The sequence below is a fragment of the Suricata suricatta genome, chromosome 12 (assembly GCF_006229205.1).
Source record: "Suricata suricatta isolate VVHF042 chromosome 12, meerkat_22Aug2017_6uvM2_HiC, whole genome shotgun sequence".
NCBI lineage: Eukaryota > Metazoa > Chordata > Mammalia > Carnivora > Herpestidae > Suricata > Suricata suricatta.
This window is the reverse complement of record NC_043711.1, coordinates 46,692,192-46,764,280: the sequence shown is the minus strand read 5'-3', so window position 1 is coordinate 46,764,280 and position 72,089 is coordinate 46,692,192. Positions and strand designations below refer to the sequence as shown.

The window sequence follows — 72,089 nt, the reverse complement described above, 5'->3', positions numbered from 1 at the left end:
AAGGGAAGGAAGAGAGAATCAAATAATTACTGAGAAACATCACACCAACAGGAAACATTTCATCTATGCCATAACAAATACATAAGATACTCCTCGGAACTGATATTCCTCTCAGGAAGTAGCCTCTAGAGCTGAGCATTTTTTGGTCATTGATGTGGAAAGGTTCTAGACTGTCCTGCTCAGCTCACAGCCCACCTCCTATCTGCCCACTTCCGGTCCCCCCCAGAGTGACAGCCAGCGGCCACAGAGGTTCTACCACAGAACTTCTCAGAGCTCCTTGGGAGCTTGCAAACATGGAGATTCATGTTCACTAGGTTTGAGGAGGACTGACGGCCCACATTTCGAACAATTTCCGAGGGGATACGAATGTGGCTGATCCAGGGGCCACATAAATGCACCCCGGCCCTAGGTGATTGGACCTCGTATAGAATGAGCCAGTCAGCCTCCCCCCCTAGACATTTAGACTTGCGACAAAGAGATTTTCTTTTTGGGAATGGCGTCTCAGCAGCTGTGGGCTGGCCATTTTCTGCTATGTGGACCAAGAAAAAGGGAAAAACCAGGGGACACAGAAGAATTGAGTAAGTGTGCAACATGAGAGATCCCTAGAGGACTGCCTGAGTCCTGTGGTGTGGAGTCCCTGGGTCCGGGTCCTATTCTTACCTGCAACATTCCCCTCACTTAAGTTCCACGAGACACACCATCGTGATCACAATGATCTCTTTTCTTCACCTAATGTTGTTGTAAGTTGCATTCAGTTACTTGCAACCCAAGAATCCCACTGCACAGCGCTACAGTCACTTGAGAGTTATAGACAACAAGCACAGTCCTCTCCTTCCCAGGCCTTAGCAAAGGCATGGCCAAGGTGCTCGCTGGACAACTTACAGCTGAATGAATGAACATCACGCCTGAAGCACGGGGTTCTCTACAACTTCTCTGCGCCCAGATTTGGAGAAACCCTTTTACTTCCTGTCTCCCTGTCAATCCTAGAAATCCAATTGTGAATGTAACACGCTGTCAATTTTTCTATTTATGCCATCTATTCTCTCGGCATGCTAATTTCATTCTTCCTCTCTAGCAAGGCAGAAAGGGACTCGGGGAAGGTGTGTTTCCCCTTTAAATACCATGAAAGTTATGAATATTTCTTTCCCAAACTGCCAAAATAATTGTTTCATTTACAGAACTGAAATTCTCTAGGGAGCGTCCCAGTGATGTTCTAAATTGCTAACATCAGATATGCAGAAAACAAATATGGGGCGATCCATATGCTCCCAATCCTGAATTTAGCATCTCAGCTCAACAAAAACTTGCATTTCAATCACTTTCGGCGAGTTCTGGATTATGAGCATGTGCAGGGTTAGGGCTGGACCAAAGCCACCGACCTGGAACCTTCTGCAGCAAAGCCCTCTGTCTGCACAGCCGGAGGGCTGCCCAAGCTGCCATGTAGAGAGTTCACTTTAGATTAACACTCACAGGCTGCAGATCCCCAGTCGGGGAAATCCAAGAAGGCGCAGGCTCTGTGACTGTGGGAGGAGTGGTTGCCAAATTGCTCCCTCTTCTTAGTACTGCTCAACGAGTCCTATTGCCCTGGGGTTTGGGGCATGACCAGGAATTCAGCACTTCTCAGGGCTCCATTATGAAAACGACATGTAAGAAGGAATAGCAGATTGGGAGCTTGGCATGATGATGATGATGAGAATGATGTGGAGGGGGAGGAGGATAGCCGCTAATGTTTATAGACCACATTTTATGTTCTAGACATTACTCTCAACTTCTGACATGTGTCCACCCATTTACTCTTCAAAATAGCCCTATGAGGTGGGCATGATTATTATACCCATTTTACAGATAAAGAAAGTAAGGCTTGGAAAGATGGGTTAACACACCAGTTAGGGGTGTTGCAGCAGCTGTTGCTTTTTCCTGCCAGCGGCCAGTCTCGCTCTTCTGCTAAGTAAAGCTTCCATTTTCCTTTGAGAACCTCTTGTTTTGGTGGAACACTCGAGAATCATAAGCTGCTATCTAATTCAGTCACTATTGAGCCGTGAACTACACAGGGTAGGTACTAGCCTTCTGCAGCTCAAACACGAGCACAGGGCACAGTTTAAGTGCTTGATAAATATGTTAAGGACAAACAAATGAGCACAAAGTACAATGTGTAACAGATCAATGAGATGGTTTCTAAAACAGCTGCCTGGTTTAGAAGAGCCCAGACTGGGCAAGCCTCAGGTGCATGCTGACCCTAGATGAATCAGGCACTCTCCTAGGTATGTGAGAAGTTTCTAGAGCTGATTCATCCTGACCGTGGTGCCCTAGAGGGGCTACACACCGTATCTTAGACCTGCACCCTGTTCCCATATTTTCCAGGCCCAAATGTTCAGAGTTTCCTCCAGTTCCCTGAAACGGTCCTTGCCATCCCACAGAGAAATGGCTTTTTTACTCAACTGCACAGAGGCTGGTTTGTATGGCCTGCAACCAAATCACCCTGCCTTCTAACGGGCAAGTTTGTCCATTTCACGGCATGGCAGAGCCCCGAAAACTTGACTCCAGGGAAAGAGGGGCGGTGCTGAAAGCCCAGGGTGTTGAGTGCGGCCAGTGGCAAGAGTGCTCGTGTATTCAACAATGTTCATTGAGTGCTTCTGTGAGCCCAGAGCAGTCATGTCATCTCCCTGGATCTCTCTCTTTGGCGATCAGCAGTACACTGGCGCAGAGAGCATTATGCCCATTTTGCAGGTGAGAAAAGTAGAGCTCCAGGGGGTTGAGTTAGCTGCCCAAGAACATAAATGTAGTAAGTGGCACAGGCCCCACTGAAAACCAAGTCTTCCTGAGGCCAGAGCAATTGCTCACTGTACCACACAGTCCGCAATGGACTGAGGGTGCAGCTCACCAGCGGGGCCAGAAAACAGCCATGCTTGCTAGAGCTCATGCAAAAGGAAATAGGAGAACTGAATCGAGGCTGAGTTCAATGTGTGCTAAACTAGTTCAGGGATGGGGGCAATTGCCATAGAAGCCGTTATACACTGTGGTTTTCAATGATTTTTTTCAATTAAATAGAAATGACCCTGTTTAAGGAGAACCCTTGTCTGTGTCAATAAAAGTTCTAGGAGTTGCCCCCAACCCCCCAAGTGTCCTTGCTTTTGTGCCCCATGCTCCTCCAATCTTCTGCCATAGTGGTCTAACGTGTACCTACAGCCCTGTCACATTCTGCAGTCCCTAAGAATCTATTCACAATCAACTTAAACCCCACTGCCACTTTTTAAGACCAATGGAAAATATTTAAGTCCAAGAGCCATACATGACACGACATGGCCAAGGAGAATCTTCTCCTCTGGTTCTAGCGAATCACAGGTGTGTTGTCCTTGTAGCGTCCATTTCACCTTCTTTTGATTTCCCTTGGAATAAGCACTTTCTGGTCTTGGTCCATGCGTAGCTGACATTAATTGCTCCTTTCTTCTGAGGTGCAAAATGGGCAAGGAGCTCCGTTCTGGCAAGTAAAGGCCTTCAATTCCTTTAACTACTACATTTGGTTCATGGTTGACCACCCCAATGGTCTCATGAGACTCAGTCCAGGGGCTTTTACTGGACTAATGATATGAAGATTATAATCCTAGAGCTGCCTGGGGACAAAGCCAATGCTGAAGCTAACAGAGCTGCTTAGAGACAGAGAGAAGGATGAAAACTCACTGCATTGTTCAAGCACCTAGATGCAACCTTACCTGAAGTCTATGCCTTGGACCTTATAGTTACAAAAAAAAAAAAAAAAAAAAAAAAAAAAGGCAGAAGTTTCCTCTTGTTCTTAAGCAAATTGAGTTGGGTCAGTAAAGCCAGGAGCAATACCATTGACTCCACCATGTGTTCTAGAATTACATTTACCTGCCCTAGATTGCGCCTATGTTTTCCCAAATCTTTATCAAGATTTGTGGATTTGTAAATTTTACTTTTTTTTTTTTTTTAATGTCATGCCCTAACATCCACTTGCCCAGAAGTTAAATGTTTTAACTTCAGGGGAAAAAACTCCCTTTTATTCCCAAGGGGGAATTTATTAGATAACACAATTCTCTTTAATCAGCACAGCGAATGCACTAAGAATATTGAGGGGAAAAAATAGTTACATGACTTGCATATTGTGTAATATTTGTTGGAAACCCACCAAGTTCCAGGCTACTGAGGCTAAAGCACTAAACAAAACCAAACAAAATAATCCTGCCCTCATGGAACTTATGTCCTAGTGGAAGAGAAACAGACCAAAAACAGAGAAATAAACAAAGCAGGACAAAGCGAAAGAAAATGGCACAAGAAGAGATGCTATTTCAGGCAGATGGCCATCAAGCCCCCTGAGGTGGGGACGTCAGAAGCAGCAATACTGATGCTAGCTGGCAAAGAGCATCCGAGGCAGACAGAAGAGCTGGCGAGAGGCGCTGCCGCAGACATGTGCGTGGTGTGATCTAGGCACATGGAGGAGGGCAGCGGGGCTGGGGCAGAGTGAGGGGGACAGTGCCAGGACATGACTTCAGCAAAATAGCCAGAGGCCAGATCACCTGGGGGCGCTCCAGGCCCAGAAGGACTGTGGGTTTGATTGTGCTGTGATGGGAGAGCACTGGTGGTGAGGGGGAGCAGCGAGGGGGGCAGAAGACTGGCATGATCAAATGCTAAAAGGACCACTCTAGGACTGTGTGGAGGAAGAACTAAAGAAGGGCAAGAATGGAAGCAGGGAGACCAGGTCAGGAGGCTCCCGTGGTCCAGGCAAGATAGGACTGGGACCAGGAGGTCACAGTGGAGGTGACGAGAAGCATTTGGATTCTGAATATATTGTTGGGGTGTAGGTACGGATTGTGCATTGGATGTGAGAAAAAGGAAAGACTCAAAGATGATAACATCAAGTTCTTAACATGAGCCTGGGGGTGAGTGGAAGTGTCCTTTACGGGGGAGAGGAAAGCTGAGAGGCGTCATGGGCTTGGGGAAGGGAAATCAAGAGCTCTGTTTTGGAAGGGTACTTATTCTTCTACTGTGGCAAATTATATCTAAAACTTGCCACTTAAGCATACTAAAATGTACAATCCAGTGGCATGAAGTATATGCACAATGTTTTGACCATCAGCGCCATCCATTTCTGGAACTTTTCCATTATCCCAAACAGAAGCTTGGTATCCATTCAACACTACATCCCATGCTCCCACTCCTGCCAGGCTCTGATCATCTCTCTTCTACCTCCTTTCTGGTGGATATGTATATTTAAGATGCTTCCTGGACATCCAAGGAAAGATACTGAAACGCACTCAGACATGGTGACTCTGGGGTGAAAGGGAGAGAAGAGACCTAGAAACATAAATCTGGGAGTCATCATCACATGGTACAGTTGGCACACAACTCCCATTCATCAAAACGAGTGCTTGACTTGGTTTCTTTCACTGCTGTGCTGCCCAGAAAATGAACCTGGTGCCAGACACAGTGCCTGGCATATAGTAACCCTTCAATAAATATTTATTCAACTGAATCACTAAACTCTTTGCCCTCGAGTTTGTGGGAAGAGTGATTCTTTAAACAAGAATTTTTCAAAGTACAACCCCTTATAAGAAATAGCTCTATTTCTTTACAAAAAAAAGGAAGTCTGAACAAATTTTAAAATACACTGGCACTTCTCTCGCAGTTTTCGGAAATCATGTTTGATTTGTGATCGCTTTGGCTGACAACTGTGCCAAATCCGGTACCACTTGACACCACGCTCTGTTACATCAACAGAACGGGAGTGACAAAACCAGATGTGGCGTGTCACAGTGAGGATCAATGAGCTTAAAAAGCAGGAGCCAACGTCTGGTCGAGAACCAGGCATTCGAAGTGTGTTTCAAAATCGCCAACCTCTATTCAAATTACCCTCATGATGGTTCAAGGAAAACGCGGTTGTGCAAGAAGATAAAATCGTGACTACCAAGAGGAGATTCAGACAGCGATTTATCTTCAGCTGACGAGTGTTATCTACACAGAATAACCTTCAAGTGCCAGATCTGAGTTACGTGCAGGTGTCTAGGCTCTGCTGATCCTAAGGGCGCAGCAACCCTTCTGCATGTCAACGTGTGCAACACATAATTGGGGTGTGGGAGATACTGGAACTTATCTTTGGGTCGTAACATTGCAGTCATCCTCTCTGGCGAGACAGCCACAAGGGCAGAGATTTGCGGTAATAATTTGATTTTAGATGACTTCAAAAGCCTCTTCCCAACACGCGTGTAGTTAACCACAGGTTACTAATCCACTAGTACCATGGCCACAGCCTTGAAGCTGAACTGGAATGGCCTCTGGCCTCTTCAGTGTCAAGTCGAGGCTCTGAAACTCAAAGCAGAGAGGTACAGATGTGCAAGTACTCGTCCACCTAGTGTCGGTGTTTTACGGGGAAATAAAACCTGTTTACATTAACAGCACTAACGTTTTCTCTCATGCATCATCACTTCTCAAATCACAACTGAAGTATCTGAATGCGGCATTAATAATATTTCAAGAAACCAGACAGTTTCAGGAAGGCATGTGAGAATTTTCCAATTACTTGTGTTGGAACTTAAACTGTAAAAGCGAGGATAGATTTGCTTACTTTGACAAATGATAGCCTACTTCAGTTTCAAAGGCTGGTTATCCAAATCCAATTTTGTGGCGAAAGATGAATTTATCTCCTTCCTCAAATTTCCTCATTGGTTTTGGAAGTTTCTCATGAATTCAGAGGAGGAAGAGACCAGTATTTCTATATGTGGAAAACATTCAGGATGCATTTGAAATGCATCCTTAACCTGGTGCTATGTTGGGTCACCACCTTCTTTCAGATATAAATTTTCTTTGGCACATGGGTTTTGAACTGTCTTTAGTGATGACGGAAAAAACCCCCAAAAATAAATGCTTAAATTCCTCAAGTCTGAGTGTTGACAAAATACAAGGGATTTGCATTTCTAATGAGAGCTGAGGAAAACAACTAGCATGTCTCTGGTGATGCACCAGTAGCATTTTCTAACAGATTCCACGGCAAAACAAAGAGTCAGAAATCTTTTCTGGGGATTTTGAATGAAACATATATTTGATGTAAAACCTTTCTGTTTTCCAGTAATGTGCCCCATTTTTAAGCTATTATGCCCTATTAGATATGCTGCTGATGACCACTATTAGCAGAAAATCTGACCTTGACTTTTTCTGCTACCATGATTTAGTATATGTCATACTCCATTACTAATTTGTTGACTCTTAGCCATATAGATTATTTTTATTTAGCTAGGTTTCACAGCTCTTTACCACTTGCCCAGGGAATCATTAATGCAGTAAGGAAGGTTTTAAATATATTCAGAGGCCATGAACTCCTCTTCTTCCATTTTATCACTGGGAGTACATATAAGATACCACATGTTCTAGGAAGTCTAAATGGAGCCAGTAAAGACGGTAAATATCTACATTGTGTGACACAATCCATGAATTGGTCAAACTATATCAATTGCACCTTAGCCTCTGGACATTCAAGCAGGCCTTCGCTATAGATAAGGATGAGCCTACTTCCTTCAAGAAAAATGGGATAGTTTCAACAAGGAGTCTAGTTTATCAAATTTATAGTGTACACAAATTGGAATCATGGCCCACAAGATTGAAAATAAGGTACATTGTGGTTACTGAAGTCTTAACAGCTTAGTAAAGAGAATTATTTGAAAGGCAATGAGGAGTCAGCAGACAATTAGGTGAATGGCTTGGCTGTTGTTTGGTTTTAGGAACTATAATCTCCAATCTCAGGATAGACTGGAGGGAGAGAGCCTGAGAGTGGGGACAGTGGCGTGAGAGTGAGAGGAAGAACAAAGGCAGTGGGGGTGAAGCAAGAATCATGAGGGAGATGGACCCCGCCGGCCACAACAACTGCTGGGATGGAAAGTGACGGTTTTAATTCATGGACAGGAGAACAGAGCTGAGCACAAGGAGCTGGCGTTGATTAGACAGGAACGTGTGAGGCTGTGTTCTGGGCAGGGTGAGTTTGAGTAGTCCGTGGAATATCCACCTGGAAGTTCAGTTTTTGTATCTGAGGGGAAAAGGCACACCTCGAAGTCTAGATTGCACAATGACCGAGATGGAGGTAACATTTAGGCCCTGGGAGAGGACAAAAAACCTGGAGTGTAGAGAAGAATAAAGCCGAGGCCGGAAGCTAGGTGGAGGGAACTAGAACATGGAAAGTGAAAATATGGAGAAAAAGGAGGAAACCTGAAACTCAGAGTGACGTGGACACCAGGGAGAAGAGGATTTCAAAAGTTGCCAATGATGTGAGTTAGTTCCAGAAGAACTAACTCCATAGGATCTGTGAACTAGGGGCTTGGTTTATTTCTGTTCAGTCAGATTAAAAGTGAATGAGGATTCTGCACAGCAAGGAAACCATCAACAAAGTGAAAGGTAACCTACCGAATAGAAAAATATTTGCAAATCGTCTATCTGATAAGGAACTAATGTCCAAAACATAACAAGAACTCCTACAACTCAACAGCAATAAAATAACCCCATTAAAAAGTTGGCAGAGGCTAGGAATAGATGCTTTCCCAAAGAAGACACAAAGATGACCCAAAAAATCTATGAAAAGGTGCTCAAACTCACTCATCGTCAGATAAATGCGAATAAAAATCACAATGCAATATAGTCTCACATCTGTTAGAGTGGCTATCATCAAAAAGACAAGAAATATGGCGCTGGCAAGGAGGTGGAGAAAATGGAACCCTCGCACTCTGTTGGTGGGAGAGTAACTTGGTACAGTCATTATGGAACATAGTGTGAGGGGTTCTCAAGAAATTAAAAATAAGTCTATCATAGGATCCAGGAGTTCCATTACTGGGTATTTATCTGAAGAAAACAAAAACACCAACTTAAAAAGATATATGCATCCCAAGTTTATTGCAGCATTATTTATAATAACCAAGATACGGGAAATTATATACATATAAAATGGCATATTATTCAGCCATTAAAAAATAAAAAATTCTTGCCATTTGCGACAACACAATGGACCTTGAGGACACTATGCTAAGTGAAACAAGTCAGACAGAGAAAGACAAATGCCATACGATTTCACTTCTATGTGGAATCTGAAAGAACAAAAGTGAGCTGACAGGTACAGGGAACAGGCTGGTGGGTGCCAAAGGCTGGGAGTAGAGGGGAAGCCAGATGGGTAAAAGGGGTCAAACGGTACAAATTTCCAGTTATAAGACACCTAAGCATGATGATTGGAGTTAATTTAAAAAAATGGACAAAACTTTGAATTTCAAAACTGTGAATAAGGGCAAGAAAAAAAACCCTACAAAACTGTGTATGGTGATGAACGTTAACTAAATTTACTGTTGTGATGGATTTGCAGTATAGACAAGTATCAAATCATTACACTGTATACCTGAAACCAACAGAATGGTAATGTGGCAATTATACCTCACTTATGGGGGGAAAAAAAAATGAAACAAGAAGAGAGGACAATATCCAGAGGCATAATCTGTGTGGCTTTTTGGAGACCTGGGCAGGTGAAGGAAAGGAGAAAAAAATAGGAGCCCAAGAGGGCACCATGGGATGGAAGGTCTCAACAGCTAATTAGCAGAGTAAGAGGAATAATTCAAGGTCTGCACAAAGTGGGGTGCTTTTATTGTATCCAATGCCCAGTTTAACTACCTGGCCAGAGGGGTCAAGGTCCAGTAGGGAGGCCATCAAAGCCAGAAAGGAAATTATAGCAACCACAAGAAACCAGGAAGAAACCACTCTGGGATGGGGTGAGGAGGAGAAGATATATATGGCTTTTGTTTTCTTTTCTTTTTGTGTATATGTGGTTTTGAGTGTAGTACAAACATCCCGAGTGGTCCATTTTACATGGAATTTTTTACAAAGCGAATTAGGTGGTAAGGCGCCAGGCACCCTCCCATTAGGCAGCAGTCATCAGGAACTGCTTAGAGGTAGGTGCCCCCTTTGGATGGCATAAGGTTCTCCTGTGCCCTGGTCCTCACCTTTCCCCGTTGTCTCCCCCAACCCACCTAGTTGATATGACCTCCCTGGTCTCCTGAAGCTCCTGAGTTGGCAGCCCTCGGGCCAGAGGTATGAACTAATCAGTGCGGAGGCAAAACGAGAAAGCTTTGAGAATGTTAAGGATTATGATTAGAGGTGATTTCAGAGCCAGATCTCAAAGCCTATCCTTTTCTTCTATGATCTGTAGATTTTGAACGTAACCTGTGTATTATATTCCTACTAAAATAGAAATACACACATACAATGCAATACAGATCCACATGCCCTTATTCACAGTTTTGAAATTCAAAGTTTTGTCCATTTTTTTAAATTAACTCAACATTGCCAAGACCTGACCTGATATGGGATCTTTTATTTTTAAGTTTTTAAATTTATTTTGAGAGAGGATGAGGAGCGGAGGGGCAGAGAGAGAGAGAGAGAGAATCCCAAACAGGCTCCATTCTGTCATCACAGACCCCAACGCAGGACTCAAACTCATGAACTGTGACATCAGGACCTGAGCCCAAACCAAGAGTCGGATGCTTAACTGACTGAGCCACCCAAGCTCCCCACTAACATGGGATCGTTAAAGAGTTTACTTATACCATTAACATCAACATTCACACATTTTATTGCAGAAATAGTGATGTATCATTACAGGGTACAAAATGTATGGTGTATGCATCATAATACTTGGCTAAAATCCCCAAAATTCTATATTCTGGCACCAAGGATTTCAGGTAAGGGATCAGGACCCTTACACACTGACTTTCATGCACTTATGAACTAAGGTATCATTTTTCCATTTGAGAAAAATAATATATACCCTGTTAGGAAAAAAAAAAAGAGGATGTCTAAAACAGTACATTCAAAATAACATTCACGTAGACAATTAGCAAGAGCTGGAGGGGTTTTCAGTATTTTCAAATAGACAGGTAATCAGAGGAACAAAGCACAATGACATTTCACAACACATCTCTGCCTTTGGAAAGCAGAGGACACAAGTTTATTAAGAGGCAAATCCTCTCCCTTCCATCTATGCCCTCCACCTAATGTTCTTCACACCCTGAAATACAGACACCTGAAGGCCACAGCGATTTTGCAAAGGGAGGTGAGAAGCTACAATTGGGCTCATGCCTACTCAGTAGAGTTCAGACTGGTCATTACTCCGTTCCTGTTCTAGAGACTCTCTGGCAAGTGACTTGCTAGGCAGACAGACTAACAAAGCTGATCTTCCTAAAAATGGAGACTTTGTCCTGCTGAGAGAAAAAGCCATCGGTTTTTGTATCAGCGAGAAGTTGGACTCTGCGGGCTTCGGAGCCCACATGACCACGCTCGGGCTTTCTGGACTCCAGCAGGCCCCCGAGGCACTTCTGATTGGACTATGACCAGTACTGCCAGTCGCCTGATGTGCCATCTATTTTCTCTACCGGAGCACAGGGTGAGGGTGGGGGAGAAATCATTAAGAAGAGGAGCCCGAGGTTTCCGCATAAAGCTAGGTTTCCTGATGATCTCCTCTTGGCCAAATGCAGCCACGCTGCTGGCAGGGACGCGAAGCGTGTTGGAAAACCATCACATGGATGTTCCAGGGCCGTGCGGTCCCTCTCCCTGAGTGGACGGTACTGCACAGGGCCTGGATACCTGCTTGCTAGGCAGAGAAAAGCATGTACCTGGTTTTATGCCAACCCCATGAGCTTACCCACTTGGTATCACAATAGCCTAAGATCGCCAAGAAGTGGTGATTTTTTTTTTTTAAAGCTTTTCTGTGAATCCAGAGAACAGGCTGGCGATGTTGCAGTTTTCCACGGCACCCGAAGCTATGAAGCCCCTACAAAGGAAACTGGGTGAGGCTTTCCCTCCCCTTTTCCCTTTTAATCTCCAAGGGATCGCCACTAAACCAGGGCCACTTTGGCGGAGGCAGCTCTGACTGAGCCCTTCTCCAACAGCATGGCACCAAAAAAAAAAAAAAAAAAAAAAAAAGAAAGAAAGAAAGAAAGGAAAAAAAAGCCTGCTGCATCAGTATCCCAGAATACTCTGTATTCCCCAGTGCCCATCTGTAAAAGGCACCACTTGCTTTGTGAAAAACAGGGGGATAAATGTGCTGGCACCGACATTCAGACTCCACGGCCAGGCCCTGTGGGGTTGGCCACTTTACTGAGATTGTCTGCATCCACACACACACGCATGACAAGGAAGCAAAGAATGGGCAAATGGTTAAACATGGTTTCCATTCTGACCTCAGTTATTATATTCCTGAGACAGAACCAAGAGTGGAAGACACCTTCCATTTTTGCACTTGCGGTTTTGTCCGATTTCTCTCTTTCTTATTATTTCTGAAATCCTTTCTTTCAGGCTGTATTTAAATTCATTTCCTCTGAAAATGTAAAAGGGGCCTGTCTGCATTGAATTCCTGGATAGCGTCTCACTGATGAAAAGTCCAATACGAATATAAGATGCTCTGAGCACATTTCCTAGTATCTCCGTGGGAATAATTCCCGTACGCTCACCTGCAAATCTGGCCATCTACTGTTAATTTTTTTTCAGTCCTTATTCCATATAGCTGACTCCTGCCATAATTTATGTTATAGTGCCATCTGATGGTAGTTTAGGACCACCATTTGCAGAGGGAAAAACGCAGGGTTGTCTCTTCGGCGTTTTACAGGAAAATATAGATTGAAAAATCATCTTTAATTAATCACATCAGATAAATGTGTCAAAACGATGGTCTGTAAATAAGAAAGCTGTTTCCATGTGGTCTGCTGAGGGCCAAATGCTACAGAGAATATGCGAGAGGCCACACAAACCTGAACGACAACCGATCAGTTTTTTTTTAAGGCATTTATGTTCTCATTCGGGGACTATTACTGCATAACCCGACATTTAAGCAGTGGCGTTCTTCATGAATGCCATGACGTATTTGGAAAGAATATCAGAGGGAGGGCCCAGTTGAAGAAAGTGATTTGTGGCCCAGAATTTCCAGCTCTGCGTTCTCAGTTCTCATCAGGTCCCCCTCCTCATCTCCAGAAAAACCCACAAAACTCTCAGTGGGGGTGGGGGGCGCGTATCAGCATGACACAAGGAAACTCAACCCCACTTTTAAGCCTGATCATTTGCAAATGTATTTCAGTCCCAGGTTTAATTCCAGAAGATTCCTTGGAGGAGCCTCATTCCGGAAGTCTGCCTGCCAATTTCTGAAGGCTCTCCGGCTTGTTTCCTCTCCCTTCTCCAGGTTTCTTTCCACCCACAAAGTTAACGTACATCGTGAATGGGCCTGAATTTAATTCCTTAATCAGAACCTGCCAGTTCTGGGGCTGCCAGTCACTCTCAGAAAGGCACAAGGAAAAACACGATTTCAATTTCAAGTTTGTTGGGGGCTAGGGATCAAGGAGTTCATAAGATGGGGATCCTGGGGGATCTGGGGTGGCTGTGAGGGTTTTACTCAAGTAAATGCTCTACCCTCTCTAATGACAGGATGGCCTAATAGCTAGCAGAGCGATCGCCTTCTAACTCCCACATTCAAGAATTCTTGTGCTCGATTTCCAACTCCTTTCCAGACTGCCCTGTTATTTCCACATTGCTCCTGTAGGATCAAGACGAAAGCTGGGAGTTGATGGCGCAAAGCAGGGAGGGCACCTTCCGTTTCCTATCTATGGAGACCCCCCGTCCTGTCCGCAGCGGAGACACAGAACACACGGTGATTCACGACGCAAGAAGCAAGATTAATATGCATTTAACCAGACGCAAAACAAGACCTTTGGAACAAAGGCCATTTTTTTTTTTTTTTACAAAGGCATGTGAATGTCAAACATTTCTGGGGTTCTTCCTGCCCTGTCACAGTGCAACGGCTCTCCGTTAAACAGCACCATTTTCAATAATTGCAGGGATGACAATTTCAAACAAAACATTCCCGAGAAGTCAGAGGGGGTTTCGTTTACTTGGTTTATGCTTCCCTTGTTTTGTCATCTACTCCCCGTTCCTCCACGGCCACCCCCAGCCTGTTGTGTTTATGGACTTACCTTTGCTGACCCTTCTCCCCTCTCCTCTTTAGGGGCTGTTCTTGCTTGAATCCCTGCACTTGAAATGTTCTCTCTTCAACCGTCATCCTCAGATCAGCAGGGACATGCCTGGTGCCCACATTTCCCCCATCTTTTGTTAAGTGTGTGTTTGTGTGTCTGTTATTGTTTTTTTTCTCCCTTTAACCAAAAGTACATGATCAGAGACTCCAACACACTCAGCTGAGATTCTGAACGGACTGTACCCATTAGGAATTCTTCAAGTGCAGACCGACTCCACAAAATAGGACTCTTTACAGATGCAGAAGTGACATCCTGGCTTGCCTCACCCCCACCCCACCTCCCAACACGTATGGTTTTTCATTGCTGTTCCAATTTAAATTTCTCAGTTTACCAGTCAAAGAGATGATTTTTCTAATATCCATCCTGCAAACTCCATCTGGGATCCCCCAAACAAGCTGTGTGCTTCTGCGCCTCACAGACACCAATTATTACAAGTCTGTAATGGGAGCAGGGGCGAGGTCAGGCCTTCTTGATCCTGAACCACGCAGTCTGAAAGCCTGCAAACACGCAGGCGAAGTGAACAGGGAAGAGGAAATAAATGCCTTCCTGCAGGTGTTGTGCCCCCATCCAGCCTGCTGATCCTGTGCACATTACCTTGGAGAAGCCCAACCCACAGTCCTCCAAACAACGGAAGTGAGGAGCATCTAGTATGATCACAATTATCCTACGCCGTTCACGGATCGCAGGATATCCTTACCCTTCCAAGCTTTCGGCCTAATGTCTTGTGTGAACAGAGAACCAGATGGGAGTTTTGGGGGCTAAAATGGATACACCAATTATTTATAGATTCGGACTAAAAATCACGTGAGCTGCCTTCTGTGGAGTTCCATTTTCCGAGAACAGACTTGAAATAGACATGGTTGTGGAAAGTCTCAGAAACATTTAGAATAATCCTAAACATGATACTGCAAGTAGGGAATGGTGGAGTTAAGCCTCAAGAATTTTAGAAGCCCCTGCATGAAGAAGAACATCGTTTTAGAACGATCTCTGGAAACCTCTAGAATGAGACCTGGCAGTTTGATTTTATCTCCCGTTGGTTTTCACAGTATCGCCCCTACCTGTTCTTCCTGTTGAGAAAAACCTCTAAAATGAGACATGAATGCTTCCATAGCTAGGGGCCCCCAGCTCTGGACATGAAGGAAATGATTCCTAGTGCCTTATACATGATGGACACTCCATCAACATTTACTGGAAGGATAAAAGAATAAAAAAGAATTTCTTTGATTAGTACTAAGTATATGATGGTACATTATTTCACAAAGTTTCCTTACATTCTCCATTTCTTTATGTTAACTTTGACATATATAAGGTTTTTCTTTTCTTTTGTGCAGGGGAGGGAAGTGTAGAAAGGACAATATTTCTTTTTTTAATTTTTTAAAATGTTTTTTATTTATTTTTGAGACAGAGACAGACAGAGCATGAGTTGGGAGGGGCAGAGAGAGAGGGAGACACAGAATCTGAAGGAGGCTTCAGGCTCTGAGCTGTCAGCACAGAGCCCGACGTGGGGCTTGAACCCACGGAGTGTGAGATCATGACCTGAATCAAAGTTGGATGCTTAACCAACTGAGCCACTCAGGTACCCCAAGGACAATACTTCTTGAAAGGATTCCTTTGTGTTAGGTACTATCCTAAATACTTTACCACTTTATTTCTACCTCACAAAACCTACGATCTTTCATATCTTCCAAGGGACCTGTGACCTGCCTGAGGTTACCCAACTTGCCCATGGTCATCTGGGCAGCCAGCTCCGGGGCCAGGCCCCACCTGCTCCCAAACATGGCCTGTTCTGCTGGGATTCAAAATTGAGAAATGCTGCCTTTAAATTTTACTCATAAATCTAAAACTCAAAATGGAGAAATTCCCGGAGAATGGCTAAGGCCGTTCAAATTTTTTAGGGATGCTGACATTTTCACAGCCAAAAAACCACTTAGGGAGTCGGCAAGAGCTTTCCTTTTTGTTTTTGTGTTTTTTTCTCTAATAAACACAGTGTCCTGGAAGACACGAACAAGGGTCACACACCTAGCTCCAAACTACTCTCTCAGCTCTGCTATCAGCAGACTCCTTTTGTGTACAAACTACCGAAAAAGCATAAAATAAAAGGAAAACTTAGAAATGAACTCTTATCTGGTAACATCAATACGTGAGTTATGGTGTGAATTCTCAACTGAGCTATTTGGACGAATTTAATTGTTACTGATATCCCTTTGAACATACATCACTCAACATTTTAAAAAATTTTTTAAATATAAATTTTTTGGAGGGAGAGACAGCGTGAGCAGGGGAGGAGCAGTGAGACAGACACACACAGAATTCGAAGCAGGCTCCAGGCTCTGAGCTGTCAGCACCGAGTCTGACACAGGGCTCCAACCCACGAACTGTGAGATCATGACCTGAGCCAAAGTCGGACACTTAACCGACTGAGCCACCCAGGTGTCCCTATCATTCAACATTTTACAAATTAACAACTTTAATTACCATTTACTTTCTACCTGAAACAAGTCATCATCACAAAGTGGAGATTCTGCTGCACTATCAGACTTGCTCAGAATCAGAGCAAACTTCCGCGTCTTCCTGGTTAACTGGAACTCTCAGGGAAAAAGTTCTCCGATGTTTTCTCAGGTGAAAAGGGAAGTGGTATTCCGGGTCACCCCGCCCCCACCTCCCACGCTGGTGTGAAATGGGCCATGAGCAAGAATCTCGAGAAACTGTACAACTCTGTGCCGTCTGCTCCATGTGGCATCAATAATGTCAGCTGGAGAAGGACCTGGGTGCATTTGTAACTTGAGCTCAGGTCATGATCCCGGGACTCATGAGTTTTAGCCCCATGGTGGGCTCTGTGCTGACAGCTCAGAGTCTGGAGCCTGCTTTGGATTCTGTGTCTCCCTCTCTCTCTGTTCTCCCCCACTCACTCTCTGTCTCTCTCTCTCAAAAATAAACATTAGAATAAAAATAATAATAATGATAATGTCAGCTGGACAAAATGTATGTTATAAAAAATTACAATCAAGCATGAGTTATCAATATTCACTTTGTATGGGGGACATTTCCAAGCGGATCATTTAAAATTAAAGAAGCCCCTGTTCTTGCGATGCCTGGAAAACTGCAAGTGTGGAAACATGTTTTTCCCCTTAGTTTTCAATCCCCTTGTTTCACAGTTAATTTTCCCACTGTCACGGCATGGAGTGTCATGGGATCGTATGGGTGTGTGTGCGTGCATGTGCGTGCGTGTGTGTGTGTGTGTGTTTTCTTTGTGTGTTCTTTGTGCTTCAGCTGAACACCACCTTAGATCATCCTCGACAAGGGAGTAAAGGTTATCATTAGCATGTTGAATAATGGATGGCGTCCATTGTATTTTCTTGTTTAGGAAAATAAATCATCCTGAAAACGTTTATTATGTTCTATGTAAAATGGAAGCACATCAGCACTTGCTATGTTTTCCTTCTCCTGAGTGGGTTTGGCAGGGTGCCTTGGGCTGGGAAGAACAGCCAGGGGTTGCCAAGCAAGGGCTGGCTTGACTCCGTGCCATTCCTCTAGGGGATGTAAACATCCTGCCCCGGAATGCTCCACCAACCTGTAGCTAGAAAACTCCCGTGTGCAGAGGTGCAGCTGGGAGAGCTGGAAACCATGAGTCACAGCAGCCGGCAGGCCCTGCTGGGTGAGGAGGAGGTCAGAGGTGGAAGTTTCACCCGCCCTACCTGAGTCCCCAGAAAGACAGCCCTGAATTTACTGGAGACACACAGAGGAGCTACGTGTGGACGAAGGACAGAGAGGATCAAGATTCCCTGGGGACCAAGTGATCGTACACCTGAGACGGTATCACGCAACCTTCGCGTGCCATTATCTCATGTCCTACTGCGTGGGGGCTGCCCAGGGGGTAAGACCACAGGCGCTTGAGAAGGACGCCCCTGAGCCTCCCCTCGCTGCGTGTGTGGACTTGGGCAACCTGTTTCAGCTAATTCTCTGCGTTCTCATAAGCCAAGTGGGGACGGACCAGTCACAGGACTGAAACCCCTTCATACAGACGGTCAGGGGCTGTGCCCTGAGGCCCCCCAGCCACACTGTCCCAGTATCCTGGAAGAATCAGTGCCCCCACCCTCCCCGGGAACCACTCCGCCCACTGTGGGCCACTTTGCAATCCTGAGCTAAAGGGAGATGCAGGGACAGCAGAGCCTCTAGGGCCTGGCCTCTAGCGAGGAATGGTTTGTACTCAATGACTGGTACCATGTCACACCCAGGGACAGGGGTGGATTCTACAAGAGCCCCAAATAAATGACAGTCATGCCCATTATACAGATGGAGAAAACGAGGTTAAACAAGGTTAAATACCCATGCTATGGAACCAGGATATGAAACCAGGATCATATTGTATCATATCATGGATTTGTATCATGCCATGGATTCTCAATGCTCTGTCAACCCTGATGCGTCAAAGGGAGAATCCTAACGGCACATTTAAAGATGGGCCCAAAGCAGGTGCCTTCTAGAGACAGCCATTGCATCAGCTAGATTTTATTTTTTAATTTTCTTAATGTTCCTTTAATCTTGTGAGACAGAGACAGAGAGCGACAGAGACAGAGAGACAGAGTACAAGTTGGGGAGGGGCAGAGAAAGAGAGAGGGAGACACAGAATCCGAAGCAGGCTCCGGGCTCTGAGCTGTCAGCACAGAGACTGGTGCAGGGCTTGAACTCATGAACTGTGAGATTATGACCTGAGCCGAAGTCACAGGCTTAACTGACTGAGCCAGCCAGGCACCCCAACATCTGCTAGGTTTTAGATGCCCATCTTCATCTTGAATGTCACCCCTGAGGATTTGTTACAAGGCAAGTGCAGATTCAGTCATGATGACAATCTTTTAATTATCTTATCAGACTTATTACATGGTAATTTCTTTTCTCAAGACTGAATGGGCTCAGCTGCAGAACAGAGTTGGACAGGTACGTCTCTGGACAAGATGCTCTTCTTACGTTTGGGTACTCTGAGTAAGTACTGAGTTGTCCCTTTGTGGTTCCCTGTGTTCTTGGAGGGTAGGGAGAGAATATGTATGCAAAGATGCTACACGTGATTTCATAGTCAATAAAGTTATTACTTTAAAAACTTTCATCAAGGCAGAACATGGTCAGGATAGATTAAAAACACTAATGACTCCGCAACTGGAAATATGATTCTCACACAGCAGTTACAACATGGATCCTCTACTCCGCTCTCTTCTAATTCTCTAATCTGTTTCTCTATCAGCTGTTAGCATTTGAGTATGAAGTAGTCAGCTGGGGATAAGAGAGTCCTTCTATGGGAACAGAACATGAGGTGGTGAAGTTTTGTCAAGAGTATGGGAAAGAAATAGGAACATTTTAGGGAGAGGCCAGAGTGGGGTTGATTCCAGAGAAGTAAGCGAAGATTTTCCTATTCAACATGTGGTTCATGGGCCAGCAACATCAGCATCCCCTGGGAGCCCGTCAGAAATCAGAGTCGGAGACCCGCCCTGTCTGACAGATCGCACTCTGTATTTTAATGGGATACCCAGACGATTCGTATGCAGGACCTCGGCTGGCGAGGCTCTGCGGCTGGGGGGCCCATCCTCTGCTCATACATGGTGGGTGGGAGTTGGTGGGGGTTGGTGCCGAGCAGAAAATGAAGTTGGAAGAGACGGGAAGGTACTGGAGCATTCGCCTAAGAGGTTATCCTGTCTCAGTCGGCTGGAGGGGGGAGAAAATCTGTTCTCGGATGCTGAGCAGGCTGCGGCTGCGGTTGCACACAGCGTGATGGCCATCTGTGTATAAAAAGAAAAGCAACACTGTGCAGGAGTGCGGAATTGCCGCGGAGGCTAAGCACGGCCAGGTGTTTAAGCAGGAAAGCCAGTCTTAAGGATCAAAGGCAAGTCGATTGTAAAAGAGAACATCTTGCCCACCAAACCCAGGCCCTCCACATGCAGAGAGGGCGATGTCTGAATAGACCAGATGTTAGCAGACGAGGGATCCTGAGAGCCTAGAATAGACTCGCTTCAATAGCTCTGTGGCATCAAAACCTCATTATCTGCCCAGCCCACTGCTCAGTACACACGCAGGTTCCATAGCAGATGTGAGAGGAGCCCTTCGAGGCCCCCGGCGGAGGCAGTAGGAATTTTCTGTCCCTGTGGTAAATGGGCAGTCATTAATTATGGGACAGACTCGGAAGGCTGAAGACTAAGTTCTCCACGGCGGATGACAAGGCAGTAGAGTTTTTGGAAAGAGCTGTGTGAGCACTTTGCGGTAACCAGCCCGGGGTCATGACAGGTGCCCCCTCCAGCAGGCCTGAGCTGGGCGGCCGAGTTATTTTGGGACCACAGGAAGGCGGACTCAGGCTTGGAAGCCCCCACCCTCTCATATCTATACTTCAGGCTCGGTACCACCACACTGTCATTTGCAGTGAGCTGGCGGGACCATCAGGGATGGGCAGAGACACGGGCATTTCATCGGCTTGTGAGTTTCCCACAAGTACAAGCTGGTCTCCCCTTAATTGCCCCCATAGAGATTTTCATCAATACATTTAAATATAATAATTATTATTGTTATTTTCCTTTGTTCTTCTAGATGGCACCTTTCCTTCACACAGCTCCAAGAACTATTCTGAAATAATCCAACTAATCTTTGCAAAACTCCTGTGAAGAAGGTGGGTGGCAGTTTTGCTACATTTCTCGAGAAGAGGGGAGAAGCAGAGAGAGAGGTGAAAGGGTCTGGAGTAACACAGGATGGCGCAGAAATGCAAACGGGGCTCCCAACCCCGCTGTCCGAGATGCCCCTCCCCTGCCAAGTTCAGGGTCCTCTGAAGTGCACAACAGCCTAGGCCAGGGCCCTCTGAAGCTTTGTTCAAGTCCTTTGGCTTCTCTGGGCCTCTGGTTCCCCATCTGTCAAACACCTCAGTGCGATATGGCAGTGATACATGGCATGGTAAGGACTATTGGGCTGCTTCGGGCAGCACTCCTAGAGTTGTTTACACCCCTTTCCTTACACCCTCCTTTATGGGGCAGCATAGCCTCTAGAATCCTACCCCAGTGGACTTGTTGGCAGTTGTACGCACAAGGTGGTTTTGTGCATGGCCATGTAAATGGCATATTTAGGCATGGAATGAACCAAGAGGGTCCAAGATTGGGCTTGGGAGGTAGACGGCTTGGTTCATATCTTGGCTCCAACTCTTGCTAAATCCTAGGACTTTGGGCAGGTCACTTAACCACACTGAACAGGTTTCCTCCTCTGTAAAGTAGGGAGTGATGATTCACTAAGATAATGCATATAAAGGAACTAGCATAAGCAAGTGCTCAGGAAGTACAGAGGAGGGGGTGTAGAGGAGCAGTCTGCGGTCAGATTGTGTGCATTGGAATCCCGGCCCCCCCACTTTCCAGCTCAGCGACCTTGGGCAAGTCATTTCATCTCACCGGGAGAAAACAGGTTCCCATGAGAATTAAGTAAGTTCACATACACGTAATTTATAACAGAACCAGGCACAGAGTCCATGCCTGCTAAGTGTTATTTTACCTGTACGATGATTAGGGCTTTACTTCGGGCTTCTATTTTGCTTGGGGAATCATAAACACTGGCCTCCACGTATGTGGAAAGAGAGGTGTCTACAATTTGAGGGTGACATGGAAGGAACATAGTTCAGGGTCAGGCCACTGTACCCCAGTAAGTTGGAAGAAGTGTCTCGAAGCTGGAAAGCACTCCCTCCTGAATGAGAGGGGCCTTCAGTCTACCGCTTACAGCTCATTCTGCCATCTCTCGCTCTGTTGGCTTATCCATAGAATAACCGTAAGAGCTGAACCCCAAGCTGAACAGGGGACTTGAGCTCAGGGACACCCATGCGCTTGGTAAATTCATAAATATTACATATATTTGAAGGGTTACTTATTCAGAAACTCACAGCACTCTAAAAACACATTACCATCTGAACTGTCATTTGAATAAGGGCAAAGGAAACTGGTTTTTCTGTACGTACGCCTGTTTTTCATTCCTTGTGGGGCGGGGGGGAATGCATGAAAAAGTTCTGGTTGCAGGTAGGAGAAGAATGAAGCTGGCTTCATTTCCGGCGGTGCCAGCACCCTGGATCCAGCACCAGCTGCTCTAAGAGCAAACACACCATCCTCGCACCCACCCAGGGGACTAACTGGATTTCTCTTTGCTGAGTTCCTGTGGACACTTCAAAGCCCGGAGACTTTGCAGATGTCTTGGTGGTGATTTCCCTTTAGCAAACACATGGGAAATCCTTCAATAAGAGAGAGTCCAGCTCCACGAAAGAAAACTGGGGGGCAGAAAGAGAGGGAAGGCGGCTTGCAGGCTGAGCCTGATGAACCCAGTTGGTGGATACTCATTCCTCAGACAGATGGCATGCACCCCCCCCCCCCCCCCCCCCCCCCCCCCCCCCCCCCCCCCCCCCCCCCCCCCCCCCCCCCCCCCCCCCCCCCCCCCCGGCCAGTCTCTAGCCCTTCAGTTTACCGTAATGCTTCCAGCAAGGAGGCATTTCTTAGGTACAAATCCATAAACCACCAAAACCAAACTTGACTAGAAAAAATTCTAGTAAATACGTCACTAGTGCCAAGAGCCTCCCTGCATCTCCCACGACCATCAGAAGCCAAGAGCAGTAGCCCCGCCTACTTTGGGAGGGCCCAGGCAACTGACAGAGGATAGGTCTCATGGCTCCTGGTGGGATTTCTGAGTCTGTGTTTCTTTTGAGTCTCCCCAAGCAAGGTTCCCTTCATCTGTAGTCAGGGACATTTTGAGTTCAAGGGGCTCTAAAGCGCTGACCCACAAAGCACATCTTTACATAGAGCAAAGGTCTTCTGTGGATTAAAATCTGCTTTGTGAATCAAGATGCACTTCATCCTTTAAAAAGAAGAATTAATTACAAACCTACAGTGTTGTCTATGTTCTAGACAAGGAGTGTTAGGAGTCTATGGAATCAGGAGTGCCTGGGTGACTTAGTCGGTTAAGCGTCCAACTAGGGCTCAGGTCATGATCTCATGGTCTGTGGGTTTAAGCCCCGAGTCGGGCTCTGTGCTGACAGCTAGGAGCCTGGATCCTGCTTCAGATTCTGTGTCTCCCTCTCTCTCTGCCCCTCCCCGACTTGTGCTCTGTCTCTGTCTCTCTCACAAGAGGAAAAAAAAAAAAAATGAGCCTGTGCAGTCAGCAAAGCAACTATCCAGCAGGGCCTGAGGGTTTTCCGATGGTGCAGGGTGCCTGCTAGGGAGTGGGGGTGGGAGGTAGCCAGCGCACTCGGTAGGATGTGCTGCAAGGCAGTGGCCCACATTTGGAGGGGGTGACTACAATTTACATGGTCAGAGTGAAGCCCCCTCATTCACTGGGGCACCAAACACACCTGGCCAACCAGGCGCTCACCTAGGAGACACCCTGCCCGCCCATCATTCATTCCTGGTTGATTTATGCACACAGAGCCTTGGCATGCCTGCTATCAGCCAGGCATGGTGGGCTCCTGAGCGAGAATACGGTGTCCTCACCAACTCTAGCGAGAAGGACAAACAGGCTGTCACAGCCCAGCATGCTTCTGCTGCACTCAGGCTCAGGCCCCCAGAGGGAGCAGAGGAGGGTCCTTTCAGGCGGGGAGAGGCAAGGAGAAGTGGAGTGCAATGGCACCCTGGGGAGGTCACATGCCTCCAGGGAGGGGCAGGGAGGAAGGATAATGGGAGCGAATCAGAAAGACTGGAGACTCAGGGCATCATCCACAGGGCAAATGGGAACTGCAGGATCACCATCAGCTTCTCGGCTCATGCTAAGGCAAACATTTATTGAACCTGACGACATACAAAGCTCAGGACACTACCCAATAGGAGAACAGTGCCAACATCATCTCTTGTCTATAGCTGAAAAAACTGCGCAATGGCAGCGAGGTACTTTGCCCTCGGTCATCTGGCTACTAGGACTTGACACTGTAGTAGAGGTTTCCGTGTTCATCAGTCAGTATCAACACCTCCTTTTCTGGGGACCCATCTCCATCGTTTCACTGGAACTGTAGGGGTATAGGACCGAGCACTGGCCATCCCCTGGCCACAATCACTGGGTCAAGAATAAGGATGAGAGTCAGTGACACAATGTTGGGACTTTCTGGGAATTCTGAGAGATCAACGAAGAGAGAGGCCCAGCCTTCCTCTTAAAACTGGGAGCAGGTAGGTTTATAGCCAGGGAATGAAGACAGCACACCGAGAAGTATGCCATGAGGTGTCCTAGATCACACTCGGCTTGACACCACAATATTCCCCAACTCTTCAATTAGGTGAGTCACCATATTCTCAGTTGGTCTTTCGGTCACTTGCAATCAAAAAGCCCTAATGCAGTGGGTCCAATGGAGACTCTCTTACTATACCCCTAATGGTATTCGCTGCTCAAATTGCTTTGGTGTTTTTCTAATGTCTTAAGACACTTAAGAAAATTATCTAAGTGAAAATGTTGATCATGGAATAAACTGAGCTATGAAGATAAAGGCGGACCCAGTAAGGCATTATTTAAACAGCTGTAAAATGACTGTTGCACAGGAAAAGACAACTGGATGCAGAGTAAGGGAAACTGAGGCACGGAAGCACAGATCCTGCACCAGAGCTCACCAGTTCTGTGACCTTGGGCAAGGAACCTTTGCCCTCAGAACATCCAAGCCATGAAATAAGGGACTATCACTAGAAGGAACTCCAACTCCTCAGGTCAGTGGCTGCTCCTCAGGCTGCTTTGACTCATCAAAAAAGGACTCACACAGATATAGGACGTCCATTCATATCCAAACACAGACGGAGGTTTATCTTAACGTTCACACCTGTTTGTTTCTGGCCGGTGCAGTGAGAAAGCCTCATTATTGGGCACGTGTTCCGGAAAGTGGATTATGTAACTGAGCAACCCCAGAGAACCCAACTTGTCCTGGACCTTGGAAATCTCAAATGTCAGCCCTGGGAGAGAGTTTCCAGTCTGGCTCAAGTCTTGTGCTCAGGACACAAGGATATCCCACCAGCTAGCCAACTGAAAGAGAGGACCTCCCCAGTTTGCTCTCTGCGGTTACCGAGCCTCACTCTAGCAAGCCCTTAGGATGAGTCCCCGAGGTGCAGCTGGTTTCATTGTTTGAGGACACCAGCCAGTGACCTGGAAAGGTGGCCCACAGGGTTGAGTAGGAAACCACACTGGCTGTTTATAAAAGTTGATGTCGCCAGGTTGCACATACGTAGAGACCTGCGTAGTGACATTCAGAGAACCTGATGGGGCGCATGCTTTATTTACCTATTCTGCTAAAAGTAAACCTTAGAATTTTTACAACTTTTATAGAAACAGGCACTTTTCAGCTACTTTGAACGTCATCCAGTGAAGAAAGCATCTATAAGAATCGGAGATAAGAAGCCTATCACTGTAACAGACTTTTAATAGATCCTCCTTTTAAAACCTCTATTCTATCACAGTTAAACACACTTTGTTCTCCAACAATTCAATCTATGAACGGATTACATGTTTTTGTCTGCAACACGTGAGATTTTAATTCTGTGTTGTAAAACGAGAAACATACAACTGGTTATGTGAAATGGCTACCGAGACTGGTTAAAACAACGCCACGTTACAAACGGCAGTCGCCGACCCCTCTTGCAAGGCAGAAATTATCTCCTCCGCCAGATAACACCAGGGAACCTGCTCCCCTTAAGTCCCAACACAACTTCGACTTCTCCCGTCTTATTTCTTATGTGAATGACATCCTAGGACTACCCTATGAAGGAATTCCACGTGAACTAACAGCCATAACACTTTAGTGGAACAATCAAGAAGACCCAAGTGACTTCCAATCTTATGCTCTTAGCATTGGACACATACTCAAATACTAGCAAAACATCCAGTGGAAAACTCTTAACAGCGCCCAACTCTTGTGCCAGGGACTAGAATTCAGCTACATAAACACAAGAGGCATAAACCGTTCTTGAGAACGAGATAGAACACTGACAAGAAAATCACTAGATTTAAAACCACAAACCTTCACTGAAGTTTCTCCAGGACCAATGGTCGCTGTGTCTTGGTGTGAAGATAAAATACATACTTGTCGGTCAAGGTGAGTGCCTGCTTAGTTACCTACAGAGGCACGTCCGAACTCTAGAAAGTCTGAGCAGCTCTGGTGAGTTTTATCCGCCCTCTGACCTCACCTCCAGGTGCAGTTAGTTAACTAGGTCCCACAGGTGTCAGACCCACACAAATGAAGCTTAATGGCTTTGCCTCCGTTAAAGAATCTGCCACGTGGGGAGGACACAGGTGAGGCTGATAAATTACTATTATAAAACCACCTGCGTGAGGCCAGGCTTCTTGGCAAGGCTCACCGTTCACTAGTCTCTCCTTTTTCCTATTTAGTGTCTCCTCACTGCCTTGACGTCTCTTGTGTGGCGTCCTTCCCAGCCTTGCCCTGACCCTGACCAACCCTGCTTTCTTGCCTGTCTTCAGATAGCTATGAACACCGTTATTTCCCACTGGTATTATTTCAGAATAAAAGAAGTTTATGGCAGTGGCAGGGGGTGGGGGATGGGCTAGCTATTATTGTTTGCATTTGTTAAAATAAATATCACTTTTATCCTAAAGAAAAGGATTTCCATAAACATAAAACGTTTCTGCACTGTTTTAGAAGGTGTTTGTTTTTTTTTTAAAGTAGGCTTCATGCCCAGTGCAGGGCTTGAACTCACACCCCTGAGATCAAGACTTGAACTGAGATCAAGAGTCAGATACTTAACTGATTGAGGTCCCCAGGGGTCCCTAGACTGTGATTTTTTGTTTATTTATTTTTGAGAGAGAAAGAGAGAGAGAGAGAGAGAGAGAGACAGAGAGAGACAGAGAGAGACAGAGAGACAGAGAGGAGCAGAGAGATAGGGAAGACACAGAATCCAAAGCAGGCTCCAGGCTCTGAGCGGTCAGCATGGAGCCCGACACGGGGCTCGAACTCACAAACCACGAGATCACCACCTGAGCTGAAGAGGGACACTTAACCAATTGAGCCATGCAGGCACCCCCCCCTGTTAAGTGTTTATTTATTTTTGAGAGGGAGGGAGATAATGTGATTTTAAAACAACTTGCCATGTATCTAAAAATACCCAACAAACCAGGCCTACCTTCACCAGAACACTGTGGTACCACCAAGCACAACTACCCAGTCCTACATGTGGACAGAACCTGGCAGCTGTGAAGGGCCTTAACACGTTATGTTCTCATGCCTCTCGCCACCCAGTGGTGGGACCATGCGCTGTGTCACCCAGATGAGGAAACCAAAGCTCAGAAGAGTGAGGTGGCCGCATGCAGGGTCAGGAAAGCAGCAGGCTGGCGTGGAGGGTGGCGGGAGGTCGGTTTCTCACACAAATGGCAGTGCTCTTCCCAACCACAGAAACAGTTCCCCAGCCCCCCAAAAGGCGTCTTGGATGGGCTTGTGGCAGTGTGGCTCCTTATTCCACAAGCAGCAGAGCCTCCATGGGAAAGGCCCACGTGAGGTGGGTGTGCAAGGCCTGGGAGCTCCCAAGTTAGCGCCACACTCACATACGAACACACAGGACAGTGTGCCAAGTGCCACAGAGAAGCGAAGAGAAAATTTAAGGGCCTCCTATGTTGCAAGAAGGAGGGCTCTGATTTGAAAGCTCAGGGCTTCCTGGAGGAGGGGGCCTCGGCACAGGCTCAGAGACTGGGAAAGGGTGAGCAGGCAGGGATGGGATGGAGGCGGCAGGCTGGGGACACTGAGGGGCTTGGCTGGCTGCAGCTTGGTGCACACGTGTCAGAGAGCAGTGGGGTCAGCTCCGGAGACCGGGCAGGGCGGGGGAGGGGAGGTGCAGAACATGGTATATTTTGCTCATGGCTGGAATCTAAACCACAGCTTTAAATTATTAAGGGTCCTGGAATGCCACAAACTTCTGAAAACTGCCTGTCAGGTTCTCAAAGATACTTGGAAGAAAGATCTTCAAACCAAGTGTCAGAAATGAGAGATGAGCCTGTGTGACCCCACTTCACCGCGCACATGTTTATCACCGGATGGTGGTGGCGCGGCTGCGTGGACGGAGATCCTACAAATAAAATGGGAAATATGTGAATTTGTGTGTTGTGCCTCCATATTAAAGGGAAAAAAAAACCCCTTGGGTTCTTTCCAAAATTGTGATATAAAGGTATGAACCTTTCATTTTTTGAAGTCTTTTTGGGAAAGGCGTAAAGCATGCCCAGGACAGTCAGGGGACCATATTTTGTGCAACAGCAATTCTTCTAAATATAGAAGGCACAGCGATCACAAGAGGGATGCGAGCGGTGTCCTTGGATGCTCCGCAGAGCAGGCGGATGATAAAGCTGCTAAGAAGGTTTGCATCGAAATCCTGCGCTCCCCGATTTAGCAGAAGGCTTATTTCGCTCTCTCGCATGAGTGGGTTGCCGCAGCAGACCCACAGCGGTTGCATTTTGAATCCCATTCTTTGCCTTGTCCTAGGCCTGCCTTAAAGGTACACAATTCCAGGGGCGCCTGGCTGCCTCCGTCAGCTAAGGGTCCGACTGCGGCTTGGGTCATGATCTCACGGTTTGTGGGTTCGAGCCCAGCGTGGTACTCTCTGCTCACAGCTCAGAGCCTGGAGCCTGCTTTGGATTCTGTGTCTCCCTCCCTCTCTCTCTCTCTGCCCCCTCTCTGGCTCATGCTCTGTCTCTCCTTCTCAAAGATAAATCAACATTAAAATAATAATAAAAAGGGTACCCAATCACCCCTCCTCCCCACCGGAAACCAGGAACTTGCTATTTAACCAGGTACAAGTCAATTTCCTTACCCAAACCCCGCCTATCCCTAACGGTTGCCAGATACCACAGGCCGATTCCTTTCTTTCTTTTCCTTTTTTAAACCACACCTTCCCAACAGAAACATAAAAGGGAGATCTATAAACATTTCAGACTGCTAATATACTACCTCTTCTTATTCTTCTAAGCGGAAACTTTGCTCTTGAGAAAAAGGTGACCATCTCCCAAGAAGTAATTTTCTCTGTCAGGAGGGCTCGCCAAGCACTTGGTCACAGCTGAAATGTGTTTTAATAAGGCCTTTCTCCTTTACAAGCCGGCTGCTTTCAGCTCGGGCCGCAGCCTGCGCGGGGAGGAAGATGGCTCTCAGGCATCCTTTTGTTGCCGTAATCAGAGCCAGAAGGGCCGTATTGACTTTCAGGCCTTGGGGAGTTGTAGTTCTTTTGTATCCATCTCGTCCAAGAAATCAAGTTTGATTAATTTGTCATCAAGGAAAATGTGTGATCCACTCAGAGCCAGGCCTTTGAAGTGGAAAGGCTGCACTAGGCCTGCAAAGAGCCCGGTCGGCCGGCCCACCAGCAGTAGTGCCGGATCGAACAAGTTCTTCTGTGTCCGGCTGCCTGTTCTCCTTTAAAACACTCTAAAACAACACCCAAAAAACCCCTTTGCCGCACAAGTGTTCCAAGTTGGGTGGCTCCCCGGTCCGACGGCTCCCCTTGTTTACTTTAGTTCTGAAAATAGAGCCATCCAGGGCAAGGAAGGCCCGGGCGACATTTAGCCACAGCACAAAGCACGGGGGTGAGAGATTTTGACCTCCTGCCAATCTTAAAAGACCACTTCGAGTGGGAGACTCAAGAGGGCTGAACCCAGTGTCAGCACGTGCTTCTGGAATGAATAATCGGAAGGGGTCTCCAACTGGGTCACGGGACAGATGCTCATTTACGACGCTCCGGTCTTGTTAACCTGCACTTAGTGGAGTTCCCAAACTGCTGAAAATACAGAAGGGAGTGGCCCCAAGATATTATTTAATCCAAGACTCAGTGTCATATTTCTCATTCAGATGCTATAGATGCTTTACAAGGAATTATAGGGCTTTTTAAAAATTACCGAGTAAGTGATCTTGAGACATTCCACAGTATAAGAGTGCCCATATTGGACGTGTTGGTGCAGAGGTCTTTTTGTGGTGTTACCCCTCAGGTATATACATAAAGACACAGTGACTTAACCAAGCGAAAGTCCAGGGTTTGCTTGGCTTTTAAAGGTGGTTGAAAAGCACCAACAAATTAGAAACAGCCTTTGTGGTTACTAAGTTTAGTGTCAAAACCATCATTAGAGAATTTGAAAACAATAACGAGATTAGTAATAGTACGCAGCTTTAGAAATCTAAGGATATTTTGACTTAAAAACCACCTCTGCTTAGGACGACACTCAAGCGTTTCTACAGTCCAGTAAGGTCGTAGTGTTGTGTCGGTACGTTTGAGATCTACTTCCTGCCTTTCTTAAGGTCTAGTACTTGTGAAGTTTCAATGATATTTACCAATCCACTCATCGATACGCTCCATGAAGAACCAACGATGCCTTGTGTACTTTTGTATCCCCAGTGCCTCGCAGCACAACATAGTTGTTCAATAAATACTCGGAGAGCAAATGAGCCAATATGCCATACAATTCTTATCTCGGCTCTACTGACGCCTACCAACTTTCCTAAGACCTCTAGCATGAAAAGAATATGCATGTAATACAAGGAACTCCAGGGACCCTCCTCCAGACCTCCTCCAATGAGAAGTCTGAGGACCTACAATCCACAGAGCATAACCTGGAACTCAGGTTTCAACAATCAGTTGTCCAGACTGGAAAACATTTTCATTAGCTGAACCTCCTTAAGTATTCCTGAATAACAATGGTAGTAATATCATTAGAAAATGATTAACTGAGAGATTCATTCAGGTTTTTAATGAGTTCAGAAGTCAGTTCCACAGAGCTCCAGTGAAGAAGGCAGATTTGTGTGTCCACTTACGGTGCAAGGGTGTAGAGAGATCAGGAAACAAGCAGTCATGAAACTGGTAGGTTTGGGCCGGTGTTGCCACCAAGTTGCAGGACCTCCCAACAACTCAAGGCAGATCAATACATCAAGAGGAGAGTGCACAGGCTTCACCGGGTCAGTTCATTTTCTTTACCACGTGGATGTTTGAATATAGTCAACTAATAGAAGTACCATTTACTAGCTCTCTAGGTGAGCCAAGTGCTGAGCTGGGTGCTTAATTAGGTTACTGGCTTTGGAGAAGCTCTGTCTTCCTCCCTTCTGTAGATGAGGAAACCAGGGCTCAGAGAGGATGAGTAACTTGCTAGAGGCACAGCTAATGGGATTTCAACCCAATAAAACAAATTCCAAGCTAAGCTCCTTGGCACTCTGCCAGTTTGCTTCCCTTCTGATTGTTGACATCCCCAAGTCTGGAAATCCCAGAGTCTCCCATGAAAACCCCTAAACCATTTACCAGGACACCTAACACTGGCCCAGAAACCGAAGTTCATCTTCTCCTTTCCCATTGCTGGGAGAAGCATTCGCAAGCACAAATAGTTAAAGGTCACCAGTAAGAAGGAGAAGAAGGATTCTGCACGATCCATCTGTGCTGGGATAATCCAGAATTGGCCGTGAATACACCGCAGGGCCTACACTGCACCAGTAATTCTTTTTCACCTGCCATCCACACCAGTCAAACGTGTTATTCTTGTACATTCTTCGGAGGAGAGTGTTAGGCATGTGCGTCTACAGAAGAACACACTTCAAATAGAAATTTGTTAATTCCCAGCTAAAACCTTGAGCAAGTCAGCAAGGAGATGGTGTTTCCTAGTTGTATGCTGGTTTCGAGTCAAATCTGCTCATGTGGAACTGATGCAAAGAAGCGGATTAGAAAATGTGTATTTTTTCCACATAAGGTATGGCATGAAGGAAAGATCATCGATTTCAACAGCCAGGAGACTGGGGAAGCTGGCTGCAACTCTGCCACCAACTGCTCGTGTGACCTTAAGCAGATTCTAGAGACTTTCTGGGTCATTTCTTCATCTGTAAAATGAAAAGGTTAAACTAGGCCAGCGATTTTTCAATCTTTCTCTTAAAGCCTTAGATCTTTTCCTCGACAAGCTCATATAAGCCATCTCAAAATCCTCACACAGTGGAATCTTCCATCAAGCCTAGCATCGGGAGAGCAGGCTACAGCCACACTACCTTAAATGCCCCCTGGTTCTCTGACAGACTACCTGTGTGACCAGCGGCAAGTTACTTTGCCTCTCTGAAACTTAGTTTCCATGGATGCAAAGTGGGGATGACACTAGTGAGAGTACTTCCTAGAGTCTTGGGGAGGAGGAGAAGTAAACGAATCTATGTGCTTCGATGTCATGGTACTCAGTACGCGTGAGCTATTATTACTACTGGTTTATAGCTATGAGCAGAGCCACAGAGCAGAAACATGCTAGACTCCATCCAGTCACTGACTTAGTGGGGGGGGGGGGGGGGGAGCAAGTGCTTACACTGTCATTCTGCACTGATCATCTTAAAGAGCTTATAAATAACTTTCCTGAACTCAACTTTATAAGCAGAGGAGCGTTATATGGAAAAAAGATAAAAGTGATTATCGCCTGAGTGATAAAAGCAGAGCGAAATGCAACGCATAGCTTACTCTATGTCAGCATGAGGGTAATTTTAGTGGGGAAAAAAGGACGGAATTGGGAGAAAACTAGTGAAGCAGGATCCTGGGGTGGCTGGCAAAGTTCAGTTTCTCAACCGGGGTGCTCTACGGAAGTGCTCTCCATACAACAAGGGACTAAGTGACACGCCTGTTTTGGGTAGTTTTCTGTATCTTTGTTTTATTTTACAATAAAAAGTTTCTAAACAGTGATGTTTCATAAAACAAAATCAATTCGTATGTAAATTATGCCTACTGGCTTCCAAAATGTTAACAATTTGCCTTGTAACGCAAGTCAGTGTGGATGTGTTATTGTGTTACTACACTCTTTAAAAATACTCTTAAAAATATACTTTACAATAGGAGCTCCCTTAGCAGTATCTAAAAGTATTTCTGTAGAACCAGCCACGTGGAGAACATTTTTTTGAAAGCCAGCAGGCTTCGGTTAAAATGTTATTTATGTTTCCATGACGTTTGTTTGTTTGTTTGTTTGTTTTAAAGATACATTCTGAAAATCAAAGTCTTGTCCTTTGTAACATGCCTATCTTCGTGAAACACCAATTATTTTTGTCTTAACAAGGGACCCCTGCTTTAATATTTACCCTGTATTTCCACCATCCTTCAGTCAGGGTGGGTCACAAAACCCAAAACTTTCCCAAGACCTGAAACCTCTCTCTAGGTCCGTACTTTCTAGAATTCTGTATGTGCAAACAACAAATGATGTAAGTGCCCCGAGTCAGAGCTTGCCCACATCTTTAAGCCTGGGAAGAGCACACACATTTAACCATCCCATCGGTGCAAATGGGACCAGAGTTCAACATGGTCATGATTAGAAGGACTTATGATTTATGCTTGCTAGTTAAATATGCTTATGATTTAAAATTATTTTCTCTGGCAAGAAAGAAGCTACTCAGCACCACAGCTTAGCTGGATGATGGGAAATAGACACATATTTCAATGATACACCTTTTAACTTGCTGAGCCCCGCAAACGCTACTGTTTTCTTTTCTTCCTAGAACAAAAGGCGTATCTTCCTGTAGGGTCCCAGAGATTTTTAAACATACATTCATGAGTGAAAGCAGTTCTGGAACAGTGGGTGCCACAGCCAAAAGAATCACTGGGGTTGGCCTCTAAAAAACTCTATCTTTTTAGGCAGAGCCTATAACCAAGGACTCGTTCCCTTAGAAGGGCATTATCACCACTAAATGATAAAGTACAAATAGAATACATGGCTGCAGTAATTAGACTCAAATATGAGAAGAAGATCTTTGGAAAGCACGCCTTCAGATTTCACTAAAATCTGCTATGTTCAACTTAACTGGGCACCACATCTACAATCTTGAATTGCTGGCTTGTGCAGTAAGACAGAGGGCAGTCTGAAGATAAATGGGAGCAAGAAGAGGTTGCCGATTACTTTTTGTTTTTAAAGGGGTGTTTCAGACCACCAGGAAGGAGGAGAAAGTTCCCTTTACCCGGCTAAATAGAGGACAGTAAAATCTTATGGGCAAATTGGAGGACAAGAGAGAAACAAGAGGAAACAACTTATTCTAAAACGAGACCAGTCTTAGCAAACGTAAAGAAAAAGCATTAAAATAAGTGAGATGTGTTTTCGAAGAGCCGAAGAGGAGCCTTCTCACCAAATATGTTCAGTAGGGGAGTGCAGAAAAAACAGCCGCTTCCTGTCAGAGCACCAAAGACCACCTACTACGTGACACACACCGTGCCAGGGGCTCTACACACATGGTGCTGGGTGGACAGAAAGTCCACACGTCCTGGAATCAACAGCATTATGACCATCACCACATACATATTTGGAACCCAGTCAAAGCGAAGAGCTGTGGGTAATAAAATGGCATGGAATTTTCAACCTGAAGGAGGAGAACGACGTTTCTATACTACAGAATCCAAATACCGAGTAAGAATTAGTGGCAACAGATGAGAAAAAAAAAATCTCAGTCGAAAGTTCCACAAACTCACGGACCCTCAAACCCCACAAAGTTACAACTTGGAAAAAGGCGCACAAATCCATAGCAGTCAAGTCCCAAATTAGAAAATAGCCAGAGCGTCTACATTCACCCTAAACACATAAATCACTACATTTTCAAGGAAGAAAAAGTACAGTCTAGTCTTACCTTATTGCTGCAAAGGGCTGGAATAAAAATTACTGACTCATAGAAGCAACTTTCACATGTATCTGAACATCAAACACAACACACAATATAAAATCAAAAATAACTAGAACAGAAAAGTTTTCAGTCTGACCTTAAAAATACTTAGCAAATCACTGGATGAAGCCAGATCAAAAGGAAGGGCATTACACCAGCTTGGAGCCATATGTGGGAAGGCCCCAACTGCACGGGGCGCAGATGGTATGGGGGGGGGGGCACCGGCAGATCCAAAACATAAGGCAAATAAACCTGCTTCAGCTTACACACAGGTAAGACAGTGTGAAAGAATGAATAATTTTGAAGGCAACCAGTGAGATTTTAAACTGGGGCTAACTTGTGCGAGACGTCCCAAGCTAAAGGGGACTCACTGGATTAAGCCCCGAAATTCCTGGTGTCGTAATTTAAGAGAAACTAAAATCTCAGAGAGGATACACACAAAGGAATGGTAACTTGGTATCAGATGATAACTGTGTAGTTAAAACTTAAAAAATAAAATAGGACCAAGAAAAGAAAAACAACAACAACAACATCAACTCATATTACCTGATGATGGTCTGAGAAATTTGGGAGGCACTGAATGCAGGCTCACAAAACTAACAGCACGATGTGAAAACAGAAACCCTACGTTTTATTAAAATGTTTAAGTTCCCATTTGTCATATAAGGTTAACAGTGTTAAAATAAAAACTTTTACCTCTTTAAACTTCCATGCGTAAAAAGACGAAAGGTACCATTGATTTTCTACAGAAAACTCAGAATCGCTATTTTCTTCATGCTTGCTTCTCTAATATGAAGTTGACAGTTTTAGAGCTCAAACACTTGTTCCAAATCAAGCTTAAGAAAAATTCTCTCGCGGCGACATCAGAAGTTGAAATTTTCACAAAGAACTCGTGCATTTCATTAAATGAGTTGATGGCTTTTTAAAGGCAGCAACTCAAACATTTAACATTGATTTCTCCAACCTCATGATCTCTGAAGGACACAAAAAGCATAGAATATCCAAAAGGTTCTTTTATTGGATATTCTAGTTGGTACATTCAACACACACATATACAATGGGAGTCTAAATTTTAGCAGCAATGATGAACAAAAAAATATTGACTTCACAATGACTTTTGCTTATCATTCACATGGTTGAGGGAATACTTACTTGAGTTTTTGGATACTTCTTTGTATTCAAGAATCCCTGCACTTCAGTAACAGCTTCTAAGCTACATCTAGGACTGACAATTTTAGTGGAAATTCATTCCCAGGCTACTTTGATAGTCATTTGAACAGTTTTGCGTTATTTTACATGCAATTTTATAGCTCCATAACGTTCATTTAATCTTGTTCAATGATGCTGAACCCAGATGCCATAAGATATTATAGAAAAGTAGTTACTGCACATACGGAGTAACTACTTTTTCTGAACATTAATTTCTTTTCTCTTAACATGCTGAAATGGTATTTAGAAAAGAGAAAAGCCACCACTCTGTATTAAAGGTTTTATATCACGGCCTTCCAGAGATGGGTTACATATTACTGCTGTGGTCCTAGCCATAAAGTTTTTATTTACGAGCATCATCTTCTCAAGTCTTCCTGATAATGGCTTTCTCCAGCCTGTCTAGGGTTCTTGGTATTATGCATTCCAATCAGGTCACCTGAGAGCTTGGGGGGAGGGGGAGGCTTTCCTCATCTGTCATTGGGGGGTTTGATATAAACAGGGGTTCTCAAAGTGAGGTTGGAGGGCCATCTACATTAGAATGACTAGGGCTTTTGCTAAAAAGGCAGATTTCTAGGCCTCCCAGACCTACTGAATCAGAACCTCCAGGGTTGGGGCCGAGAAATTTGTCTCTTGAGTAAGCGCCCCAAGGTTCTTCTGCACACTAAGGGGCGAGAAGGACCGGTAGATGATCTCAAAGGTCCCTTCCACTCTAAAATTCAAAAACTCTGTGAGTTTTCTTTTAAAAACGGAGTAGCGTCAGCAAGATGAGAGCATCGCTACAACACAAGATGGTGACGGTTGGCTTGAATGAGCTAACCTAAGTAAGAAGCGCTCGCAGATTCGAGGCGCATAGAAAACAGACACAGTACAGCATAATCGGATGTGTCAAGAACCTACGAGACCTCTCTGTGTGTGAGAACATGAGTGTGAGAACACACTCTAAATGCCGTACAGGAACATAGGCTCAAAGGGCTCTTCACTGCATCTCTGTTCCTATCTTTTTCTCTCCACCTTCTGACCCCTCTCAGCTGGTAAGGCAAGAATCCAGGCTCTTATAGTACTGAGTCGCCAAACTCTCAAGTAATTTTTAATTGGTCTGTTTATACTCTTTTCAAAAGTAAACTACTACAGGCAGTCCTCTACTTTCATTTGTAATGAGTGAAATCTTACAGAAACATACAGTACAAGAGAGGTGAACAGCAGATGTACATTTTAAAAGGGGAGTTCCATATTTAGAAAGCCCTAAAAACAAAAACAAAAATCAAACCCTAATTTTACTTCTCCCTTGGGGCACAATATTTGATGAAATATTTCTGGTATTTCCTATATGTTAGTTTCATTCTTTCTCGTCGTGACTGCTTAGAGGCTCATGGAGAGCCTAAGATTTGAGCTTTTTAAAGCATGTCCAGAGAGTTGGATCTTGTACATGTTTTTTTAATGAGGTATAGGAGAGCTAAACCTCTATCAGTAATATCTAATCAAACTTTTATCAAACCAGAAGAGCAAAATGCACTCAAATCTTAAAATAATTACACACACCAAGCTGGATAAATTATACGGCTGAGCCAGAACTGTTGGCTGGAAGGCAGCGCCACCATGTGATCGCTCCAAATGTTGTCACTTTTGTTTAAGTACAAGAGATGGGACCCTCTATGAGCTGGGCTTCTCATGGCGAGTGCCCACCTCCTGTCACAATAAGCTTATTTACAAATATCAGCCTGCAGCATGGCGTTAGTCTCTGAGAGTCAGAGAGAGAAAATGAGAGCTGTTTATAACACAGGCATCTGATCATGTCCAGGTATCTCAATGGTCAGAATAGGTTAGACATGGTGTGCATGATCCAGGTGGGCTGTTTGCAGTTAGGTTTGATAGACTTTTGAGTTTTCTCAAGTCCAGGAAGCTTGGACTGAGTATGTAGCCTACAGATCTTAAGGCCCAGCTCTGTTGCTTGCTACCCCATGTCCTTTCATAAGGGACAGGTTTGGTCAAGACTCTGCTAGCAGCCTGTACATTGTGTCTACTACTCAGTGATACCCCAAGTTTTGTTCAACTATCAAGTCCTGTGCCTGTGTGTAGGGTGCAGGCATGAGCTAAAGTCCAGAAGAAAGTTGAGAAGGAGTCAAGTTAGACTATTTAAAGTTTACTAGAGTTGTTCTTCTTTTTGTATTTTTTTGCTCTGTCAACTTTACTGCGAAATTAATAGCCACGTTATATGAAATGTACATGTTTGCTGTAAACTGTCCCTTCGTTTCAGAAATGTGGAGAAGTAGGGCAGGGAAGCTTTAAGTGGGGTAAATCAACACTTCAGGAAGTGCTTACAGAAGAAAAGCGAAGATTAGACAAGTTCCTTTAAGTTGGTATTATCCGTCCTTATTAAATGGGTGTAGTTTCACCAGTGGAGGCAAGCGGCTGCAACCTAACAACCTAGTATGGGAAGTAGGAGAAGAAAAATGCATACTGGTTTCCATCAGAGACCATGGCTCTGCACCCAGGGCTGAGGAATGACACAAGCGAGCAAGTCAGAGCTGTGACTTCCACGTGACTCTCCGCAGAGAGCAGGCGCTTCTGCAAGGACCCGACTGGAACCTCAGGGTCTGACTGCAATCGCCCACTCCCCCAGCATGGGCACGCCGCCCTAAGCAGAAGTCACATGCCCGGCAAGGCATCTCCTTGTATCTCCAAAGAATATTAGCTTCTTTAATCCAAGAAGATAATGAGAGGTTTTCAGAATGATTAAATCAGCTTAGTTCACACAAAGTCTATCAGGAACTACATTTTCAATTAAAACAATTTCTAAAGCAAAATCTGACAAAAACCCACTCAAAGTAATTTAGGTAATAGGTTCTTAACATTTGGCCAATTAAATCCTTCGCACAGTTGGGATTTTCCGCAGGGTCAGAAATAGGTGGGACAAAAATGTACTTTGTGTGTTAGCCCATGTGCCATGATCACAAACAACAGAAACTAGAAAACATTAATATGAGCCTAACGTTCCTATTTATTTTATTTTTTTTCTTCAAAGGCTACATACATGCAGAAGTTGAACATGTCATCACAATGCTTTAAATAAAGCTCAAAAAATAAAAATGCTTCAAAATCCATTTACTTATGGAAATATATATGACAATTATAATGAAGATAGGTCAATCATCCTTTTGTCTAATCTATCAGAAAAATATTTATATTATAAAAAAGAATTTAAATTCACGTTCAGAATAATTTTTTTAAAATCCTTGGACGAATAATTTAAAAAGAAGGTGGATGTCAGTACAACGTGTAGAAAAGCAAGTTCCAGGTTTTTGAAAAGTGGGTCTGATATCCTTCTAACTCATTCTGAAACCACTGAGGAAAGTCGATTTAGAAAGAAAGGGGATGTTTTAGAACCATGGTCACTGTGATCACGGTTGATGTGGTTAGTAACGCACTGTAGAGGGCACAGCTTTCGTAAACGGATATTGCGGGAAGTTTTTATTTTACGTTTTTGAATGGAGAATTTTATTTACAAAAACAGGCTGGAGGCTTGAAGTCGCCCCACCCCTCTCTGCTGGTCAATATGCAAGAGAGATTAAAAATCCGGGGGAGAGGTTCTGAGCCCTGGGCCCTTGAGTGAAATGTGTAAGCACGCACTGGCTCTTGGGACTCCAGAGAAAGCCAGCAGGAGCAAGTGTCTTCTCTCAGGTAAGAGCAGTAGGAGGCTTGGGGGAGGCAGGAAAGGGGAGGGGGCACATTTTGAAAGAATCTCAGTGTTCCAGAGCGTGGCCATTTCCTTCTACTAAAACCAGTATTTCTTTGGTAACGTGATACAATATATATCAACAATTCCAAAAATGAGTTATCAACAGAATGCATTCAGAGTTCCACTTTGTCAATGTTCACCTTCCTCCTGGCAATGAGATCTACCTTGCTGCTCCTAAATGAGAAAGGCAGGGGACCGCTGCCCAGGCTGGAGGGCTATTAATGATTGGAAATGACATATAATGTGAGCAGGAAAAAGGGATAATTACACAAAGTGTGTTCAAATGGATTTGGAAAGCCCTACTCGGGTGGGTACACATACCCAAAATTCAGAAGCAGCTATAATTCAAACAATTAAAATATCACCTCCTCCTTAAGTCAGAAATATAAGGTTTCCTACCGGGAGAAAGCCCTTGCTACCACTCTATCCTGTCCTTTGAAAAGGCCGAATTGAAGTTCTGGTTAGAAGTACTTGCACAGAGGGCCTGAAAACCTAGAGTTTGATTTATAGCCTGATACTCAACGGTGACGGTAAGTTTTCATGTTAGGCAACCCAACTATTATTTCCCTTTTATTGCTAAAAAATAAAAAATAAAAAAGTTTAAAAAAAAGATGTGTGTGCTGTCAGTGCAAAATCATATTAAGTATGGTTTTTCTTTTTCCTGGGACAGAAAAAAAACAATGCCCAGTGCACAGTGTGTAGGAATGTGTCACAACAAATAATCAAGACAGGTTTCACCAAGCTAGTATTCCTCCAAGTACAGTGTGGTTTTCAAAAGCAGTATTGTCACGATTATGCATATTCTCATTAACTAGGTACAGCAGAGCTACTTAAAGGGAAACCAATTTCTTGTGCCTCAGTGAAAGGGGAGTGTAGAAAACAATAATTAGACTGAATAAGGAAATTTAAAAGGACCCAAAAAAAAAAATAAATAAAAAAAGCCCAGAGTGAAAAGAACAGAGAATTTAAAAAGCCAAAAAAAAAAAAAAAAAAAGCAAATAATATGACGGTAGAAACCCACACACTCTCCCCCCACCCCACCTGCCACTTTGAGCCCTAATTGCCCAATCTGCAAGGGCAGAAACCCACTCTAAATGGACCAGCATCGGGCTTCGGCAAGTCTTCTCTTCACTCTCCCTCCTGTTAAGACCGTTTCCAAAACCAATCAGCAAAGGACAAAGAATTCTTTACAGAGTGCAATTAGTGTTTTCCACGTCCACCTTCAAAAGCATGATGCTCTTCATGGGCTAAAGGACAGAAAAAAACAAAAAAGAAAAAAAGGAAAGAAAACTTTAAGCAAAGGATGGGGCAAGCCTTCTCTAAGGCATCTTATTCAGTTTCCCCAAATGTTGGCGAGAATGCAAATACCTTTATGTGCCAGTAACTGTTAGCTAAGGCGTGCATTTCCTGAGAAACATAATAATGAAAATTAAAACAAGGAATAAACAAGCAATGGGCACGCTGCCTGTTTCTTCTTGCTGTGCCGAGAGAATGAGTAATGCCCACGAGCGAGGAAGAGAAACTCACAGGGTTCCCCTGCTACAGGGGAAAAGCACCCCGCTGAACGCACGGGCTGGGAGACCCCGTGTTACCCATGCCAGGGCCACTCACAGACCTATCTTTAGAAATAAAAGAAAACAAAAAGAAAGCAAAACAAAGAACAACACAAGTGGGTAATCGTTTTACGTCCCCCCACCGCTGAGCACCCTCTGTGGGAAATGAAGTTTCATAAAACTGATGGGTCTTTTATTTTTTTCCCATTGTGTTTTTTCTTTTTAAATTAAAAAAAAATCCCCCGTTCCTATTGCCTGGCTTATGAAATCACTAATTACAGTTAGAAACTCTAGAGTAAAAAACTATGCTATCGAAAGTATTTTTCAAAGACTTAACAATTTTGTAAATTGGAAGTTGGAAATGAGATATTCATGAAATGCAAAACATCTTGTCCAAGGCAAAAGAGGCCAAGGGTGGAAATCCACTTCCTGAATCCGGCTAACCATCATCATAAAGCAAGGGCAGGTCCTCATCTCTCAAAGGGAAAAGCCACTGTGACTTAGATCTCATAAGCCAAAAGCAACACAGAATTCTCTGTGCTTTGTCTTCCGGTTCCCCCACCACCTCCCATGGGCAGTGAATGAGGGGCTGGGCCATTTCACCTGTTAAGCCCCTCCCAATTCTCTGTTTGTAGTACAGACTCAATTCTTCAGACTAGTGTCTAAAGGGATGAAGGGGTCGGCAAAGGGTCCATTTTCCCTTAGGGATGATCATGGATGTTCACCCCAACCTGTTCTTCGGATAAAACCTCGTGGGGGAAGCACACTTATAGCTCCCAGGGTTACTGCGGGTTGGCCAAATTCCTGAGAGCCTCTAGTTGGTAATGATTTAACTGAATACTTCTCGCATGTAAATCTTTACAAATATTTCTTTATGATTTTATTCTTCTTTTTAAAACAGAGTTTAAGGGCCAGTACCAAAGCAAACAGGGTCTGTTTTGCACAAAAATATACCTCCTAGGGATGCTGGGCTCCAAGTGATAAGTCAAGAGCTACTCACTGTCCGGAGATTTTTACTACTCTGAGTGGGAGGGACAGGTCTGGGGTGGGTATAGCTGAGATACAGAAATGATACAATTGCGATGGGCTATGGAGATAGCAGAATGGAACGTTCAGAACTGGGTGAGTTCTGCAAGACACACGTTCTTTCAGACCTAGGTTAGCCTGGGTGGGAAGAGAATACAGAAATCTTGAAATCAGGAGTCAGAGGACTTGTCGTGGAAAGGGGCAGAGAACATACACATTTTATGCTCTGCAGGCCATCCGGTGTCTGTCCCAATGGTTGACTGGGCCACAGCAGACGCTGGGGCAGCCACAGACAACATGTGCACAAACGGGCCCCTCGAGGTGCCAGTACACTCCATCTATATACGGACGCTGCAAATTGAATTTCATACAGTTTTCTTGTGTTACAGAATGTCGTTCTGCTTTTAATTTTTTCCAACCATGTAAAAATGTGAAAACCATTCTTAGCTGCAGCCCTTACAAAAAAGAAGGCAGCGAGGGGGCAGATCTGGCATAAGGTTCAGAGTTTGCCAACCTCTGCTCTAAATAATTCTCACATCAAAAAGATGTCATTCAGCTGCCCTAAAGAACTAACAGAACTGGTGTGGGGGGAGAGTCGAACTGAGGCGGGGAGGGGGGAAAGGGTCTCTGTACACTGTGAGTTTCTCAGTCAAATAATTACTCTGCATCCAAGTCATGTATGACTTAACCATGGCCCAGTTCTCACCTCCGCTGCCGGAGGTCTTGACCGGATATGCCTGGGCTCTTTCTACAAGGAAAACCCGCCATGTCACCTGGCTTCCGTACACTTGTGAATACTTACACCAGGATCCTATTAACAAGACAGAATAAAAGCAGAGAGTTGGCCATTTCTAACTTAGCTCACCCTACAACGGCTCTCCATCATGCTGTGAGTAAGGTTTCTGCCCAAACCTCATTTTTCCAAATCAATTCTGCAGCACGTGGTATGCAATAACCCTACTGAGTAAAGGACTGCCTGCTTTACATAAAATAAAGAGAATTGCTTGTTTTTTCCAATTCAGATTTTTATTTGAATAATCTTTGAGTCTTTAAATGTTAATTTATGCCATTAAAATATGGATTTCTGCAGAGACCCTAGCCAGTTCTGCATTACTCACAAACTTCACAATGGCATCTATCTTTAGGGCATCTATTCAGCCTGATTCAACTGGCCGGGTTGCAACTCCCCACCCCCCCATTTGGCTTCCGCTCCCCTGCCCCTCAAGCCATCACAACAACTCAGCTATGACTCATCCTTGTTCAGTCCTACCTGATTATTACCACTGTCCTAAAAACTAGCCTAACCACTCTGTGGCTTCATTTTCTAATGAAATACTCCTATCATCTTGGACCTGCTGCTCACCGTGTTACTTGGAAATTTAATGAAAACATTTTGAAGTAGAAGGAACCTTGGAGATCATTTAAGACGAACCTCCTCGATATTTTGGTGAGAAAGTAAAAAGATGGGAAGGTGTGACTTGCTCAAGGTCACACCGTTGGAGGGGGACAAAAATTCAGAGTGCCTGACGTAATGATTCCAAACTGCTTCCCTCCTCTTCCAAGTCAAGTGTGGGGTTGGTTCAAAGGGGGTAAAGAGTGTTTAGCCCCATTCATAAACGGCTGTGAAACACTTTCTTCCAGAGAGTTAGTCTTGTGAAGGAGAAAAACGAGAAAAGGCCCCTGGTGACCTTTCAATTAATATCTAGGTTGAAAATACAATTAATGTTCCCTAAGGACTGAAAATTGCATCTACAAATGTGCAATTTCCACACTGCACAGCTGAGAATCAACCTCAGCAGGGCCATCTTTCTGTCTTTTATTTCAACTTTCATTTAAAATTCAGAAGCTAAGCACCTCCTGAATATTGGCAGGAACAGATCAGTCTTGTTGCTTAAAATCTAAATCATCTGGCCAGTGGATGCATGATTCCTTCGAGGGAGGTCTCTGTTTTAATAAACTCTATCATACTAAGACAATCCCCAAAGAATATCTGTTTTTTTTTCTCGTTTTTGGCAAGGGGTTGGGAAACAGTAATGGAGTGTATTTCAGCAAGACTGAGATGCACTCCCCACGCCTCACCCCACAGTTCAAGACCCCTGGAATCAATACTGTGTCATTATTTTATTGGGAGCCTTTTATTTTTCCTTCATAGTAATAGTAAAATGATACTTATCATCAAGGGTATCTACAAGTCAATGAAATATCATACTTAAAAAATTGGGTTATCGACTCTCGGAATAATTTAGGGAATAGGACTCTATCATTTGTATGTGTAGGGCTGCCAATACTTTTCTCCAACTCACTGTTAAAAGTGTAACCTGTGGTTGATCTGCCAAACATTGGCTTAATAAGCACTAAGCTGTTTTCATTATGAAAAAGATGACTTTTTCAAAAGAGCACACAAAAGCAATGAACATGAATCATGATGGAAACAATGGGTCCACACACCTATTCATACTGTTAACATTTCACCACTGTGCGTGAATTCTCTTTCGTTCTGTGTCACAGTCTTCCGTAATGAGGAAGTATTAGCATTTCAGTAGAACATTCAATCACCTCTGCGCTCAGAGCAAGCTCCTCCACAAATACAGATGTTATACATTATAAATTCCTGTTTATGAAGGGATGATTGAATATCTACCTGCCAGCTCATATAATAACATTTTTGGTATTGTTGCTTCAAATAGAAGGTAATTTTTTTTCCTGAGAATGACAAATTTAAGATCAGGTTTGAATTTCTGAAATAACAAATACAGTATGTATCACCTTTTCTGATCCATGTGTTTAGGTGATAATAAAATCTCATTTTAACCTCTGAGACTAAACTGCATTTTTTAAACACATGTATTTTATTGAATTATTTTCTGGATTAGAGAATTTTGAGTGATTCTGCTTCCACCTCATTTGCAACACAGCCTATCTTTCAAAGTATGACAGAATAAGCTAGAAAGTAGTAACTGAAAATGAAGCACTTACGTTTATAAAATACTGCTTTAAAAGATATGTGAGGCAGAAGTTCATAGATCTTTTCTAAAACGGTCGCTTCGCCCACTAAAGACGCATTTACATTCCAGACTTGGACGACATCTTCCCGGTCACGAACACTGACGCTGACTCCTATTACTTCATCATCTGAGGGAAGGCAGGGAGAACAGAAATGAGGGATCGTGTCACGTCTGTCTGCATTGTTTTTAAAGCACTTATCGTTTTAGCTGCAAATTATGGACTCAGTAATAAAAAGGCGACACAAAAGAACTCGTAATAAATACCGTTTCTAAAGGGGAACCGTTGGACAAAAGCGAGGTCGTGGACAAAAGCTGTAACAGTCACATCACATTTATCCAGGAACTTAGATAAACATCATGTTCCAGCCAAGCGAATTTTCCAGATAAGTAATTTATCCTTTTTAACATGTTACCAAAGCTTTTTGACTGATTCCTTAGTCTGTTTTGATGAGACTTTTTCTAAAACGGGTTGCATAATGCTCGCTCCTATGAAAGCCAAGTGAACTCAAATGAACTTTTCCTCGATGCTTGACTGTCTTTGTTAAAAACAGCAAGTATTCCTCCTGACTGCCGGCCAAGCATTCAGAGACCGTGGGGCGGTTAGTGCTGTTTGCCCCAATACTAACTGGACCCAAAGTGCGTGGTCCAGGCAGCTCATTCTGTTTTCTGTGGTTTGCTTGTCTGCTTCTTTCCTTTTCATCCTTCCTGCTCTCTGGTGCTTTTCTCTGGCCATCCCCTTTTGGGTTTTGGTGTTTTGAACTTTGGGCTAGAGAACCGAAGCGCTGTATATAGAGCAAGAGCAAACAGAACTTAGCACTGTACATAGAGAAGGGTGGACATCTTCGGAGTGTGGCTCTGCCCTTCTGGGGCTTCCGGAAACGGACACTCATCTACACTGATTGATGTGGGTCTTTTACTTTTTCCTACATTCTGGCCGGGGGACGCTCTGTGGGTATCTGAACACAGTGGCTGGGGAGTGAGGCTTTCTCATACCATCATATGCATGCTTGCAGCCACTCTGTGTGTATTAATTTGCAGCCGAATGACAGGAGTAAAGAGTTTTGACTCCTGGTTTGCATGCGCATGGCATATTAATGACACCCGGTCAGCTCTCCCTACTTGCATGCTCAGCATCTATAAGTAAAATGCGAAAGATGAGCGTTATCAAAATTAGGAAATTTTGTTTTAGACAATGTGCTTTGTCTAATGAGCCTAAGTTGCTCTAATTCCATATATCTAAATATGTATACCATCGATTTTTCCGATTGTCATCTGGGGGTTAAAACATTCTAATATTTTGATACAATTTAAAGGAGGCCATGTCCAATTTACTAAAGGAGTTCATCTTTAGTCAAATAATTCCTTTGTTTCTTCCTCCTTTCCCCTTCCTCCTGCCCCACGTGGATCCTGGCTAAATGTGTATGACTTGACACTAAAGGATGCCATTTATATACATGTTTGAAAACAGGCAAAATCAGCCTCTGGTATCAGAAACCAGATTGGGTGGCCACCTTTGGGGGAAGGGAGGGCAGGGAAGGATTTGGGGGAGGGGGGGTGGTAAGTACTGCTCAGCTCCCTGATCTGAATGCAGTTACAGGGACTGATTTACTTCGTGAACATTTATCAAGTTGTGCATATTGCAGTTTGTGTACTTGGCTGCATACATGTCACATGTAACCCAAAATTTCCAAAAAAATAAAGAGGACCTGACGATCATGGCCATTCCTGGGCCAAAAGAAACTTATTATTGCATCAAAAATGCTGTTTTAGTTCAGGTTTCTCATTTAAAAAAAAAAATTACCTTCAACACATCCTTGCTAAAACTCACTAGTAAAACTCCTGTGAACAGAAAATCACCAAGGGCTGTGCCTGCCTCACGACAAACTCCACCAGACAGCGTGATCCGGTCTTCGGGGAGGACCTGCTTCTACACTGCGGGCCAGAGGGTGCTGACACCGACGGCTGCTCATTCTGCTGAGCCGTCGGGACTTCAGTTTGGCTTGGCTTTCGGGGGCTAGGCAGGTCCTCCTAGCAGAGCATGTTCAGAAGCGGCCCGGGAAAAGGCTGCAACTCTTACACAAAGGCAGATCCATCAGGGGACATGTAATATTCATAAGTTGAACCGACCGGCAAAACCCTAATTATTTTAGGGTACCAGCATCACAAAAGCAAGGAGGAGCCACTGATTAAAGGTGAGGGTAGTGAGGCCCAGAGAGACCGGCTGACTTGCTTGGCGGGGGCAGAGCCAGGTTAAGGGACAAGCTAATGGTTAACGGATAGTTAATAGTGGACTTGCTTCCTAAGTCAACCACGGAACAACAGGCCTTCTTTACTCAATCCTGCCTGTTTATTATTACTTAGACTATTTTCCCTGGTTCTGGAAACTGGAATAATTTGCACAGGAAACTTCCTCTCCCAGGGATTTATGTGTTTATAATTATACCTAGGACGCATTTTTGGCTCTATATTGTGAAGTTGCTAACGACTCCCTGTTAAAACAGAAGGAATCTGTACTTTTCATCTTAACCCAGGCTTTGTCTTAAGGGAATGAAAACTGGTGTAATAAGGAAGCAAAACAAAAGGAGAATTATTGAGACGGCTAAGAGATGAATTTGAATTTGAACCATGCCACTGGCATGGCCTAGGGAGGTGGGATGGGGGGGGCAAAGACAGTATCATCTAAGACATCTGGGGACTAATTAATTGGTCCTAATTTCCCTAAGAAAACTTTTTTTTTAATTTTTAACAGAAAGCTGAACAGGCTAAGTGTTATTCTCAGTGTAATCTCAGAAGCAATCTGAAGGAACGAGCCAGGAAAAAAACAAAACTTGAAACAAGCAATTCGATTCTCCTCTTTGAGTGGTTTCGTGATTTTAAAACGACAAAAGACAAAAAACAAAAGCAAAATAAAAATGGGCTTAAGGAGGCTTGGAGAAATTCACTCAGTATTTGAAAACGCGTGAAGACCTTCTATTGTGGCTTCAGTGGTAACAATGGTGGGCACATCCCCGCCTGGCCTTTGTAAGTGTCTTTGAGCAGGGGGCCAAGAGAGGGACGGGAGGAGGGGAGAAAACACTGAGGGGCACAGAAGGGCTGTGCCTGCCTCACGACAAACTCCACCGGACACCAAAGGCACTCTCCCCACTGGAAGAACTGGAGTAAGAAACCTCCCCTGAATTGTGTTAAGAGCCCAATGAGACCAATTTATTTGTCTATTTCTTTCTTCTGCCTATGTATTTTGGGCAGATGTTCATGGACACTATTAAGATGAGCTATGTGGGAAAAACTCTATGCATATACACACGTATATACCTCTAACACACACATGTCAATATGCACAGGTACACACACACACCACGAAATGCCATGATCACATGAAGAAAACCTAAGTAACTTCACAAACACAAAGGAAACAATTTCAAAACGTGTCAGAAGCCAAACACACAAACACAAACCTCTCCAAGGGACAAGCACAAGCCAGGCACACATGAGCGGGGGACCGGCGGCAGCCGGGGCTTCTTTACCTGCAGCAGCACAGTCTGTGAACTGTTCCCCGATTGTCGCTAACAACAATTCTTTCCAAACTGTGGACTGGCATGGGAAAAGAATAGAAAACAACAAACAAAACCAAAAAAACAAAACCAAACCAAAACAAAAAAAAAAACCAATAACAACACATATATATTTTTAGACAAGTATTATCAGGAGCTCAACAAGGCACATTTTCTTCAGCTTCATATGCATTTTTCATACCCATATTCAGAGCCCACAGACCTCCCCAGATCACAGGTGTCAAGGCCCCCAGGAGTGGCCATATACTGTGCTGTTATACAGCTAACTTGACACAGAGAGAAACAAGGGGTCCAAAGTCACAAACTGTGTGTCCAAAGCCACAAAGCCAATCTCTAGTAAAACCCAGATGAAGTTCAAAAGAATGGGGAGCGGGGAAAGACTGCTTTCAAATGCATAATGTTCCAATTTTTTTTACCTTTCACTGATTCAAAATGTGTCAGCGGATTATAGTTGAATGCTATTGTGTAAAACCCTTCTCTCTCAAACCCTTCCTTCCCTGTTTTTCTTGCACTTGATAAGGTACTTAAAAAGTTACCCAAGTGATGAGCCCTTAAGGAAATTTCTGGTTTAGTGAATACTAGAGACTTGCAGATTTCCATCCACTCGAGGCTGACTGTGCGACGGGAGAGAACTGGACATGTGTACACACGCATTTGCCTCGAAAAATCACTGCGTGTTCCTGTCCACCTCCTGCAAGTGATGAAGCTGGAGCCCCTTCTACCCGAGATGTACTAGGGCCATCCGGTCAACAGCCAGTGTGCGCGCACAGAGAACTGGAGGCCTCAAAGTGTTTCCAGTTATTCCCCTTTGAAAAGTTATTGGTCCTATGTAGCTTCCTTGCAAGAGTTCACAGCCCTGAACTCTTCCAGAACTGGGTCTGAATCCTGACAGGCTGCAGAGTCTGTGACTGGGCAAGTTGGGAACACTGGGGAGCCTCAGTGTCCTTAGGTGAGCAGGGAATAACAACGGGCTGGCCTCCTGGGGCTGTTGTGACCATGACATTAGTCAACAAATGCATTCAAAGGGCTCAGCATTGTGACTGCAGCGACAGAACCTAACCGTTAAGATCTGTTCCACAAATAGCTGCAGGTGTGCTCTACGCCAGGTGCTCGCCACTTATTAACTATTAATAATAGTGTTTATGACTATGTTCTAAGAAGCTGAAAGCAGCCTGGCTGAATTCCTAACCAAGAGGACAGCAATTCAGCACTGACACCTTTCACTATCAAGGAGGATTTTACTTCCCTTTCCTAGATGCTCCCTTTTGCTCCATTTGTCTCCCTTCTCGAAATCATCTTCTGCATGCTCCATCTGTTGCATCGGTGGTGTCTTACACCATTTGTGATGACGGTGAGGGTGTCACAAGGAAGCTAGGGGCAAGGGAGGGTGCCCTGCCCTCGCTGGCACGTCAGACCAGGCTGGCCCACCACACGCCCACTCCGCCACAATTCAAAGGGCATGCGGTTCTTGGGGCAAGGACACTTGCACAGAGATGAACGTGGTATTATCTGTGATGGCACAAGGCCAGGGAGAGGAAGGGCCCATGTGCCCACTGGCTACCGTTCACCACACGTTGACACCACGACTATTTTCACTGGAACTCAAAGTCTCGTGTGAGTAAACAAAGAGCTTGTGAAGGAGAAGGTGTTTTCGCTCTCTTCTCTTACAATCTCTGCATTCTCTTCTTTGAAAGGGGGATGAGGGGAGCTTCACAGGCCTGGCTGGGCTGTTTGCTCCACTGACATTTTTTTAGGAAAGCCAAGTAACAGGCAAACCCTGGAGCTGCACATTTTGATGCCAGCTTGCGTCATTCAGAGACAAATCCGGTCACATCTTTAGGTTTGTGCTTCTGGGGAAATGACTCAAACCTATGGGTCTCTGGAGACACTGCTGTTCTTTGAGCTTATCCACATAAAAGAAACCATGAAAAGGTGACTTGGGTACCTTCTGCCCTTTCATCCATTTTCAAAGATGTGTTTTGGTTTCCCAAAGCTTAAGAATAGGTTTGAATGTTCATTTTCAGTCTGTGTGATGAATTCGAGTCTATTCCTAGAAAATCCCAGTTTCTGAGGTGTGGCCACTAGACACCGGTATCCCACCAACCAGGCTTTCCTCAGCCCCTCAGGAAGGCTCAGCCTCTCACAGAACCCCAGAGAATGGTAGAAGGCATGACCTCCCAAGCATCTCCTGTCTCTGCACTAATGTCAGGGGAGGAAGGACGAGCTTGTGGTGGGCGGGACTTGGCTTCCCACTGTGTGTACCAACTTCCACACTTTAGGTTATGGCTGTGAGGAAATGATGGCCACCATCAGCCTTTCTGTGAGATCTGTAAGTACGGGACTCTTCCGAATTTATGACACAGTCACACTACCACATCATCCTTACAGAGGAACACGACACTACATTTTCGAGGTGACACTGTGAGGCAGAAAATCACCAAGGTTAGAACATAATTTCCCACCCCCGGTCCCAGTCTGAGACTACCAGGCGGACTGCCTAAAAAGCCGAAGATGCTCACCGTATGCCATTAACAACAACCCCAACCGTAGCCAGTTCTAGGAAACGGTCAGGACAAACGTACCGTGCTGTCCTTGGGGACTTTCATCTTCCAGACGCCGCCTTTGGCATTACTCTCCTCTTCCCTGGATCAGAGACCAAGGTTTAAATTTAGAATCAAGGATTAAGTAATTACATGCATTTAGTTCAACAACAGGTGACATGCAAGACAACAAACAATGGAATATTCTCAATAAACGCTCCCTGCATCCTTTCATTGGAAAAGGAGGCAGATGAAAGAAAAAGGAACGGAGTGGAAGCAGGGAAGGAGGGAAGTGGGATTCAGGGGCCACAAGGGCAGGGGAGGTGATAGGACACCTGTTTCTCACCCTGAAGGAGGCAGAGATGGGGCGTTCCCTACACTATCTGGGGATGGACCAATTAATACAAGGCTTTCCATGTGTGAACGCCTTGATGATTCAGGGCCACATTCATGACATTGCCGTATCTGATTCTCATGTCAACCTAGTACGGTATGCCAGTAGGACGCGTGCCCCCCGTGGTAGGTTCGGCTGTGTTTTCCTGTTTAATACCTGCTTGCTATTCAGGGAAGAGTACCCCAATTTCCTTTTAAGGAGCTACTTGTCCCCTACTTTTAAATCAGACCCATTCCAATAGGGTTAATTGCACATCCTAGCCTCAAAAGTGGGCTTATGACCCAGGTCTACTTAGGAGACTATGGCCTCTTCCGAGTCCCAGTTGTTGGCCAGGGATGTAAAAGAGGGCCCATGGTGAGCCAGTGAGAGCCAGCCCTGCCATCTTACTGGGTCTGGTGAAGGCTCACAGTGATTAAACAGGTAGGGTACAAGCTTGGAGCTCGGGAAAGCCATTTTGCCACCACAAATGGGAGGGTCTGACTGAAAAATGAAACCAACCTAGAGGAGAGAAAAGCAAATCTTGATGGAGGGCGTCAGATTCCTAATAACATTTGAGCACTCAGATATGCCAGAAATCAGCCCTACCAGTGGACAGCTCAGTTACAGGGACAAAAACAAATGGTATCTATCTATCTATCTACCTACCTACCTATCCATCCATCCACCCATCTATCCATCTATCTACATGGGCCCATGTTAGGCTTCTGTCATTGGCTACCAAATGAGCCAGGACATATTTCTATTTTATTAATGAGTAACTAACTTAGAACAGTTGAGGGACACAATATAAGAATTTATTACTAACTATGACTCCAGCCTAAGCAAACTGGCTTATTATCTGCCACCCTCATCATGACACCACGCTACTAAAGAAGGATACCTTCCTCTAGACCCTGGGCCATGGCCTGGACCACACAGTTTTACATTCCCCCGGTGAGAGACATCTCTGAGGTACAACCATTTAAGAGACGTGGATACTCCATCTGTTCCTCTCATCTCCTGAGAGCATATAGACTTTTTCACTCCACTGTCCAGGTCATTAATGAGCTGCATCCACATGTCAACATGCTAATGATGACCTATTTTTGGTGAGACCACAATGGGGTGTGCAGTGAGGAACACTGAGAAGCCTACTCATCAGCTTGGAGCCCAAGGTGAAGGAGAAAATGAGCAGCGGTTTCCTTCATAATTAAGTAATAGCTAAAATTACTTTCCATCATTACCAGGAGAAAATTACTTTGGCATTCCAATTTGGCATGAGGTAAATATTTTATGAGGTTCATGACCATTCCCCACCCACCTTAACCTCAAATTACAAGTTAGACACTTACCAAAGTGGTCGCCTCTCTCCTCTCATTAAATGATAACTACATCTCAAAGGCAGGCTAGTCACAGGAGGGATATTATTGTACACGCTCCAGAATATCTTCAAAAGAAAAACACTTTGTTTAATATATCCAGTATTGATTTATAAAGCCACTAGATTATAAAACTAACGCATTGAAGAAAAAAATCAGATTCTCATTAAGTCTTAGCCATTCAAAATAGATTTTCTTTTCAGTATTCTTTCTAGTTCTGGGCTAGGAAATGTAACATAGCATTAAAGAATGTTCCTTGCTGATGTTGGGCCAAGTTCTCTGCCTCAGGAAGCTACGGTTATTAAGCAAACATTCCTATGCAACGTATCTCCACATAAAACTAGCAAAGACCTTGCTAATGACTTTTCTGCTAGGTCGATGTTATCTAATAAAGACTGTAGTGCTGAATATGTGTGCTAAAATGATTTCCTTATGACACAGACCCGTCTTCTTTCTAAGCCCAGAAGGAGACCGTTCTGCTCTGGATTAGGGGATAGACAGAGAGGGATCACCTTATGCACTCTCTCCTTTCCTTTCCCCTCCTAGAAGGAACAGGGAATAGCTCAGGTACTAAAGTAACAAGCTGACCAAATTACAGAACTCCATGCTGGTGTCCTCCCTAAATTCATAGATGGAAAGCCTAACCTCCAATGGGATGGTATTAGGAAGTGTGGTCCTTGGGAGGTAATTAGGTCACAGGACAGAACTCCCAACACGAGATTAGTGTCCTGGCAGGAAAAGCAAGCCCGCTTTCAATCATGTGAAGATACAACCAGAAGATGGCTGGCTGCAACCCAGGAAGATGGCCTTCGCCAGAACTCAACCATGCAGGTGCCCTGATCTTGGACTTTTAGCCTTCAGAACTGAGAGAAATCAGTGTCTATCATTTAAGCCAAACTATCTACCGTATTCTGTTAGGGTAGCTGGAACTAAGCCACAGGGCGGCTAGCAGACCAAACCAGATTAAATAAAAATAATAGAGTAAGAGTAACAGTAGTCAGAGTGGCAGAGACCATGCCAGGCTTTGGTCCATGGCCTTTTACATATGCGTGTAATCCACCCTCCTGAAAGCCTCACGAAGGGGCCAAATTATTATTCTTGTTTTACACATAAGGAAATGCAGGCATGGAGACTAATCTGTTCCGGAGTCACTGTTCGGTATGGCCACTACGATTAAGATGAGGACTGAGCTTACAATAAGAAAACCCTCCCCAGACTGTTTGGAAGGAGCCACAGGACCACTACGTTGTCCACTCTACGCAGAGAATTACTACACAAACGAGTTACCACTCTGTGTCGTGAGGTCGGTAAAGGGGAACTGGCTCTCCTACTAGGTCTGAGGGAAACAGCACAAACAACAGAACAACTAGAAAAATAAATTCCTAGGGCCTTTTCAGGGCAGTAATATCGGTGACATGAAATTTTATGTAGGATGGAAGATAATCCTTACAAGTTGTTCAAGCCTGTCGGTATAAAAGTTAAAGCCAAATTAACTGCAAGAGCAGCAGCAATGAAATGTAAGATAAAATTTAAGTCAGAAAACCACCTGACAAAAACAGAAAAGAAAACTGCTTGGCAGTAAATTGATTAAGAAACCTTGACGCTTATATGAGCATGGTGCTACTTAGGACGGGGGAGAGCTGAGAACAGGTCAGTAGGAACAGCCTTCACACAGGTGTCTGTCCTTATGGGGGTATTTACACTGTACTGGTTTGCTACTGGTGCAAATGATAACACTACTCCAGTATTTGTCTGGGGTGTGAGACTGAACAGATAGAGGTGGGATTTGAAACGAAGCCATTAGATTCCAAAATGTGTCTGTTTTTTAAAAAGAATATTTTAATATTTATTTTTGAGAGAGAGTGAGAGCCAGCAAGCATGAGTTGGGAAGGGGCAGAGAGAGAGGGAGACACGGAATCTGAAGCAGGCTCCAGGCTCCCAGCTGTCAGCACAGAGCCTGATGTGGGGCTTAAATTCAGGAACTGTGAGATCATGCCCCGAGCCGAAGTCAGAGGCTTAATCGACTGAGCCACCCAGTGCCTCCAAAACGTGTGCTCCTAAATACTATGCTATTGCCTTTGAGAATATTACTATATGTTTTAGACACATCCTTCTTCAACCTTGGAAGCCAGGGACCAGGTCAGGGAGTCACAGAATGAGGGATGCCTACTGGAGATACCTTCCCGCCAGGAGATGCCCTTAGCCACAGAGAGTATGTGGTTAACTCTAGTCTGAGGCTTGTGTGGTGAAGCGGCCGTGAGCTGTGTAGAGTTTACGGATAAAATTATGCTAGAATAGGAATCTTTGCTTTAATGAAGAGGACTTTGTGCTGTTAAACATCAAGCCTCCTAACAGGACACCCAAACCAGAGTGCCACCCTCGTCCCCACTCCCAGAGCTCTCGTGTCCAGGCATTTCACTGAGTGTCTGAGGCACTTTGAAAAGAACAACACAATACTCTCCTCATTCAGAAAGAAAACACTCTAAGGATCATGCTAAGGTTTGTAGCTTTAAAAGTTTCTCTTTTAAACCAGACAGCTGATTTTTTTAGTCTTGGCAAATCTGACAAGAGATTATAGGCCAAAAAGACACAGCAATAGACTGAATTCTGACTTAAGGTACTTGTCAAGGCACATTTTTACACGTTTGTGTGTGAATGAAAAACAGGAGCAAAATATTTGGTGACGCCATTGAGAAGAGGCTCATTTCAAAGTCCGCGGCCCTAAATCAGCCTGTTTCCTTGCTGTAAACCTGATCCAATGGGTGGGATATGTGTTAGGTTATCCGTGGTCAAGTGTGGTCCAGAGAAGACCATCCTGACGTAACAGCTGAAGGTCTCTTCATGTAACTTTCATCAGAGTGTATACTTATAATGGTTCTGTTATTGCTGCTGTCGATCTCTTACTGTGCCGAATTTACACGCACAGGAAAAACCCTAGCACATGCAGGCTTCAGTGCTGTGCAGTGTTTCCGCCATCCAGTGGAGGTCTTGGAAGGTCTCCCTGTTGGACAAGGGGAGACGACTGCATACATGAAGGGGACATAGCTTGAGGAAGGGACCTGGCGCTGCCCAGCTCCTCAGACCCCTCCCACCCTGGGGAAGTAAAAGGGCTCTTTCCCTGGAAGCTTGAGAATTCATGATGTTCTCACTAACACTTTTTTGCTTTTGTTCAAGCACCTACATTTTACTATAGATAGAAGCTTGCCAACAGATTTCAAAAGCCAAATGGCTTTTAGGATTCTTAGAATTCTTACCATTAATTCTAAGCAGGCTGCCAGCAGCAGGTTGAAGCAGAAGTAAGCACCGTGTTTCTATATGATGTTTATGTGCTCCTTCCAAAAGCCTGAAGGATCACTCAAGGATGAGTACAGGTACAAGAGTCAGGCTTCCTTCATTTGCTCAGCATTTGCAGACACCAGTGAGGGGCAGGGCGCTGTGATGAGTCCTTGGGGGAACAGACTGACTGTGGGGGGGCCGGCCTTGCCCACGGAGCCTGCGCCTTGGTGGGTAAGTTCTCAAACATCGTTCTGGCGCCTTCCTTGAAGGGAGGCAGGCTGACCAGGGGAGGTGTGAATCCACATAAGTCCACCTGGAGTTAGGACCATGGTTCCCAAAGTCACCTTCACAGTTCACAGGGTCCCTGAAACCAACCTCCTCCTCCAGATAACAAGTAGACAACAGCTATTTCACTGGATAATTTCATGATTCAAGGTGAAATGAACATTGGTGAGCTGCCTAAAACAAGGCAGCAAGATGTGGTCAGACTCACCAGGCAGGAGTGGCCGGGTGATAAATCCCTAGTCCTCTAGTTCTGATTGGGGCAGGTGCTCCCCACCTGCCAGTGTTCTGCCCAACAGACCATCATTCATTACCAGAAAAACCGACACACTGCCTCCTCGAGTTTCTGCTTGAATGTTCTGAAGAAAAGGAAAAGACAACATACTTGGAAATACTAGAGAAGAAAAAAACGCCATGCTGTGACAGGCAACCAGGTATAAAGCAAAACAAAAATGCCCAGCAAATTATTCTTCCGGACACAGGAAAAAAAAATTCAGAATTTCTCTTAAGGGCCATAGCATATGAAGCAGGAAGAGTATTTTTTTTACATGTATTTATTTTTTTTGAGAGATAGAGTGAGACAGAGCATGAGCGGGGAAGGTCAGAGAGAGAAAGAGACAGAATCTGAAGCAGGTTCCAGGCTCTGAGCAAGCGTTCAGCACAGAGCTTGATGTGGGGCTCAAACCCACCAACTGTGAGGTTGTGACCTGAGCCGAAGTCAGATACTTAACCGACAGAGCCATTCAGGTGCCCCAGGAAGAATATTTTTTAAAGTTCATTTAATTATTTTAAGGGGGGAGGGGCAGAAAGAGAGGCAGAGAGAGAATCTCAGGCAGACTCCATGCTATCAGCACAGGGTATGAAGTCAGGACCCTGAGACCATGATCTGAGCTGAAACCAGGAGTTGGACGCTTAACCAACTGAGCCACCCAGGTGCCTCAAAAGAGTACCTTTTAAAAAATAACAAGCAAATATTTTCCTTCATCAGGAATGAATTTCTAGTTGTCTGGAGCTTGCTTCCTACCAACTGGATCAACGATATTTGTGAGGAAGGAACAAAAAATCCAGAACAAAGAAGACAACTGAAGAACTTAAGGAACGTTTTTGACTGACAGCAGACACGACAGGCTGAAAGCCAAGTGCTTCTGACTGGCAAGTGCTGGGGCCTTGAGAGAGAAAAGGGTTTTGCTTTGAATTCCAAAATGGAATTCCTGAGAGAAGCAAAGTTTGGAGGTCTGGTCATCACACAGACAAAACAAAGGACAGGGTGTGGGGGCAATCTCTCGACACACGGGAAGTGTCTGAATAAAACACAGTCTGGATTGGGCAGCTAAGCGGAATTCAAAGTTTGAGGGGAGAGAGCGCCCAGAGAAGCCTGGGGAAAGGCATCGGAGCAGCGTGCATCCTGCTTCCTGAATCACACCCACAGGCATACGTGTCTTTATTAATGTTAATACTTTGAAGTGCACACAGGGGGCTTCAAAGAACAGAAGCGAACGCCCAGAAAGCGGTGGGACTCCAGACCTTACACACCATGATAACAAAGGGCGATAAACTCGGAAGAGTGACTGGGCAAGGGAAGAGAGGTTTGGGGCTCCTGAGGGGGGGACTAGGACACACCTGGTAGAGATGGCCATTGACCAAGGTTTGCTGTGCAGACTCAACTGCCAAGAAAGGGGGATGCCTTTACACGTGGAAGTGTATGCCTCCTTAGAAGGGAAAGTTATGCCCTGGGGTGAGGCAGCCAGGAGGGCAGAGGGCGCCCCTTGTTTCTGCTGTGGCTCAACTGCCTTCAGCTCAAAATAACCCTTATGCAAATATGGCATCTTGGGGGGTGGCATACTCTGACCCCCTTCAGAGACCAGGTTTTACATCTGAAGTGACTGAACTACTTTTACTTTGTAAGATTTAATTGGTCCCTTCAGCCCCAACCATACGAGGGCCCCCAGCAGAGAGAGGGGATCATGGGTAACCTTACTGCAGGTCTATTTTGGCACAAACGGACACTTACTATAAATGTTGATCTCATTATACACATGATGAATAAATTAGATGATAAAGAATCTTGTCTTTACTCGAAATGAAGTCTGCGCTCCTCAAGCCTATGAAGCAGGCCTGGCTATAGGACCCTTTGTCTATCTCTTCAATATAGAGATATGGAGTTTCTCTCTCCTTTACCTCCATCCCTTCCCTTCGCCCAAATGGTTCGTTCCAGGTCATTCTACTGCAGGATGTCACCCACTGTGGGCTGCTCTTCTGTGTTCAAAATTTGAATCAACCTTCACATTGTTCTTCATTATCAGTACCAGCCTATAAACCTCTCCTTCTGTTTTTTTTTTTTTTAAGTTTATAAAAGAGAGAAAGGAAGAGCACAAGAGAGAAGGAGCAGAAAGAGAGAATCTCAAGCAGGCCCCACACTGTCAGCATAGAGACAGACACGATGTGTGTGTGGGGGGAGGGTTCTCACTGAGCCAAAATCAAGAGTTGGGCGCTTAACTGACTGGGCCACACAGGCGCCCCCAAATCTCTCCTTGAAAGTGACAGCCCTCCCTCCTCAGTGATGTGGAAGGCAATCTGTCATCCTAACCTAACGATGTGTCAGAGCACAACCACCCACACCTTGTGATGATGGGTGATGTCCTGATTATCACTGGAGCACACAGGTACAGAAAGGACACTCTTGATTTAAACAGACTGCATGTATTTCTGATGAAGACTTTCTGTTTATGAACAACCATGCTGGATATCCATCTACAAAAGAAACATGAAGTTTCTGTGTCATGTAAATCTAAGTTAAAACTCAACCAATCTATGGGAAATCAGGTGGAACATGGCACGGGCGGGGTGCAGTGTGGCCTGATCTCAAAGGGGACAACGCAAATGACTGACATGGGACAGAGGGATGTAGAGCAATGGGCTTTCAGGGTGGGACTGCTGGTTTTGTGGGGGCGAAGCTGGAAGAGAGTGGGGACTAGGGAGCCCCCCCCTTGCTAACCGTACTCATTCTTTCACCGGTACAAGCAGGCTTGTTCAGAGCTGTGTCCTGCTCTGTACCACATCCATTTAGGACATAAAAACACAGGAGAAATGTGGAACGTTTGGACATGTTTACAAAAGAGTAAAAGGAATCAACAAGCATCTGGAAAGCACAGCCAGATGAAAAATGGAATTTTCCAAGAAAGGCAGGAAAGTATGATATAAATTTAACTCCAAGCAAAGGGAATTATTGTTGGCTCCAGTGAGAGTGTCCTGAGTGGGGGTCAGGGGCCATCTGGAGGCACGCGCCTCCCCATCTCCTCAGTCAGGGCAGAGGGAAAGAAAAAGAACTGAACTAGAGGGGCGGGATTTCTAGTCCCTGACACATGCAAGATCGGCTGTTTCCACTGGATGTTTCAGAGCACTTACCTCTCAGCATCAGTCTCTCCAGCTAGTAAATGGGAATAACAATTCCTTCCCCACCCCCATCAACGTCTCTGATTTGCTAAAGGGCCTCGAAGTACAAAAAGACATATTATATCCTTATATATACAATAGTCATTAATAACACATGATCCTCATATTTTATCCAAAGAGGGATGGAGAAAAATCAAGGACACGATTAGGGAGGCATTTTCGTATCCTGAAAGAGGGAAGGTCCAAGAATCAATGGATAATCCCAGAATAAAAACACAGGGGAAGCAGGTCATGTCCTCAAATGAATTAAAATCGGCACCAAAGCTAGCTGTTAAATACTAAGGACTAGTCGCACACGTTCAGGACACTCACAGACTGGGGTCCTCAAAGTTCCTGAGAGGTTAAGTATGTTTTCACGAGCAGGGGTGTCAGCCGGGGCCTAATCCAGGGAATAACTGCCTGAAATAAATAACCTGCAAGTAGTGTGACATGTGGTTTTCTGATTAAAAAAACACAACTGAGGAAAAGACAAAAAGATGCTCCAACAGAAGTAGGTGAGTCATGGCAGGTGAGGTGATGACGGTGACGATGATTACTGGGTACTCACTATGTGCTCTTTACCTCCTTGTGCCATTTCACTCTCAGGGCCTCATGATACAATCAGTATCAAGATGACCCCCAACTCAAGATGAGTAAGCAGGTACACAGAAGTTAAGCAACCTGCCCGACTTTGTAAGTGGCAGATATAGGACACAAACCGAGGCGGCGTGACTGCCCTACACCCTCATCCACATCCCCACCAGGCAACCGATGAGGCCAAGGGGTAGCATCCAACACCACTTTAGTAAAAGCTGCCAACATCTGAGGGCTTACTCAGTGCCAAGCTCGGCGAAGACCTGTACTCAATCTCATTGAGCCGTCACGCCGCCGTAAGGAAGCAGGCACTGCACTGATCTCAGTCTTACAGGTAAGAAAACGGGGGGGCGGAGGCAACAGAGATAGGAGAGAACTTCCTGGTCGCTTCGAGCCAGTGTTTCATTATCACACCCCTCAAGCCCACCCCAAAAGTGCCCATTGTGCTAAGTGCCCCCTTGTGAAATGCTAATAGCACAGCACAGCTGTATGTTTCTTTAGGTAAAAAGAGTGGGATTTCTTTTACCCAAGGATCCATTTTTGCCCCCACGAGAATGTGGCCGATAGCTTAAAGGATGCAGTCAGTTGTGATCCAGGAAAGTGGTTCATTTATTAACTTCTCGTTCATTCATTCAGTCCTTCGGTATTTACTGCGGGCAAGGAACTGGACACAATGAGTATGGTACTGTGTTATTCCATTTATATGACGTTCAATAAAAGACAAAACAAATATAGGGTGACAGAAATGTGAAGAGTGGTTGCTTCTAGAAGAGAAAGACTGAATGGAAGGGCATGCAGGAACTTTTTAACGCGGCACATCTTTTCATCTTGATCTGGGTTACGGTTACATGTCTGCATGCCTTTGTCAAAATGTATCAAACTGCACACTTATGAGTCTATACTTATGGGACATAAATTATCTCCTACTAGAGAGTTCGAGAAGGTAGTTCCCAGTATGTGCTAGCCGGGGTACCTTAAACCGGCCCCTGAAGGCTCTAACCTGCGGCCAGACCCCAAGGCCCAACCCAGTGCTCTCTGGTCAGGCAGGATCAGGGAGACAGAAGGGCCCGTTGATCTGACTTTACCAACCTCTGTCCTGGAATCCCAGGGGGAGCTCTGACGACCCAATGTCTTTGTGGGGTGGGAAAAGTCAAAGCGATCTACGAACTTCCCTATGAAGACAGGCTTCAAAATCAAGGGCTCTGAGGTTTACAGGATGACTGGGGGAGAGGTAACAGAAGGCCACAGCGTCACTGCAGGGAAGAAGCAAGGGAAGCCTTGCCTGGAATCTGAGAGCACTTATCCCTCTGGACAGGGGCCCATGTGCTGCCTTGTGACACTGCCTGTGCTTGGCACCGCCTGATGACGGACAGCAGCTCTGTTCTTTTGCTTTCCATGTGCTTACGTCATTTTCCCAACTCGACCAGAAATGGCCTACGGTCTGGGTTGTGTGTTTACACCCGGCTCAGTGACCAGGCATGACACCTTACAATCAGGTTCACGGGGCCACATAACTAGGAACATCAAATTTTCAGAACCAGATCTTGGGGAAAATGTCTGAAAAAAGAACCTCTGTGCTACTTTTGAGTGTGAGAAACGGTGTAAGAGACACAATCTTAATGCCTGTCAAATGGTATTGCTGATACATTTTTTAGAGACACAACAGGAAAACTTTAAAGCTGGCCCTTCTAGAAAATTCAAGACATCTAGTCATTGCCAGAATTAAGCAGCTTTAAAATCCTTATTCTGTCTAAAACAGTGTATTAGCCTTGAAAAAGGATATAAGCTTGAGAGACTTTCCTTTTGAAGAAAATGGAAACAGGATCAACCAAATAAACCAGGTTTTTCAGCAGTTTTCTTCATAAGGGCTAGCTAGAGAAAGAACTACGAAGACCTAAGAGCTTCTATGTGTTGAGAACCTACCATGTATCAGGTATTCTGCTAAGCACGGTATAACCTTATCTTACTCCTTCTAATCCCTCTAGAGATAGGTGCTCTCATTATACTAATTCTTGCAGAAACCAAAAGGGTTGGTACTTGCCCAGTTTAGGACCATGGAAGCAGGAAACTGGACTGAGACCGTCCGCTTCCATGCTCCACAACCTGCCTACTCTTCCTGGCCCTATAGCCTTAGGTGACCCTGTGGGGAGACGACTTGGCCCCTCAGAGAAGGGTGACAGAGCTCAGGGAGGGAGTGGCCAGGCTGGTATTTGAATGGGGACACACATCCACGTGGGGACGCACCACAGCCTGCTGCTCCTGACGGTCTCCGAGAGATTTAGGTCGTCATCAAGTTTCAGCAGGTCACCAAGAAAAGAGCAGGCCACTTGGGACGTGTGCTCGGCCAGCCTCTGGGCTACACCAGCTGAGTGCAGCTCTGTGGCAGTAGACCTGAGCGCTGACAGTGGAGCTCAGAGCCCTGCGAGGGGACGGCCATTGCAGGCTGGAGGACTGGAGGTCCAGCACACATCGCGCTCCTCTGCCCGCTTCCCCATCTTACCTGCACAGTCTGCACCGTGTAGATTTTCTTCAGGTTTGAGGCACACTCAGCTGCTGTGGCACCAGGCAGGGATCTGAGCAAACAAAAGCCAAAGGGTAAAGAAACAAGGAGTCAATGTTCCCGAAGGAAGTCTGTGGGTCTTCACACAAATCAGGTCCGAAGCCACAGAATCAGGCACTGTCTGGGATGTTCTTTGGAATTCCAAATGTGAAATTGCTATTTTGTGAAATCATGTGTCTGCTTCTCCTAAAAGGAAGCATGTTGATTCTGTGGACATTTAATACTTTTTTTTTTTTTAGAAAAAGAAATATATTTAAGAAATATAACAAAAATTTAAAAAAAACCGTTTTAAAATGCACTAAAATAGCATGTCATAACCAAGGCTTTTGCTAGGACTGTGGATAAGAAACTATACCTACTGGGCAGGGAGGCGACAGGTACATTGCAGGATCCCGGCAGGGATACAGGTTTGAAAAACGTGTCAGTTCCCTGGTGGTAAATATTCACAACCTCTTAAGGACCCAAGTAATCTTTTGGCAACGTCAAGAAAACATGATTACTAAAAGTGAACTGCAGTTTCACCTGAAATTTGCATACATTTCCAAAACACTTGCTTTTAGAAAAGGTCTTTCGGTTACTTTCTTGGGCTGACTTAATTAGCTCTGGGGCAGTCTGTGGTGGAAACACATTTATCTTCAGTTTGCCACATGGTCCACTAGAGGGCAACATACTACAGGTTTATTCACCAGAAAAATCCAGCACCATTTCCTGGGCTTGGGGGCAGGGTGACTCCGTCTCATCAATCCTTAGAAGTTCAGACTCTCAGTTCCTACCACTTTTCTTTCTCCCTACACTGAATTACCAGTTCTTGCTCCAGACCGTCGGGATCCAGGTACGTCAGGTCAAAAGTGAAAATTCACCCCTGACAGACCCCTGTCTGATTGGGAGGCGAGCACTGGGGTGTGCTCATAGTTGACCCACTAGGATCTGGCATCTCGAAGAAACGATCTTTACCATCTATCAGAGGCTCCACTCCCACGGATCCTCAAGGCATTGCACTTTCTGGAGAGTTGTTATACCACTGCATGCCAGAAATTTGCAGGAAACTCACAGAGCGCAGGGGCAGAGGGGCCAGCAAAGAAAGGGTCATGGCCAGTCGCACGGGGGCCATGAGGGAGGAGGGGCAGGGCTCTACAGAAGACTGTAATTCAGGCCAGTAAATGCTCCCTGTTATCTAACTGGAATAGAAAAGAAAATCATTTCCGAATACAATTCCCTTGCTTGAAGGTCACTAAGGAAGAACAATTAGGAACCAGTTTGAGTGCAAACAAAGGACCATGTTAAGTAGGTGAAATCTAATAAATAAATCAACCCCAAGGGTTTACAACTCTTTTCTAATTGTTTACAAATATGCCGGACATTTTTTTTTAAAGCAATAACCAGCATGACTGAGTTTTCTTGTCAGACTTGAAGCCTAAAATAACTTTGTTGAAGAGAGTGGTGAACAGTGAGGTGTTCAATCAGCACCTACTTCTGACATACCCCAGGCCCCAGATCAATCAGGCCATCAGCCAGCAGAGCCTGCCTTGACTTGGATAAATACCAATTTACTATTTTATGCAGGTTTTTATGATGCCTTTGGCTTATATTAAAAAATTTGAAAAAAAACCAAAAACCAGACCTTGAACCTTTTCTGGATAAATTTCCACATGAAAAATCTGTTGCTTTTATATGAAATTCTACTGGCTACACTTGAAAAGTTTAGCTGACCTCCCCACCCAATATGCCCCGCAGGATAAATCCCTGGGTCACCCAAAGCACACAGAGAGTCTATACAGGGATCCTTCCTGAACACAATAGGAGACATGTTAGCATCCAAAGTAAGGAAACTATATATTTCAGGGGCGCCTGGGTGGCTCAGTTGGTTAAGCGCCCGACTTTGGCTCAGGTCATGATCTCACGGTTTGTGGGTTTGAGCCCCACGTCAGGCTCTGTGCTGACCGTTTGCTCAGAGCCTGGAGCTGTCTTCTGATTCTGTCTCCCTCTCTCTCTGACCGTCCCCCACTCATGCTCTGTCTCTCTCTCTCAAAAATAAACAAACAGGGGCGCCTGGGTGGCTCAGTACGTTAAGCATCTGGCTTCCGGCTTCAGCTCAGGTCATGATCTTGAGGTTCCTGGGTTTGAGCCCCGCATCGGGCTCTGTGCTGACAGCTAGCTCAGAGCCTGGAGCCTGCTTCGGATTCTGTATCTCCCTCTCTCTCACCCTCCCCTGCTCGTGCTGTCTCTCAAAAAAAATAAATAAAAAATTTTTTAAAACCTATATATTTCAAATTTTTACTATTTCTTAAAGTCACACTTCAATTTTTTTTAACTGTGAAGAATGAGTATAACTAGAATGTTCACCTCAGACCGCATTCTGTCAACTGAAGACAATGTGAAGATAATAGCATTTGACCTGGAAAAAGTCACTGAGGAATATTTCTTTTATATGCCTCTTTTTAAATGCCTCTGTCTCTACATTGTGGGCTTTTTATTGTATTCTAGAGGAGGAGACAACCATACACAATCACTGAGGGCCCCTCAGTTTCACTATCCAAATCTTATTTAAAAATCTAGTCTCCAGGGTCCAAGAAAGGGCAGGGTCATCGGTGTCAGACAACAGTTTCAGGAGCTAGTGTGCGAGGGCTGCATTCCTGCTAGTGAGCTGACCCTGCTCCCTCCCTTACAGCACTGACTCCCCTGCCACCCAGCTTTGTGACAACAGTCTTTCCAGTAGAGCACAGTAGAGAAGGTTCGCAATCTAACCGACAGGATCGCCCTCAACGACAGGTCTATTCTGATTATCATTTCGCGATGCTGAGGTATTGGCATTCGAAGGAAAAATGTCAGCCTCTTCGGAAACTTGGTTTCCTCATTTCTTAACGGATTCTTCGGTCTTCAAGGATTCTTCTAGCTGCAGGGCAGTTTTTCCGATATCCAGGTTTCAAAGTAACAAAAACGGTGCTGTCGGAATCCCTAATGGTAGTTAAGTGAGTGGCCTGGCCGGCGTAGGCACGGTATGCTCCCATGAGCCAAATCTGATTGTGACAGAAAACACCACTGTGCCTAATCCTCGTGCCTGACCTGGGACGTCTCTCTAACGAGCAAAATCGCCCCACATTCACAGAACCCATTTTCAAAGGGTAAGCAAGCCGGGATTTTAAAATAATCTGCCTTGTAAACAGATCAGCCTGTACTGGACTTGTTGGTTCAAAGTTGAACCAGAAGCTGCACCGTCTACTGTTACTGTTTCTTAAAGTAGCAATATGGGCTGCTCAGGGCAAAGCTGGGGCCTGGCAGCAGACGGCCCCTCACCCCCTCCTCCCGGTTACTCTGAAAGAGCCTTGTGCCCCCCCTCCAAGATCCATGCTTGCCATGGATCTCAATGAAAGAAACATTTTTACTTATCTCACATATATGGTATATCCTCTATAAGGATATCTTTAAAACCCCTTTTTACTTCACTCATGGGACAAACCCAAACCTCACCAACCCTCCACTCTGCAGACAGAAGGCACTCATCAGGCATGATGTTGTCCCCTCCACTCCCCCACCAGGGGACACACGGCAGTATCTGGAGACGTTTCCAGCTGTCACAACTGGAGGGGATGCTGCTGGCACCTAGGAGGTAGAAGCCAGGGCGTTGTGGAGTCTGCCAGAGGGCACAGGACAGCACTCCCACAACAATGAAGTATGTAGTCCGAAATGTCACCAAGTCCAAGCTGAGACACACACACACACACACACACCCCACCCACCCACCCATCAGAGACACGTAACAAACAGCCTCAGAGGAGTTTCAATGTATCAATGAGGCATCACTGCACATCTCTTTAAGCTTATGGGGAAACAGTTGTGAGCACCCTAGACAAAGCCCTGTCCTCATGAAGTTTCCATTCTAGAACGGGCACCCCTGCTTTCAAAATTCCTCAGATTGCTGAAGGCAAAGAATTTCTGATCAGATCCTCTTTTCTTTGCCCAGGTGGGATGAGGTGGGAGAGAAAGCCATGAGAGGAATACACTTCTCGACAATGACCCTTCCTAGAAGGACACACGGCCAGAGGGGCGGGAAATCACAGAGGCAGGGATCAGGACCTATTTTCACATTCTCTGAATTCTATGCCCCCTCTTCCAGGCATAGGGCCTCAGCTGAGGACACACAAGTGGAGCAGGAAATGCTCCCTACATGGATCAGAGGAAGGGGTTTGAAGTGTTCATCAGGGGTTTGAAGTTCAGTCACCCTCTGACTTAATAATATTCATGTAGTAATGGCCTTCTTTTATTGAGCATGTGCTAAACGAGAGGGTCTGGCTTCTCTTGTCTCTAATCCTGTCAGGTTGGTGTCATTATCCCCACTTCATTAATTAGGAAACTGGGGCTCAGTGAGTCTTTTAAAGTAGCAAATCCGGTTCTTTCCAGGGTCTGTCTAGCTCTGATGCCCACGATCCTCCTCTCAGACAAGGATGGCTCCCAGTAAAAACCAGTCACTGCCATCATGGTTGGTCACACACGGCCTCTTGTGGCAAATCCCTCTCGAGTCTCTTTTTAGACTATCTACTCCCCCTCCTTGGACCCACCACCTGCTCTGGCCCATCATTCCCCTACCACCATCCATCTGGCCAGACTGTTGGGAGGGGGCAGATGTGGACACGCAGGGCGGGGATGGATGCTACCAGAACCCCTGGCAATAACGATATCCCAAAATGTGATGCAAGGGACACAATTTGGGAGGAACACAGGTAAGGTCATTGTTTCCTGGTGCTGGACGTGCGAAGAAGACACTTTACCAAACAAGAGACACAAATGGGCTGTGGCAGGAAGGCAGGGAAGCAGGGGGGTTAAGCGGATGACCTCTGGAATCAACAGATTTGAGTTCACACCCCAGCTCAGCTGCCTTACAGCTGGGTGACAAGCCCGACCCTTGCTCCCCCTTTCTGAGAAGATGGTTTCTACCACCCATTGCTTTGCCACTCAGACGACGTGACCGAATTCTATTTAAAGCACCCAGCACCTGGCATTTAGTATGCGACTGTGCCTAACATCACCATCATCATTGTCACCATCATCAGTGTTGTCAGGAACCGTGTGACTGGAACTAAGAGATACCGAGAACATTTTCTACTCGGGGGGGCCCCCAGTAAGAACCCCAAGTCTGTGAGACTTACACACAGAGCTGAGAAGCTCCTGAAATCCTTCTTGAGAAAAGAAAGCCCGTCAGAGGCCAGTGGCTCTGGGCTTCAGGCCACAGCTACCCTGAGGGCTGTTTCCAGAAGCTGTGACGGTTTAGGGCAGAAGAGAGAGGGGGCCCTTCGAGGTCCACCAAGTAGAGATGATGTGTGTAAAGATGTCAGGGGAACTATTAATGTCACTTACGCCCCAACCTTGCAAATCCAGCTTTATGTTACTCCTGTGTGCCTTCAGCTGCCTCACAGAATAACAGGAAATGCATCTTCAGACTCTTTATGTAAAAACTGCTTAAAATTTCTTTTCATTTGGGGAATTAGGAGAAGGCAGGAAGCCCCATAAGCTTGGGCCAACTGCTCTTCTTAAATGGTTTCCAGGCACCTAAGCACCATTTACATGCAAAAAGTTAATGCTTTACTTACAAGTCATCTTTATCGATTCATTAAAGCAGGTCCCTGAGAATTTCTGGAGACAGAACTCTTTCAGCTCAATGTAAGTCTGAAATGCTTCAAAGCATTTTATCCGCTCTTATTCCAGAAACACTGAGGGAGCACCCAACACCCGAAAAGGCTGTGTGTCATGTGTTACATGCATGCACGATCTCATTTCATCCTCATTAAAACATCACGAGGTAAACAACGGTTGCAAACCCACTCTGCAGATAAGCAAACTAAGTGTGAAGGTTAGACTTGGCTAAAGCCAGAGAGGTGGCCAGTGGCAGAGCTGGGACTCGACCTGTGGGTGGCTGGCACCTGTGCTCGTTTTCACCAGCTTAAACTGATCACTTACTACCTGACCCATTCTCTGCTTCAGGCCGAGAACACACCTCTGCACCGAGCAGTCTCAACCCTTCTGTGACTTGCGATCCTCAGTTTACTTTCCTACAGTACGAATGTACCTCCTCCATCCAACCCCACCCTGAAAGACATGGTTGCTAAAGCTGAGGCTCATGAGTAATTCCTGGAGACAGAAACCCTTGCAAGTACTCCAGGAAATGACCTTCACCGTCACCTGGCTAGCCCTCAGCAGGCCACCGCACCACTCACCAGTGACCTGGATACCAGGATGCTTCTTATAAAGACAAGGCGCTGGAAGGGATTCCACAAATCCTGCCGGCATCCTTGCCAAAGCAGGGCCAGTCAGCTGGTAGCGACACATGGGAGCGTGTGGGAGCGACCGCCTCTCCAGGCCCAGGGAACACCTGCTGAATCCTGTGGAATTTGTACATATACTGAAGTTTGTGATGTGCTGGCCTGGGTCCTCTAAATCAAGTCACCATGAGAAACGCTAACAACTTGGGAGGTAAAAGCTAATGAGCTATGGATAGCATCATCAAAAACACATAAAAATCACTTCTCACAGATGCATTTTTTGTCATCATCCAGAGAGATGATCAAGATGAGGCTATGGTCAAATGTGAAGGACAATCCTACACAAGCTCTGAAATATGGGTTTCAGGCAACGGTCTCTTCTTTGCAAATTTTGAAGCTGGGAGTCCTCGGCTTACTTTTTTCCCTAGAAACAGGAGCTTGGTTTCTTCATTTGTAAAATGAAGGAGGAGGACCAGATGACCTCTCGAGTGCATCTGGCTTCCTTATTTCAGGACATAGGACGTGGGAGAACTGTGTCCCATTCACTGTTCACATTCCCAGGGGAGTGGTGTTCAACACACCAGTGCTTGGGGGTCACACAGTCCTTAGTTCAAATCCTGTTTCCATTTTGTGCTGCCTGGGTGATCTTAGTCAAGAAGCTTCTCTGGGCCTCAGTTTTCTCATCTGTAAAATGTTGCTGACACATCCTACTTCAATACTGTGAGAACCTTGTGGGTGATCATGTACAGTACCCAGGGTAGCACCTAGCACCATGAAGTATATGGGAGTTAATACTGACAGGCTCAAGCGGAAAAAGGTGCAAACCTTCACATACAGTACAATCTATCTGCGTAACAGATACACCCACCCAACGTCTAAGCACACAATAAACGGTTGGTGAAAGAAATGAACACTGACAATGTTCCGCCTCATAGAAGCGACCACTTCATCTGAGCCAAGGGATGGACCTGAGGGAGGGAGACTTTACAGCCAGGGAGAGGGCTCCTACAAGTCCGTCGTGGTGAAGTGGGGACATCTTCACAGGCTCAGTTCTGTGATGGAGAGCACCCTCATATCGCCTTCACTCCATTAAAGCTGATTTTGTTTTAGTCACTTTGAGACAGACCTGTGGCTTGTGGTCACACCAGCTTCCTGTTTGAGAGTCACAGACAAAAATGGTCCAGGGCCTATGTGTAACATTTAATAATGCATCTAATGAAACATGTTTCATCATCTAAATGCTTTATTTTTGCATGTTTATTTTATTTTTATTTTTCCAGGCACCTGTCTAGTTTAATTCCTGGCCTCAATGCTCCTGGATGCTAGCAAGAGGAACTTTTCCTCTTGACATATACGGAATCCCTCAGCACCCAGAGGTCGGGCGGAAGAGAAGTAGAATAGTATCAGAGGTGACAGGGGCACAAAGGCTGGGTTTTGGATTGTCACCATGCCAGACCACTGAAGTCTTGCCAGCTGTCTCAGGTTTGGAAACAAGGAAGTGGCATCTACAATATTAAAAGAAGGAAAATACACGTTTTGAGCAGCTAGTGCCACGGGAGGGCTGGTCACTTCTCTGAGTGAGAATGTTTAGGGCCTTCAGGCCTCCCTGCAGGAAGGAACCAACGACCCAGCAACCGAGGTTGTGAGCCTCTTGGTCAGAGCCCTTCCCTGCCTGAGCTCCCTGGAGACCCTTTCCCCCTTCCAGAAAGTAAAATCTTGGGCCAGTAAGCAAGACTGTGGGTTAAGAAGGGCAAAAATGAGGAAAACAGAACAGGAAAAGTCACAAGGCCAACCACTCTCTCCCGGTCAGCTATGGCCCGCCATGCAATCGTCTACCCTCACCTGGTCCCAAAAGGCCACTCAATGAACAAGGATGGTGTAAGCATCGTCTCCAACAAGCCTGGCCCTGTGCCCACGTCAGATCTGTTATACAAGTGGAAGGCATGTGACAGCACCACGCTGTGAGAGGGGGGTCCCTCTGGAGCTCTGGGGCCTCCTGGAACTCTCTACTGACGCTATGGAAGCATGCGTACAAGAGACATCCCCTGTGGGTGGCACAGAACTGTGATGGCATTGGGCAGGGAGTCTTAACCCTGACGAGAGTCACGGGCAACTGACAGGTGCAACTGGCCTCATCCATAGGCAGAGCAGTAACTCTTCAGTTGTGAGGCGTGAAGCATTTGTTACAAATGTGCACTGCACCGCACAGGTCTGAAAGAGCGGGTCCTGGACAGGGCTGGGAGCCTGTATTTTCAGAGGCATAGCCAGGCAGTTCAGCTGTAAGTGGAGATGGATGACACTGTGAAAAACACTGGGTGGGGGGGAGGTAAACCCTGATGGGGTGGGTTGGTGGGAGGCATACGTGATTGACCTTTGTGCCTAAGCCCCAAGCACAGAAATACTCCCAAGCACCTACTATGTGCACTGTCATATCCCCTCCCAGGGAGTCGGACATGAGGCAGTCCAAGTCTCATGGTCAAGAAGCAGGGACAGAGAAGCAACCAATAATCCTTAATATAAATAGTGGCCTATAAAAAACGGTGTGGGGGCACAAAGGTGTTGGCTTACTCCTGCCTGGGCCAAGGGCTCTTTAAGGGCAATTACAGAGTTAGCATCTCTGCAAGGCCTTGAAGGATGCATGGCCCCTTTTCAGGTAGACAAAGGGG

General features: G+C 45.2%; 1 protein-coding gene across 1 annotated transcript; it reads right to left on the bottom strand.

Annotated features, from left to right (window-relative positions):
• Positions 1-35,625: 35,625 nt before the first annotated feature.
• Positions 35,626-65,561, bottom strand: EIF4E3 (eukaryotic translation initiation factor 4E family member 3). The gene is made up of 7 exons (XM_029918740.1): positions 65,513-65,561; positions 63,110-63,182; positions 52,999-53,093; positions 51,316-51,376; positions 48,686-48,752; positions 45,133-45,288; positions 35,626-40,824 (listed from the first exon to the last, which is right to left on the bottom strand). The coding sequence occupies exons 1-7, from the start codon at positions 65,557-65,559 to the stop codon at positions 40,778-40,780; spliced, it is 546 nt and encodes a 181-aa protein (XP_029774600.1). The 5' UTR covers positions 65,560-65,561; the 3' UTR covers positions 35,626-40,777.
• Positions 65,562-72,089: the final 6,528 nt, after the last annotated feature.

Bases quoted from the DNA above. Each gene is read 5' to 3' on its own strand.
- EIF4E3 (XM_029918740.1), bottom strand. From the start codon at position 65,559: ATGCTATTATCTTCACATTGTCTTCAGTTGACAGAATGCGGTCTGAG. The intron at 51,377-52,998 runs GTAAGTGTCTAA...TCTCTGATCCAG, and splicing joins GGAGAGAGGCGACCACTTTG to GGAAGAGGAGAGTAATGCCA. The intron at 48,753-51,315 runs GTACGTTTGTCC...TTCCCATGCCAG, and splicing joins AAGTCCCCAAGGACAGCACG to TCCACAGTTTGGAAAGAATT.